Consider the following 65,840-nt stretch of genomic DNA (forward strand, 5'->3'; position numbering starts at 1 on the left):
GCCTTGCTGGCCAGGCCTCAGCACTCAGGACTCATGCCCCAGAAGGGCTTTCCTGGTCCAGGAGCCCAACCCCTTGCATGTCTGCAGCACGCTGTCCTCCGATGGAGCCCTGACTTGCATTCATGCATACACACATGCACACACCTGCATCTGCAATGCCCCGCTTCATCAACCTTGGCAGCCGCACACCTGCCGGCACGCTGCCACCTGCCCACTCTTGCCCTGACCGCAGCTGCAGGACACCACCTGGTTGCCCCCAGCTGCCAGGACCACGGGGTTGGGTTGCTAGTTAGTCCACCTGATGCATTCATTCTTGTCTCCGAGGCATCATAACATGCTTCGGACCAGCCTCCAAGATGCCTTTGTCAGACGGGGCTCACCTGGCTCCGCGGGTTCTCGTCCCACCCAGGCGGAGGAGACGCAGCATCTGAGCAGCACTGGAGGGGTGTGGAGGAGCCGCACTGACCCTCCTTGGCATCGCAGCATTCATCATTAGCCAGCCATAGGCAGCTCTCCACAACCACCGGGATCCTGCAAGCTGGGGACTAGCCGTCACCTGCACACCACATCTCCAGGCCCGGTCTTTCCCCTGAAGGAGCGAGCACCTCTCAGTGGGTAACCCATCCCGCATCCCTTGTGCCTTGCTGTCTCCAAGGAGGGTGGATGCAGTTAGGGCTACACAAGAAACAGAGACCTTGCCCTACCCGGGGTGCAAGGACAGCACCCAGGCCACTTCCAGCTAGTCACCATCTCCAGTGGCTATCTCTGCCAGAGGCCTCACGAGCAGGGACTTATCGAATGACTTGTCCCAGCCCACCAGTCCCCGGGTAACCCTCACAGGTCAAACCCCAGCTTCTGTGCAAAAGCAGGAGGGTTTGTTATAACCCCGGCCGACATTCAGGATGCCCTTACCTTGCACAGAAATGGTGCACGGCTGCCACATAACTTAGCCAGCACAGCTCGGATGCAATAAAAGCCCCTTGTGATTCCAGTCCATTTTCTTTCCTCCTCTCCGGGCAGCGACATCCCTGCACCTTTCCGGAGAGATGAAGGTCCTCTAAGGAAAAGCAAGGAATCGATTCAAATGGCGGCTTATGCGCTTACCCAGTGATGGAGCAGCCGAGGTTGGGCACTTGGGACTCCAATGCAGCCAGATATTTTTGTTCAGGTTTGTCTCAGGGAAAAGTCTGAGGCAAAATCCCAAAGGTTTTATTTCTCAAAGGTGAAAACAGCAGTAACTCCACTGGAAACAATAGCTACACCCGCTCCCTCCTCCTCCTCCCACCAGCTCTGGTGCCGAGCTGCTCCCTTGGGGTTTGCATGGGTCTGGCAGGAAGTCTTCATCGAAATGTCACAACATCTGCCTCTCCGAGGAGGAGGCTACAGCTGCCCTGGTCCAGATACCCTCCACTACATCAGCCCGGAGGTCATACATGGTACAGGCACAAATGCATCACATACAGACACGGGCCCAGCATGCCCTTGGAGGGGCATCCATGCGGACAAGCACTCAAAGAGCAGCTTTCACCTATCCCACACTCAGAGGATTTCTCCCTCCTCTCGAATGCTGCTCACGACTCTGAATATTCATTGCGCTGCACTGTTTGTTCCTGGTAAACATGGAGCAAATTCTACCAAGAACAGCGACTGGTCTTGAACATTTTGGCTGGGGATGTGAAAAACCAGGACATTGCATGGGAACGAAGAAGTTCCTGAGCTGCTGAAGGATCAGACATCGACCCCCAGACATGGGGCCACTTGAAGCGTTTGCCACCTATATTAAAAGAGACAACTGCTAGCCTTTTCTGCGACACACTGCAAGGCATTCGGGCTAGCAGAGCATTTCCCAGACAAGTTGTATGCCCAGAAAACCTTGCAAGACTTAGGGGGAAATCTCGAGAGAGCGTGATCACATGCTGACCTGCAGATTAACAGCTCTCGCATGGGAGGCACCGGGCGCTGTGGGTGGGGGCCTGCCTCCCGGGTTAAGCTAGTAGAGGCCTGAGCTAGGGGGGAAAGCCTTTTTGCATCTACCTCCCCAAATCCAGTCTATCCCAGAGAGCCCAAGCTGCCCTCAAAGGCTCGGACAGAGGTATAGAAAGCAGATTCATAGAAAATGAAGGCCAGGAAGGACCTTGGGAAGTTGCATCCAGTCCAACCCCTTGCTCCAAGCAGCACCAGCCCCAACTACATCACCCAGCCAAGGCTTTGTCTACCCGGGGCTTAAAAACCTCCAAGGATGGAGACTGCACCACCTCTCTAGGTATCCATTCCAGTGCCTCACCACCCTCCTCGTGAGAACGTTTTTCCTAATATCCAACCTAAACATCCTTTGCTGCAATTGGAGCCCATTGCTCCTTGTCCTGTATCTGCCCCCACTGAGACCAGCCCAGCTCCATCCTCTGTGCAGCCCCCGGCAGGGAGGTGAACCTGCTATTCAATCCCCCTCAGTCTTCTCTTCTGCAGACTCAATCAGCCCATTTCCCTCAGCCTCTCCTCACATGTCCTGTCCCACAACCATTTTCTTTGCCCTCCACTGGACTCTCTCCAATGTGTCCACATCCTTTCTGTAGTGGGGGCCCACAACTGGACACAGGACTCCAGATGTGGCCTCCCTAGTGCTGAATAAAGGGGAATAATTATTTCCCTCCATCTGCTGGCAGTGCTCCTACCAATGCAGCCCAGGATGCCGTTAGCCTTGGCAGCAAATGCACACTGCTGGCTCCTGTTCAGCTTACTATCCACTCTCGCCTCCCAGTCCTTTTCTGCAGAGCATGTTGCTGTCAGAGCAGTCTTGAGTAGAAAGCAACAAGGTCTGCTTGAAAACACCGGAGCCCTGGAAAACACCTGGCAGGAATAGTCCTGTTTGGTGAGGGTGGGGATGGATGAGGCAGACGGGTAATGACCTTTCGAGACCCCGGGCAGCAGCAGTGGCTGACAGTAGTGATGGCCACTGTCTCCAAGTTGGCTTCTGGGGCTGGTGCCCTGCTCACCCACCATGAGTGACGCTGAAAGGAGGCCTAATAGGCCGCTTCCATCACTAACTCCCATGGTCTTATATTTTTGGTTGGATCCTGAAACAGGCGGGCAGCTGGTTCTCATCTGGAGCTGCAGGCAAACCCCACTGCACATTTCCTACGTTGGCCAACGCCAGCGATACAGCTCCCAACATTCATGTCATGCATCCAGGGGATGCAGGCTGCATCCTGACAGCATACACAAGGAATAATCCTCAAACAACGAGGCAACGGCTTTGCTTTCAGGCCCTCTCCCCTCCAAGAGGCGATGTTTTCCTGAGCTGTAATTGTAAGATGACTCATGGCTGAGGTCATCTGTCATTAGCCCTAATGAGATAAAGGATCCCTGCACTCTGCCATGCTGTGGCAATAAAAGATCCCTCTGGAGTTTTGTTTACCCTGAGATCTATCAACTGTCTTTCCATAATCTGCAGTGTCATTTTGGGCTTTAGCTGATTTAAAAATACAGTCCTCTCTAATAAAGTTCATGTTGCTGATTGAATCCCAAGACAGGAATGTCTTTGGCTCTTGGAAAATCCCAGCTGGGGAGAAATGGATAATTACAGAAGAAGGTGTATCTACAGATGGGAATGTCCTGTTAGGCACTTACCTGTCCAGTTCACTTCAAAACATGATGCCCATCAATGGGATTTGTATTGCTTGCTTGGAGAAAATCCCATCACCTACCCAGTCGCATCTGCTGGCGCCACATGGTCCGGGAAGCTGGGAGTGCGATGTAGTCTGCAGTCAAGTAGGAGGCAGGGCAGATCTGCACCTTATAGACTAACCACAGTAGATATATATACACGTAGCACAAGCTTTCCTCAGCTGATGCTGTGAAAGGACTCACTCTGCTTCCTACGTGTCGTTTCACAGCATCCAAAAAGTGAGTCTCAGCTCATGAAAGCTTGTGATAAATACTTGTGTGTATAGTATGTGTATATATATGTAAGCGTGAATGAGTGAATATATATGTGTGTATATATATATATAATGTGTATATATAATGTGTGTATATATATATATATATATATATATATATATATATAATGTGTATGTATGTGCGTGTTTTCCTTCCTGCCATGGCAGGGGGTCGGACTTGATGATCTGTCAAGGTCCCTTCCAGCCCTACGAACTATGAAACTATATTTTATACACACACACACACACACACCCATGTGTACACACACACATATGTATACACACACACGCACACAAATATACGTACATACATACTTTGGTTAGTTTATAAGGTGCAAATCTCCCCTCCCTTCAAGTGGATACTGGCTCAAAGTTTTGTTTAAGTTTGACCCTTCAATAATCACGTTTAATTCAAACAAGAGGGGATTTGGGTTAACATTTGCCATTTTTCACCTGTTTTGATGCTTTTTCCACCTGCTTAGTCTGCTTACGTGACTAAGGACTGTCCTGCTTTGTGAGGCCGAGCCAGGCTCCACATCCCAGGGAGATGTGCTCAGTTTGACGAGCTGTCATCTGTCAACACCATGTCTCAGCATTGGGCACTTCCCATCCAAAACAGCTGCCTTCTGGGAAACAGCTTTGGTTGCAAGATTTCGGCATGATTTTCCCGATAACAGATATGGAGGCAAAAGGGTCCCCCAAGGACAAGGGGCTATCGCGGGTTTGACAGTGGGGTTCAGGGGGACGCACACTCCTTTGTGAAGAGGAGCACGGGAGGAATTTCTTCCTACGAAAGGAACCCGGGCAGGCCACGCTCTTCCCAAGTATCCGATTTCAGAGGGTGGGTGCTCAGACCTTTCTGAACCCTGCCTCCCATTAACGAGCCTTGAATTAAGCAACCAAAACTTATACATCACCTTTGAAAAATCTTGGCCTTTAAGATCAACCAGAAGCTACAGTTGGGCTAGTTTGAAGGGATGGAAACCCTAAAACACTCAAATGGACAAGGCAGGTTGTAGCCATATTTTGGTCTAGAGGAAAAAGCAATCAGGACTCATAGTAGAGATGACACCTTTTATTAGACCAACAAAATGTTTGCAAAAAAAATTAGACTTTTTTTTGCAAAAATCTTGTTGGTCTAATAAAAGATACCACCTCTGCCCATCATGCTGGCCAGCATGCACTCTGTTTCCTGGTACTCCTCCATCTATCTCTGTCCATCTCGCATCTCCTGGCTTGGACTGTAACCCCTGTGGAGTACAGGCCAGCTTTTTGTTCTGGGTCTGCACAGTGCCTAGCACAGGGATGCTCAACTGGGGTGCCATCAAATCGTTTTAAGGGCACCGTTGGGTGCTGCGCAATACGAGGTGTGCAAGCACCTACCTAGGACTCGCAACAAAGCCAGAGGTTTCAAATAGGCATCACACCAGGATGCTGGTCCTGACTCCCGCTATGCACGTGATCCATGAGGTCGCTTCACAGGTCGTCTCCCACACGCGGCTTTGTGAACTAGCACTCACTTAGAGCTGCTCCAGAGGCCCTGGCCCTCTTCCTCTAGGTCCGGCTTCGAGCAGGACCCACGTTACTGATGTGTCCCTTAGCAGTGTCCCGAGCTTCTGGCCAAGATCAGGGCCACATTGCACCAGGCACTGGGCAGTCCATGGGAAAAAAGAGCAGCTACACCTAAAAAACCCTGAAGTCCACAGACTGAGTGCTGGTAAAACCATGTCAGCTAGGGGTACAATTAATCAAGGCAAGAGGGGTACAATTCTCTTACTGGCACAATCTCCAAGGCAGACCCAGCTGCACCGGGATAGATGTGCCAATACTGCGCTAATAACCTATGTCCAGTCCCATGGAGAAAGGAGAATCCCCTATGGATTTCCACTGCTGTACGACCGCATCCCCACCAGCAAGGTCGGGCCTCTTTTATGCTTCTCGTCTAGTCGAAGCAGTTCAATCTGCAAACGCAGGCCAGCCCTACGAGAGAAGGAGACAGACGGGCAGAGGGAGGAAGAGGTAACGACGGGACTCTGCTGGCTCGCGTGACGGAGCAGTCACAAAACGCCAGCGGCCCAAGCGCTGACACTCGCGCCTTGGCAGAAATGCCCAATTCAGTGTTTCCATTAGTGCTGGCAGCGTCCACCTCTCCTCTGCGATGTCTATGGCACAGTGGCTGCTTTTGCAGGGAGTTATTGCTCACCTTAATAAAACTGCACCCAGTCCAACCAGACTCCAAGGGCCAAAAGCCTAAGACGGTGATTTCAATAAAGATATCCCTAGAAAAATGGTGCAGAGGTGGAAAATTAACTAGGGCTGCGAGAAGCGTTGGCAAAAGCTGGAGAAAACAGGGACTTGAGTTGTCTTGCAATGGCCGTTCACCCAGGGTGCAGTACAACCATCGTACTGCTTCCGCCTGCCTAGAATTCAACCCCACATTTTCAGGTTCATTTTAGGAAAAGCAGCTTATTTTTCCTTGAACACACATCGATAACCACAGATCAAGACCTGGTATTGCTCTCACCCGTACAAAAATCCCCCGGGGAGACTCGACTAACCAAGGAAAGGCCCCCAAGAGTTAAATGCAGTAAAAAGACTACATTAAAAACTGTACTGTAAAATATTCTGATGGGTGTTTCTACTGTGTGCACAAAAATACTAAGCCAGGAATGTGCAGGGACCAACTATCAATCAATCCCACATATGTGGAGGTGTGTTTTACCTGGAGGAGGAAAATAAAGGTAGTCACGAAATCAGAACAATACGCTATCTAAACCTGGCAAGCTTCCTCCCAAGACAACTCCTTTCCCAAGAAACAGCTTGAGTTCTTCAGATATTTTAGCATCTTCCTTATAACTGCAGAGTCACGGAGATCATTGCTTCCAAGGAGATCATCCCCATGCCCTGCGTGGTCGTTATCTCGTAACTCAATGATGCAAATGCAGCTGCTCCATGCAGACCAGGGGTTGACTCTATGCCCCCTGACAAAACAAAGGCCAAATAAAGACCAGCTTGTCCCCCCAACTGTATAAAATGAGACACTTTACCCAAATAAAAAGGACCGAAGATCCAAAAGCACTTCATATTGGTATAGGATCCTTTACCTTGTAAGGAATGAACCACACACACACACATGCTAGATGCAGTCAGCAGGGCGTTTCGGGGCATCGGTCTCCAAAAAAGCCTTCAGGAAGTTCAGAGTCACTTTACCAGGAGACGTGAAATTTAGGGACATGAACACCTCCAGCCTTTGTGTGCCCCAGGGTATGTGGGGGCTTGAGGAAGGCTTGCTCCTGGATCCATCACCTGGCAAACAGCCTCTTGTGAAGCCAGATCAGCTCAGGAGGCTTTGCAGATCTCACCGTGATGCAGACAATGAGGATGTGCTGACATATGAGAACTCAGCAAACACTGGCAGCGAACACGGACGTGGGAGATAAGGCATTTCCAAGCCCTGCAGGCACGGCGGTCTCTGGGACACCACCATCACACAAGGTGCTGATGCCTCGCAAGACATAGACAACATGAGTCTTATGAGCACAGCTGCCCGACAAACCCAAAGTCTAGAGTTTACTCCATGCTCGCTGATCCACGGGCTGGGGAACTGCAGCATACCCTCCTGGCAAAATGCTCCTAACATGGACACAGCTTATGCCAAAAAAACCCAAAACAAACCCTGCCTTTACCAGGACAAATTCTTCCAGCTCCACACCCCCAATAAGACACAATAGGCTCTATGAGCCCAGTTTTGCCGGTGTGACTGTCATCACTGGGGGCTTTGGCTGGCACAGACAAGTTGGTCACCAGCCATGCCTTAGGTCATAGTAATGCTGGAAAAGTCCAGTGTAAGCTGGTATCCGGCTGCCACTAAAAAGGCACTTACTGAGCACTCCCTAAGCATGTTGGTACTTGAGAAGACAAGTTACCAGTTAGCTCCAGGTAGTTCACACCTTGCCAAAGACTGGCTTGGACGTCCCCCAGGCGTTGGCTCCAAGCTGCACGTGTCCAAGGTCTACCCAAGGCAGAGCCCAGGAACACACAGCATCGCGCGCCAGGGCAAAAGGGAAGGATTTAAAACACCTATTCCCAGTTACCAAGAAGCCCTCAAAAAAGTAACGGGAACTCGGTGCTCAACAGAGGCAGGAATGAGACGGCAGCAAACCCTGGGGAGGGAAACTAAGGGCCCTGTCGCTTGTGGCTGTTAGGAAGGAAAACAGGCACAGCTTTTCACGTACTGGAGATCCCTGGAGGGATGACTGGGAGAAACGCGGCAAGAGCAAAACTACGATGGTGCCTCCCTCATATCCGCAGAGCAAAAAAATACCGATCACAGCAGGGCTGGGCCTGGGCACAGCATTGCCAGGCCTCCCCCTACTCGTGTACCGTGCTCTCAAACCTGGATGGGAAAGCGGAGCAAACTCCATGCAGGGAAGCCGTGTGCCTGCCTAAGCCAGCTCACGTGGGTCAGAATTGCAAATGCCTTGTCCACCCTAGCGCTCTATTAGGCTAGCAAGGGCAAGGCCGCTTGCAGTAAGGGGCCTGTCCTTGGCTAGCACTGCTCTCAAACCACGTCTAGGGTGAGACTTGCACTTGGTCGGTACAACAGAGCAGGGAGGGAGCTCAAAGGAACAGCAAGACTGCCGCGGCCGGCCGCTGCACCAGCACGCAAAGCCCAGTCTAACTGGCTGGGATCTTCTGGGAAAGCTGCCAGGACTCCCATGAACTCAAATGATACGGAGCTGCTCCACAATCTGCTCTGACACGCGCCTTGCCCACCAGCTACACGTGAGGGCTTAACTAGATTGCACTAAAAACCCCCAATACAAACGCCGGCTGGGAAGCAGGCAGCAGCGAATGATTTTACATGCAATGTAACCCAAGGGCCAGGAGAGGAAAAGGGCCTGAAACTCTGAGGATTACTACAATGCCTCAAAGATACCGTTTCAGGGGTGCAGGTTGTAGCCGTGTTGGTGTAAGGACATAGGCAGACCAGGTTCTTTGGGTAAATTGGATATTTTTTATAGACCAACTTAAGTCACACCTCCATCTTAAGTTGGTCTAATAAAAGATACCGGATTTACCCAAAGAACCTTGTCTGTCAAAGATACGGTCGCATTTTGCATCTGACACCCATGCCCCAAGGCGTGTTCATCTACAGAAGCAATGTCGGTGAAAGCAGAAACATGGGAACTGCTGGGCAGTGTGTGACCATCAGGTCCAGTGTCCTCTGTCAGAGGGTGGCCAGTCTCCAACGCATCTGAGTCCAGTGGAAAACCCCCACCATCAGCAGATATGGGATTTCTAGCCACTGAAGTTAAGCCTCCTCCTGACCCCAAACAGTGGGTGGTTAGCTTGAACCTAGAAGCGCCATCTTTGCATCTCTTCTAAAGCATTTATCTAGTTACAGCCGCTCTCGCTGACAATCTGGAGAGACAAACAGACATCCTACTGCTTTGTGAAACTTGCTGATCTTCTGGCCTCCAAGCCAAATGGGAACTCACTGCATAGGGTAATTACGTGCGGTGTGCACGGGGTGGGGGGCGATATGTATTGTACCTTTTTTGAATGATCCCTGGTCCTGTATCATGAGCACGGTCATGATCTTCTTGCACTGATTTTAGCAAATTTCCCAGGAGAAATGAAAGACGAAAAAAAGTCACAGAAATGCCTAAAATCTCTCCCCGCTATAAAGCTGGTCTGATAAAATAATCTCCAAAAACTCCTCACCTCAAGAAACAGCCAAGCATTCATCAGCTAGCTGCCTCGCCTTGGGGGCAGCCGAGTTCCCAAGGAGCTGAAGTGTGGACGGCAACTACCCCATCCTCTCCTGTAAGCCAGCTCTGCTGGCTGAGCTACCTATCCCAGGGTGCAATGCAATCCACCCTCTGACTCTTCCTCGAGAGGCACAGGGTTTCCCAAAATTCACAAGTTATGTGCCAGAAAAAGGGACCAAAAAAAAAGCACAGCGTAAGAGAAGAGGAAAGGAAAACAGGCGGCCTGGTCTATCTCGCTCCCTATATATGCTTAGCTCATTGCCTATCTTTTCAATACAGTAGCAACTATGGATAGACGCTCACCGTATCTAATGGCAGAGGACTCTCCACATTTTCTTGATACCAGTTACAATAAAAATCAAATCAGCTATTACAAATACTCCCAATTACTAAAGAAGTCTTCTCGTTTGACAGTCCAGCAAGCATCTGAGGCCCTGAGACAGTATGGAAACGGAGCGTCATTCCTCAAAGCGAACAGGAACTTTTTCATCTCACCTGGATTTTATTTGGAAAAGAATATGAGGGGGGTGGGGGATTTTCTCTAGAAAATATGGTCCCTTTTCAAGGGTAGAAATGTTTATCTGAATCAGACATGGATACAAGGCTGAGAGACGCTGCTCTGAAGTAATGAAATCCCTTCCCCACAACCGATGGGTGGCAGGAAAGATTATGGACGGGAGTACACCCCGTACCGCAGGAGAAGTCCGTCCAACCAGAGCTCCGCCTGGTTTCAGATGGTCCACCTCTCTGTCCGAGCCTCCACCGACCTGACCAAGCCTTCTCCCAAAACCTCGAAGTCTTCCAGAATAGCCTCCACGTTGGGGACAGTGACCGGCGCATTGCCGCGGGCAGCCATCATTCTTCCCTTCATGTTGGACACCTGTAACACACACAAAGGACCGCACACAGGGGTGAAACGGGGGCTGCGCTAACCCACAGCTGCCTTTTGCGCCCATCGACACTGCATTATTCTTCAAAAGCAAAAGCTGAGCGCTCCCACTCCGGGATCTCAGCACATCCCTGCCAAGCTGTCCCCTTGCAAGAGCACTCCCCTTTCCCTCTGGAGCCCTCCCTGTTAGAGCTGACACAGCCACATAATACACCGTGCTGTGAACTGCACGGCTGATAGAGTGCCCTCGGCAAAGCGTGTCCCACCAAGCAGCTGCACCCTTCCATGTCACCACGTGGGCTCACTGCGAGGAAAGGAGGCAAGGGAGGGAGACATGCCCTAGGGCAGCTATACGTGCATGATGGAAGATGCAAGAGAGCTCCCAGACATGGGTAGGGACCTGGACATGCAATGCAGTGAGTCACCAGGTTTCAGCACCCCAGCCATGCAGAGCTGTCAGTGATAGCATGGGCCTACTAGTCACAGAGCTCCTGCACCGCTGACGAGTTCCTCATATATAGCAGCATCAGTTATACCCAGGCATCTGGCTCCAGCTTAGCTGCACAGTTCCCCAGGGATTCTCCGACCCATACCCCTGCCCCCAAAGTCTTTCCTCATTAACGCGGTGCAAACTCTATGTGGTCTCTGGGACGCCTGGGCTGCCTCCGAGACACCTCAGTGGGAGATGCAAATCCCTTGAAGCTGATTAACTACAGCAACCAGAAGCTCTTTGAACATGGGGCTCTTAGATTCCCCAGCAGAAACTGAAGATCATTCTCCCCTCCCTGCCAAAAGGGCTAATGAGGACGTGCACACTGCTCTTAGTAGAGGGGAGGCGGTATGACATAGCAGACACAGCTCGGGGTGGGAGGGAGTGGACAGATAAACAGATTACGGGACAGATAAGCAGATTACACCAGGCTAGAAGAGGGGTGAAGAGGTGACCCTGCACACATCAGCTGATCTGCATGTCTTGTATCTGCTCTATCCCATGTTAAGTGGAAGCCAAACCAGGTCCATTTACCCCTAAGGGAAACAGCCTCCACGACACTGTGGCTCAGGTTCCACGCAGCACGGGACAGAGCGGACACACTAAAGAATTAGCAGGTCGCCTGTGCACAGTAAGTCTCCTTCCCTGGTCGAATCTGCTTGTCCATCCATATCCCGGGACTCGGGAGATCTAGAGCCCATTTCTGGCTCTGCCAGCAGCTGGGTGACCCTAGAGAAGCCGTGTCACCCCTGTGCCTCAGTTTCCCCATCTAAAAAAAGGAGGGTAAGGCTACTAACATCCTCTGTCATAGATGTCGAGCTTTCCAACAGCCATGTGTTGTTACCATCCCCTCCCCACCAACAAGGCACTCAAAGCAGAGCGGCAAACACTCACCTTAAATGGCTGCGGCTCGAAGCTGGAGGGTTTCCACAAGACACCAATCACCACCCCGCCGTACTTATCATAGAAGAACAGGGCAAAGTCATCAAAGGCTTCCTGGAAGAGGATTTACAAGGGTCACACGGGGAAAGGCGAGACTAACCACCGGCCAATTCTGCTGTGATCATTTTTGCTGTGAAGCAGCAGCAGGAAGGAAACCCCTGCAGCATGAGGGAAAGGAGAGGGAGAAATGCAGCCCGCAAGGAGCTGCGAGGGATCAGGGCCTTCTCCCTGGCTCCTGACAGCGTGCAGCCAACACGGGAAGTATTTGCAGCCAGGTCAGAAACAGCAAGCGAATCTGACAAACCCTGCTCCAGATCAAGGCTATGGACAGACATAAGGATATGCCATTTTAAAAGGAAGGAAGGGGGGAAAGGTTCCACCCTGACCCGATGTAACCGGTCCATCTGTCTGCTCTTCTACCAGTATAAATGGAGCTAGACTGCTGGAACTTTAAATCTGAATGAACAAGGTTTAAAGCTAGTGATTTATCGCTCCACCTGCACCAGGATAGGAACAGACAGGAAGGGCATGAGTCCAGCGTGACCCACCGTCAACTAGCACAGTTTGAAACTGGTTTAAATGTTTTCATCGGCCTGCACCCTGACCTGCCTTCTCTGCCCTGGCAGCTGCACTCCCATGGAGCAACATCTTGCGTTGAGAGCTGTGCTCTGCAGGGACCGCAAGCCCCAGCATGCAATGCTCCTGCTAAAAGTGGGGAGGGCAGAGGCTGGTGCACTGCATGCTGGGTGCCACAGTCCGTGTGGACCACACACCTGTGTTAACAATGTGGAGGTCCAATCGCCATGGGGGGGAGTGGGCAACCTTTTTTGGCAAGTGCCACAATTTAGCCCCATACCCTCCCACTCTGATCCTTTTCCCGTCCAATCAGCTGCTCTGCTTTCCACTCCCCGCCCTGTGCTCCCTGCCCAATCGGTTGCTCTGCTTTCTCCTCCCTGCCCAATCGGCTGCTCTGTTTCCTGCTCCTTGCCCTATTTAATGCTGTGCTGCCTGTCCCCTTCCCAATCCTATGTCGCTTGTGGCATGTATACCACACACATACATACGTGCGACCACCCCTGCAGAGCCTTGCGGCGGGCGCTCAGCCTGCGTGCCGTGCTTTGGGCCGGCAGCCTACAAATTTCCAACTCTTGTGAGCAACTGCTTGAAGGCGAGAAAGTTCCTTTTTCGCTCTGCGGGTTGCTCTCGAGCGAGGGACGGGGGAAGCCGGCTCAGAGCATCAGTCATCTGCTGTGCGCAATAAAGCTAATGGAGCTCCTGCCTGCACTTCCTCCTTCCCTGTCACCAGCCTCCCACACACACAGCCCAGGTGTGCTAGGATGCAATTGTAAAGCAACAATGAACGGCTCCTCCCCGGCAACGCGCCACCAAGGTCAGGAGCATTTAAGTACCATGGTTCCTTTGAGAAGTCTGCTATTAAAGCCGGGGAAGTGCCAAGTGGGGCTTGTACCAATGCTTCGATAACAACCTCCGTGCCCAGCCCTCTCAAGTGGCCGCCTGGAATGACAGCTCAAAGGCAGAGCTTGCAGAAAGATGCCTAAGCCTCACCACGTGATCCCCCGTCCCACGTAGGCCGGACTCCCGGCACGGCAGGTGAGCAGGGGCTGGCTGCTGAATGACAGGAGCCGTGTTGCGTGGGGGGAGAGCCAAACGGGGACCGTTCAGGAGCAGGGATGTCTCTGCTTTTAAAGCTATGCACGACTCCAAAGTCAGCCGGAGGGCCTGCAGGTTGTGAGTTCAGATCTCAGTGAAGCATGAGCCAGGGATTGGACAAGATGACCTTCAAGGTCTCTTCCCACCCTACGGGACCCAGACACGTCCCAGGGGACGCTGCACCAAGAAGGAAGAATCAGTGCATCAGCTCTTGGCTTTCAGACATTTTTTGACTGCAGAAAAACAACAGAGCTGTTCTTCTGTTGCAAAGAAAAGACCATAGCTATGGGTTTCTGTTTGAAAGCTCTGGGTTTAACATGTGAATCGCATTTGCACACCTAACATGGTGTGGTACCCTGTGGCACCCCTGAAAGGCTCTCATAGCACCCTGGTTGAGAAGCACTGAGCTACAGCATGGGCTGGGACAGCCCGTGCTAATCGTCTGACTGCTATGAAGCAAGGGCATAGCTCTACTGGATGCCTCCTCCCAACAAGAGCGCTGGTGCTCACAGGGGCTCAAGCCAGCAGACTTTCCTAGCGCGTAAGCTCTTACTAACGGGCTCGATTCCTGTTGGCAGCACAGCACAGCAGGGATGTAGCACTGCAACCCAGAACGGGTCATCTGAATACAGACACGAGCATGGGAGACGCAGGCAGAGGAGGCTGGCACCACCCCAGGAGCCAACTGGGTGCCTGGAGGGGCCTCGTAAGGGCAGTGGTGGTGAAGCAGGGACAGGCAGCAAGATGCAGAGCTATAAAACCAGGTCTGGACATCTGAACCTGACCGGGAGCAGCAGGGAGGGAATCAAACAGAAGGCAAGGTGACTGGACAGGTGGGGTAGAAGCAGATTGAGACCTGCCAACTCATGCCACCGATGGGCTTGGCACTCGTAATGGGCCTGTCGGGGCAAGTCTTGCTGAACTGGCTTTAGAATCGGTGCCTAAAAATACATCGGGAGGGAAAAAACAACTCAAGCCACTCGTTGCTGTACTGCCGGAGCTGGGAGAATCCGCAGAGAACAGGGCTCGGTCCGTGCAGATCTCCTCCCTGAAGAAAAACTCGTATCAGATGAACTGGCAGGGGGAAAAAACTGCGATACTGAAGAAAGCCCCAATTCCCTGATGAAGCAAAGGGAACCCATTTTGCAACCAGCTGCACATCTGGCAATTTAGTCCCCGTGCAACCTTGTTTTTCTAACCAGCAAACACCCATCCCCTCACTCCCCCCACCTACGGCTGCACCTCTCACTTGTTGTCTCAGGCCTGCTATTAGATGGAGCTGGTTGGGGCAGGGACCGTCTCATTGCTCTTGTGCTTGAAAAGCATCTTGCAAAAAGCATCTTGGAAAGCATGCTACGAGTGTTGCTACGCCGTCAATAAGAAACACGTTCATAGTGTCTGCTCCGTGCTTTGGGCGTGCAGAGCGCTGTCGTTAGGCAATCTGCAACCACATTAGAATTAACTGCTGCTGCTCACTTAAAACGCTGTCAAATTGACTCCATTTGCCATTAGCTGTTTACGGCGCTCAGCAGTAGGATAATCACGCTACTGCCCAGTGCACGGAGGTTAAAGGGCACAGGCGAGATCCCCTGCCCCAAGAAAGGGGGGCAGAGTAAACCAGCAGCTCTAGGAGGCCAAGCCGTGGTCTGCCTCAGCATCACGGGGCCTTTCAGAGAGGGAAAAGCTCCTAGGACTGGGCTTTGCTAGGAAAGAGAGCTAAAATATCCAAGAAATTAGAAAATGCAGGAGAACCAGTGTTAAAAAGACACCACCCACACTGAGCAAGTGACTGCACCCTGCTCCCAGAGCTCTGCGAGCCTGCTACAGAGCTGAGTGTGCCCAGGCTCGAAAACAAGGCAGGCAGCAAAGCTTGTCTGATTGCATTAAACCAAAAAAAACAGAGGCTGCTAAAGCAGGCACTGACTCACTCAGGCTGGAGCAAAGACGAGCCCCACTGGCACATCTCTCTGCCAGGCCAGGGACGGCCACCTGCCGTGGGTTTCCTGGTCCACTCTAGTCTAGCAAAGGATTCCTGCAAAGGGCTTTCTGGTTGCTTCCCTTGGAGCTCCTAGGCTGGCACTGCACGCGGTGGAGGACAAAGACTAAGTGGAGTGATTAACAAGCATCCTCGTCGCTGTGGTTAACCACAGGGAGCGTGTGGCAGGCTCTGTGTGTGTGTGTGCGACCATGTGTGGCAGGCTGTTTTGATATGCATGAATGTGTGCATGTGCGTGTGTGTACATCTGCACGTGTCCATATATCAAAAATCATGGATCCATATATTCTCACATGCTTCCAAATAAGATACCCCTTACTGTGGAAGACAGGATACAGGGTTGTGGCTACGTGACTCAGAGTAAGTCCTCCTGAAAACACAGTGTCCAGAAAATGTGGCATCTCAGGAGACAATCTGGGACAACAACAAGGGCCCCAGGCCCTTGAAAGGGCAGCAGTAAGACTGTTACTTCTTTACTGTAAATAGTTCTTCATACAGTGCCTGTATATAGCAAAGGGTTGTTTCCGTGCCACAAGCCTCAGCAAGGTACTACAGACTGCATGCAGCAGCTCACTCGCCCTCAGCCAGCTCAATGCCTCTTCAGCTTCAAGCTACTGGCCCACCAGCAGCTGTGAGAGGGTTAGCACTGGACTCTGCGCCTGCTGTTTCCAGCCCACAAGGAACCAACAGCCGTCTTGGTGGCCATGAGTTGCAGTGTCTGCTTGCTCTATTATACCCTTCTTCTAGTCCAGCAAAGGAAAAATCAGCTTCCCTGCTCAAAATACACACCCCAATTTTTGGGTACGTAAGGTATGACAGTAAATGGCATACGGTATGGCGTATGATATGGCAATAAATATGGTATGGCATAAGGTGTGGCAGTAAATATGGTAATTGTTTTGCAAACACAAGAGCAAGACAAGATTTCTTCGCACCAAGCAGGGGGTGTTCTATGCAGAAAAGAAACACTTCCTTCCAAGGACCTCCCCAAAATATGTCCTTGCCTCTCAGCAGCCCACAACCAGAAGAGGCCAGGCTGTCTGTTGAGGTAGGACAAGAGAGGCCAGCCCTGTCAAGATCCCATCAGCTGGAGATAGACACTGCTGCAAGAATTAGCATACGGGAACCACAAGGTTTCCTAGTGGAAGGAAACAGCCAGGATGGAAAATCTGCAGCCGTCTTCCAGCAGGGTGCCCATGTTACGGCATGTAGTCAGGGATGACAAGCAATAATTAGCTATACAGACAGACAGGTCCATCTGGCACTGTGACCCTTCCCTTCAGCCCAAAGCTGCCTGCCCAAGCCAAAGAGGCTCGCACATCTTGGCAATCCCCCATAAAGGTGGGGACTGATCTCCAGGGGTCCATCTGCGACCTTCCAGCCCAGCAGGCAGTTGCTGCTGCGAGAGACTAAGCCTGGATATTATGGGGAGCCCAGAGACTTCTGGCCTTGTCAAGTATGGCTAAGTTTCTTCCTCCCAACCTGCAAGTGATGCATTTTGACCCTTTGTTAATGGATAACAGCAATCTTCTGAACGGCACCATGTGTGATGGGAAAGGATGACTCTTTCTGCAGGAGACAGGGTCACCTTGCAAGTCCCCTTCTGCAAGATGGTCTTCACCTGGCAGAGTTGGGAGCCTGGTGGCTCCTTAAACCAAAGGATTCCTTGCACAACAGTGGTAGAGCCAAGGGCTTGCACACTTACAATGCTTTTCCCCTTCACTTATACACAGTACTGCAAGGGAGCGATCTGCAGCGACTCCGCTGCTCCACTCCCTAGGGAGCCAGAAGATCCAAACAACAGGGTGGAGAAGACACCCTCCAAGGAAACCTTTTGTCCTGGCACTGCAAGGTCTGCCCTGGAACTGCAGATGCTATGAGCAATTCATGCATCAGGTGATAGGAAATAATTCTGCACACACAAGTTAAAGAAGGATGATCTATTGAGGTCCCTTCCGACCCTAACATCTATGAATCTATAAGGATGCTACTCGCACAAGGCGTGAAGGCATCACCCTCAGTTCCTGCAGGAAAAATGGTCTGCACACAAAATACTCCCCCCAAGACAGCACGTGACACACTCCACCCATCCCTGTCCCCCCACAGCTCTTGGCCACGCTCACCCTGAGCTCCTGCAGGTAGCACTGCACAGGGTCATAATCCACCACTGGGAAAGAAAGGGTCTTGACTGGAGCATCGCTCTTCAGCATGCCCCGGATGAACGACTTCGCCGGCCGGTCCACACCCTCCAGGTGCCTTGGGATCTGCTTGGGATTGAGGTGGATGAGGACGTCGTAGAAATCCAGAGGAGGGCGGAAAGCCACCTGCAAGAGGGGAGAAGGAGGCACAGGGTAATGCTACCTGGGACAGGGGAGGGAGGTTTTGCAGGGAAACAGGATTTCATTGGAAAATACCCAACTATCAAAGGCACAACTTCGCACAGGCACCCACCAGCCCAACATTTTCATTGGAAAAGGTCCCTCCAAGAGGGAATTCCTGGTCAGGGTGAGCACACCCCATCCCTGCACAACCACCAGCCTAGTGGTTAGGGCAAAGGACTGGAGGGGACACAGGTTTGCTGGATTCAGACCAGCAACCGTATTATCTCTCACACCTCAAAAGAGTGCCATGACTCACAGGCCATCATCCCTCCTGGAACAGATGAAGCTCTTCCACTCCTCCAACCTCCATCTCTTCCTCGCTCTGACCCGCACTTAGGATGTCAAAGGCACGGGTTCAAATCCTGCTCTACCATTCCCCCACATCCCAGTGAATAGCTACGGTCAGTGGCACCATCTCTTTCCTGTGCTGGAGCGGTACACAAATAGACAGCGAACTGCTGCAACACTGACAACTGCCCGGTGGACAGGGCATCGAATCACCGCCTTCCTAGATGAGCATCCTACCCACTGCATCGCTGGCTCTTCTGGGGTGGGGACCGGGGGTCTCCATTTTCAAGGACGACTTCACTAGATCTTGGGTTTCATCCCAGTGCCACGGAGGACTCAAGCTGGGACAGTTTAAAAAGGACAGGAAATACGTTTCCTGCCCAGCTCTATTCAGGAGCCTGGGGTTTCACCGGAGGGATCCAGAGGGGATCCCGTTCACATTCATGCTATCATGCCTTCCTCTAGGCCAGCTTCAGCTGTGCTGCTTCGGTTCCTACCCTAACGGGGGTCAGCTAAAGCAGGCGGGGGGGAGCATGGGGTGCAAACCACACCAGGAGGGAGGTGGTAAAATGTTTGAGAGACTCTGGCAGACTCAACGGGACCACAACCAACCTCCTTCATCTCCCCCTTCCTTGGTCCCCGGGAACCAGGACTGGTCCCACCCGTGGTACCAAACGGCCGCCTCATTCACTAACAATTTACAACACGTTTCGAGAGCCTCAGAAACGAAAGGTCCACGAAAACGCAAATGTTTCACTGCGCGCGGGCAGGACTCCCGGCGAGACGGTGCTGGTACGTGTGTGACTGCCAGCGAGCCCGTCCTGTGACCAGACCAGGGGGCTGGCTGCTCCCAGGAAGACACGGGAGACGGTGCAGGAAAATGCTACGTAGCATCCAAGCATTTGTGAAAGTGTTTAAGAAATAAGCCCCCCGTGGAGAGGTCAAGGAGACTCGCTGAAGATACACAAGGAAAGGGAGTCTGGTGAAAGGCGGGGAATCGGGAGCGGGCAAGGGAGGACACAGTTACTATGCATGACAGGAGACTGGGCAAGATGGACCTATAGGTCTGCTATATACTGAGTCAGACCTACTGCTCTGACCCAGTATACAGCAGTTCCTATGAACCCTCAGCCTCCAAAATGCATTAGTTTCGAGCAAGGGAAACCAGGAAGTCTGGGTCAAGTTCACAGGAGCACTAAGGGACTAAGTCGGTCACTGGGTCCACAAAAACACCTGCTGCACCCCCAGTGAGCCCCCAAATGCAACCCAACACCATATAACTGAGACCTTCAGGACAAAAGGCAAGGGCCTCCAAAGCTGCACGGCACCCTAGGAAGAGGGCAGAAAAGACAATAGCAACGATACTAGTGCCTTGGCCCCTTGTCTTGGAAAGACACCGGGCAGCAAACTATGCCCAGGCAATCCTAGACAGTGACTCCTGAGAAGAAAAAAAAGATCTACCCATGGTGTCTGCCCACGTAACACAGCGCAAATCCCCCTGTGACCCCAAACCATCACCCTCTATGGGGACGAGGATGGCTGAACCAGTCCAAAGGGAATCGGTGAACCAGCCCCCACTGCTGCCCAGCTGCTCCCGGGGACACGAGGCTCCCATCCCAGAGCCCACCCCGAGGAGGGCAGCCAAGCCAAGCACGGAAGGGAAGAGCTTTGTTGTGTGCAGAGAGAAGCGATCGGGATGGGTAAATATTTGGACGAAGTCAGGATCTGAGGCTCTGGCTACTGCGGCGCTAAAATGGAAAGAATGACACCAGCCAGCCGCAGGCACGTCAGCTCAACAACGCACGTCAAGGGGGGCCGGGGAGAGGGGGATGCCACCCACAACAGGCCGTCCAGAAGCATCGGCGCTGCTAAAGGCCGGGCCGTGGAAAGCAGCAAGTGCACAGCAGCCAATTTGGCTTTCAGGGCCACGTGAGATCCAGCCCCAAGAGACTGGGAACAGCTGGGCCACGGACCCTCAAGAATGGGGGGTCCATGTGGGCTTTCGGCTTGCTCAGCCCACACCGGAGGAACAGAGAACGGAGAAGACTCAGCAACTGGTCCTGTCTGGGAGACCAGGCCCTAGGACAGTCCGGGGAACGGCACAGCCAGAGCAAAGGAGTCTGGGCTGTGGATGGCGAGGGAGGTGTTTAGTCACAACGGCGGGTATAAACCGTGTCCCTGTAGCTGCAGCGACACAGGAGCAGCAGCGAGTGCCCCAGGATGGGAGCAGGGCCAGGAGGCAAAGTGCCCAGGACGCAGCCGCCTTTCCCCCATCCGTGCCTTCTGGTTCAGCAACTCAGAGCGACATTTCACATGCTGATTTGGCTCTGCTCGTCACCAAAGCACCCTGCGCTTTCCCACCGAGCGTGCGGCAGCCCCGGGAGTGGCTGTGAAGGTGTCTCCCATGCAGTTGGCCCCTGGAGGCCCCACCTCAAGGCATGAGTTCAGTTGTCAGCCTCTGGCTAATAACAAGTACCAAACGGCTTCGCTGGGCAGACGTGATGGTGGCACATACCCAGCGAGACCCACCGGCCCACAGCGTTTCCTGCAGCTGCCCCATCTCCTGACCACTGCTTTGGCCTGAGAATCACGTGAACTAATTTCCAGGCAGTGCCAGGTCTTTCGCTAGACGAATGCACCCAGTCAGTGCCCGACGTAAGGGCATCTCTCTGCTGGTCGCAACTGGCATGAATTTAAGTCAGTCGACAGACGAAGCTTGCCTGGTGTAGATATGTCATGCCTTTAGCCAAGCACCCTCTGGGCTCAGACAAGCTCTCGTTCCAAGGGACTTCAATGCACCAGCCTCTGCTTACCAGGTGCTTCTCATGAGGTTCAACAAGGACAAGTGCAAAGTCCTGCACTTAGGAGGGAGCAATGCCATGCACCGGTGCAGGGTGGGGGGGACTGGCTGGGCAGCAGCTCTGCAGAAAGGGACCTGGGGGGACAGTGGACAAGATAATGTATGAGTCGGCAGTGTGCCCTCATTGCCAAGGCTAATGGCATCCTGGGCTGCATCAGCAGGAGTGTTGCCAGCAGATCGAGGGCAGTGATCCTTCCCCTCTATTCAGCACTGAGGACGACGCATCAGGAGTCCTGTGTCCAGCTGTGGCCCCCACTACAGAAAGGCTACACACTGGAGAGAGTCCAGTGGAGGGCAAAGAAAATGGCTGTGGGGCTGGGGGACAGGACTTGTGAGGAGAGGCTGAGGGAACTGGGCTGAGTCTGCAAAAGAGAAGACCAAGGGGGATTGAACAGCAGCCTTCACCTCCCTGCCGGGGGGTTGCAAAGAGCTGGGCTGTTCTCAGTGGGGGCAGATGCCAAGACAAGAAGCAACGGGCTCAAGCTGCAGCCAGGGAAGTTGAGGTTAGATAGTAGAAACAACTTTCTCAGGAGGAGGGTAGTAAAAACACAGGAACAGGTTACCCAGAGCAGTGGTGCAGTCTCCATCCTTGGAGGTTTTGAAGACCGGGGTAGACAAAGCCTTGTCTGGGATGATGTAGGTGGGGCTGGTCCTGCTTGGAGCAGGGGTTGGGACTAGATGTGATCTCCTGAGCTCCCTTCCCACCCGCATTTTCTACAATTCTGCTGCTAGGCTTTCTTGAACCAAAACCACTCTGCAGCTACTCCTCAGCAGGGATCATTTTGCCCAAGTTATTGAATCCGGAGGCCACATCTTCCACATTCATCCTCATGCTTATTGCCAATAGCAGAATTTCCCATTCCCTTCCACAGCAAAAGGAAGGCTGCACTGACTTGTTTCCTAACGCCCTAGACAAAGATTTTCTTAGCAAAACTACCAGAAGAAAGCTGCCCAAAGCAGTCCTCGTTCAAAGGCGCTTTCATGCAGCCTGAGACCATTGGAATTTGAAAAAACGGAAACATTTCTAAGAGAAACAGGCATTTTTTTTATAAAGTAAATGCCTCCCCTGCAGTGTTTCCAACCCAAACACAGCAGCGCTGCGTGAGGACCCAAAGGCAACGTCAGCTAGAAACTCATTAAACCCAATCGTGATACTTATGTTTTCAATGCCCAGACAGAGAGAAATGCAAGAAGTGAACAAGTAGAGCCAAACATACTTTTCTTTTAAAAGTTTCTCAGCCTTAATATCCTAAGATATTACCTGCAATGCTGGTAAACGGGCTTGTAAATTCCTTTAAATTAACATTTAAAGCAGTCTAGGTGATTTAGAGACATCTCCGTCATCGGCTTATGGACAACATGTGTCTAAATCCCCCGGACTATTTCTGACAATGGCAGCTATACATTTTTAGCCTGGCTGTAACTCATTAAGCAAACAAGAGGTTTCAATATGTACGTCCTTCTTCCTACTCTCTCTCACCTGGAGTGATGGTTGCCTTTAGTGGGAGGCAATACTGGATTGATCCAGCCTTTCCATTGCACCTACTGGGAAATAAATGGATGCACCCGAATTGCAGACTGGGAAAGATGCAGGTCCTCAGAGCTGTTATCTGAGCTCTGTTCTTAGCTGCTAACCACTCCTGAAGGTTTAGATCACCAGGGAAAGTCTACGCCTTACCCTGCGTTTCTGAGGATGAAGTGCATATTCTGTATCCTAAGCCCTAACAGAAAGTCCACGTACTGGAATTCCCTCGCCAAATATCTTCCCTGGAGAATAAAAACAATCGGCAGCTGTCCAGCGTCTGCAAATGATGGAGTTAGAAGAAATGTTTACCTCTCTGTTGACAATGGCATCTCTGACTCACAGGGAGTTGGGTTGAGTTTACTCCTCGGCTCTAATTGTCTTGCTGGCAGGGACAATATGTCCCAGTTTAACTCGTTAGGCACTGCCAACCCGACCACTCTTGGGTCAGCGCAGATGCAGCCTGACAGATGTGTGGGTACAGGAATTTGTGTTTCCCAGCTGTGCCTCTGATCTTGTGTTTCCTGCCTGCTCACCACCTGGGACTATTGGCTAGAGCAGGAAACTCATGGGTTTCCATTATTCCACTTACCATGGACTCCGTGGACTGCCTATGCCTCGGTGTAACGACCTGTAAAATGGGCATAAGACCCTTCTCTTTGTATGTGAGGTGTAAATGCAGCAATTTGCACACATGCATTATTATTAGTTATGGTCCCGTTACAGCAGACATAGGCCAAAGAAAGGGGAAGTGCCCTGCCAGTCGGGGAAGAGGACACAGGACTCCTGAATATATGTCCTGCCCCTTTTCTGCTGGACCATACCCCAGCCACATAAATGAAGTGCCGATGTATTAGCTACACTAAACAGCACTGCGCCATCCTGTGACCCCCAAGATGGTGCTGCTGGCGGCTCCAACAGGATTGCCCCATGCAAACTCCACGTCTCACCCATGCTCTTAGCACTAGCCTGCCCTGCCTCCACGTTCACATGCACACGGGGCTTGCCCTGCCTCCTGTCCCTACAGGGCCCCATCTCTGCTTTCCCCACATAAGTTACTCTACAGCTGCATCGCTTCTGAGGAGAGGCTGAGGGAAATGGGCTGATTTAGTCCGCAGAAGAGAAGACCGAGGGGGATTGAATAGCAGCCTTCACCTCCCTGCAGGGGGGCTGCAAAGAGGATGGAGCTGGACTCATGTAGGTTCCTAGCTGTGTTACAGGACCTCCACCTAACCCAGTCCCACCAGAGGAAATGTCTTGCTGGACCTGGTCCTGGCCACAGGCGACGACCTGGTGAGGGGTCTGCGGGTGCTCAACCACCTGGGTGACAGCAATCATCGCCTGCCGGCATTCACCTCCACTGCAGGGTGTTAAGGGCCTGCAGCAAGGCAGCAGCCCTGGACTTCAGGAGGGTGGATTTCATTAAGCTAAGAAGACTAGTCGAGGAGGCTCTGAGGTCCCGGAGGGGCGTGGAGTTGGGAGTCCAAGAAGAGTGGTCATTCCTGAAGGAGACGATCCTCCAAGCCCAAAGGGTGGCAATCCCAACACGGATCAAAGGGGACAAGAGTGCTCAAAAGCCCCCATGGCTCACCAAAAGCATCCAGGAACGTCTCAAAGCTAAGAAGGAGGCGTACACCCAATGGCAGGGGGGGGCCATCACCAGGAAGGACTACACCTCGGGTGCTCGGGGCTGCAGGGGGGCGGTCAGGAAGGCCAAGGCGGAGATGGCAGTAGGACTAGCCACCCAGATCAAGGACAACAAGAAGTCCCTTTTTAAATACATAGAGGGTAAAAAGGTTCCAGGTAACGTGGGGCCTCTGCAAGGCACGCTTGGAAATCTGGTGGTCTCACCAGATGACAAAGCTAACCTATTTAACAATTTCTTTGCCTCCATTTTTCTGAGCAGGGACCAGGTCATCCCCGCCACCGGGACCCCCGATGGACCCAGGGGAGGCACAGCCAGGCCCAGGGTCAGTGAGGACGTAGTCAGGGAACGCCTGGAGGGGCTGGACGTGTTCAAATCAGCAGGTCCAGATGTTTTCCACCCCAAGGTGCTGAGGGAATTGGCAGGGGTCATTGCGGGACCCCTGGCACGGCTTTACGAGCGCTCGTGGTGCTCTGGTGAGGTGCCGGAGGACTGGAAAAGGGCCAGTGTGGTCCCCATTTTCAAAAAACGGAGGAAGGAAGACCCAGGAAATTCTAGGCCAGCTAGTCTTACCTCGGTCCTGGGGGAGTTCTTTGAGAAAATTATCGAGGAGCACATCTGCAAGGGGCCGGCAGGGGAGGTGATGCTCAGGGGCAACCAACGTGGGTTCATTAGAGGCAGGTCCTGTCAGACCAACCTGGTGGCCTTCTACAACCAGGTCACAAAAGCCTTGGATGCAGGTGTCACAGCGGACATAGTTTTTATGGACTGTAGGAAGGCCTTCGACACTATCTCTCACCCCGTTCTCATTAAAAAATTAAGAGATTGTGGTGTCAATGCCTACACAGTCAGATGGGTCACCAAATGGCTGGAGGGCTGCACCCAGAGAGTGGTGGTGGACGCATCATATTCGACCTGGAGGGAGGTGGGCAGTGGGGTCCCCCAGGGCTCGGTCCTTGGGCCCGCGCTGTTCAACGTAGATTCATAGATTGCAGAGTCGGAAGGGACCACAATGGATCATCGTGTCCGAGCCCCTGCCACTGGCAGGAGAGAGGACTGAGGTCAGATGACCCCAGCCAGGTGACTATCTAGCCTCCTCTTGAAGACCTCCAAGCTAGGTGACAGCACCACCTCTCTTGGAAGCCCATTCCAGATCCTGGCCACCCTTACTGTGAAAAATTTCTTCCTAATATCTAACCTAAATCCACTCTCAACTAGTTTACACCTGTTATTCCTAGTCACTCCCTGGGGCGTCCTAGTAAACAGCACGCATCTCGAGCAAGTCCAAGGAGGTGATCCTCCCCCTCTATGCGGCGCTGGTCAGGCCGCAGGTGGAGTACCGCGTCCAGTTCTGGGCGCCGCACTTCAAGAGGGATGTGGCCAGCATGGAGAGGGTCCAGAGGAGGCCACTCGCATGGTCAGGGGGCAGCAGGGCAGGCCCTACGAGGAGAGGCTACGGTACCTGAACCTGTTCAGCCTTCGCAAGAGAAGGCTATGGGGGGATCTGGTGGCCACCTACAAACTAGCCAAGGGAGACCAGCGTGGAATGGGAGAAACCCTGTTCCCCCCCCAAACACTACTGGGAGTAACAAGGAATAACGACCATAAGTTGACAGACAGTATATTCAGGCTAGACATCAGGAGGCGCTACTTCACTGTCAGGGCGGCTAGGAGCCGAAACCAACTTCCAAGAGAAGTGGTGCTAGCTCCTACCCTGGGGGGCTTTAAAAGGAGGCTGGATGAACACCTTGCTGGGGTCATTGGACTCCAGTACTCTTTCCTGCCAGGGCAGGGGGTCAGACTTGATGATCTGCTGAAGTCCCTTCTGACCCTACAGCTATGAAACTATGACTGTTCTCGGTGTGGGCAGATGACAGGACAAGGAGCAATGGGCTCAAGCTGCAGCAAGACGACCTCCATGGAGCCCTGCCAATGCACCCGTCTGGCATGGCAGATCACAGCCAGGCCGATCCACTGGTCAGAGCCCTCCTGGAAACCACGTGACCTTCAGGCACTGATTTGTGAGCTAGGAGGGACTCTATGCTCGAAGCTGCACCAGCCGTAGGGAATTCAAGAGTCCCGAAGAGCTGTGAGAAATGCTTTCCGGGCAGTCCATAACCGGCTCCTTTTCCACGTCCAGTTTCCAGCCCATTTTTCCTTTCAGCTGAGCGGTTCAAGGGAGAAGCAAGCCAGGAGCCAGCAAAAGTGGATCTAAAGTTATTCTGGGCGGCTTTCCACTGAGCTCAATGAGATGGGTCAAGGTACACCAAGACCCAAGTCCCGCTGTGAGAATACAGGCTCACAAAGGCGGTGGGTTGTGCAAAACACCCAGCGGCAGCTGTCAGTCACTGACCCAACCGCGTGAAGACCTCACCCAGCTGCTGGGAGCCCTGCCAAGGGCTGGCTCCAGGGAACCCTCCACCTGGCTGAGCAGCAGCATGGCTGGTGCATTAACCCCAGGCAGTGGGGGCAGCGGAAGGGGGGGGCAAGGGTCTGGCAAGGAGGGGCAGAGCTGCAGAGGACCACACCTTCCCCCATGGACCCAGCACCCAGACACAACTGTAGCATGAAGCTTTCCAGGTGTGGCTTCTGCTCCGCAGCAAACTGCTTGTGGAAGCACGTGCACACACGTGTGTGTGCATCTATGCGAGTGTGCACACACGTGTGTGTCTGTGTGCACACACACACACGCACGCACAATATTCCAACAAGAACCGTCAAGCTGTTTTCAAGGACAAGGAAGAGTTGGGATGGGAACGACGTAAACCCACTCTACTAAAAACCATTGCCAGCGCAGGCCACCCATGGTTTCCCCACTCCTAAACTGCTCTACCGACAAAGCAGCACGAGCACACAACAGGGCAGGGAGCACGACAACCCCACAGATGGGAAGGGCGAGCAGGCCAGAGATCCAGGGAAGGGGGGTTTGCCCCGTGCCCAATTCCAAGAAAGGCCCCGGCACCTCTAGTCACGACTGATTTCCTGAATGAGAATCCCCTGGGAAACTGCCAAAAGGCAAAAGCCATCATCAGAAAGTGGCGTCTGCTGTTTGGGCAGCTTCAGATTTGGGGGAGGAGGGGGTGAGGGAAGGAGAACAACTTCAGACCCCCCCGAGGCCTCATTTGCAGAGCTGCTAAGCATGTCAACAGGAAACCACGGCACGGCTCAAAGCCTCTGAAATAGCAGCCTCTCCCTGACTGCAGGTGGGCACTCGAAGTGGAGGAAGCCAGAATTACAGGCCTGAGGAAAAGGTTGAGCCAGGAATCCTTGGAGCATCCTGGAGAGAGGAAGGAAGTTGCCAGGAGTCCCGGCTGCAGCGACAGAGAGCACACGCTCCCCAAACCCACAATCCTCACTCAGGCAGAACTGCCAGCAAAGTCAAAAGTCACTGCAATATCCTTGCACTGTGTGTTACCCCTGAACAGGCAAGAGAGAAGGAAATCAGGGCTGTACACCTGCTAATGGAAACACAGATCTGACCAGCACATTCCCCAAGCCCACATGCCCATGACAACCCTGCTATGTACATGCGTTATCCATGTGGATAGACATATTCCCATGCAAAGTGGGAATGGGCCTGGAGCCCTTAATCCTGGAACTAGACCCATGTGGGTGGATGCCAGGTCAACATGGGCCATGGAGGATCTGGGGCGCTCTCCTGGATGGATCAGACTGCAGAATCAGGACCTGCACCACTGCACTGCACAGACATCCTTCCTACAAGAGGTCCCCGGCTACGAGTCCACAACCACATCAGGCTGCTTTGGTTCTGCTTCCTGCTCCAGAAGCCAGTGCATAAGGATGATCCATACAAAGCATGGGTCACTTTGGCCAAAATACACCACAAAGCCCAGCCCTCCAATGACGGAAAGGACCGCTACAGACTTGCTCCTGGTACCTGTGTGGAGGGACGGCACATCAGACATGACCAATGCTCCCTGCTCCAAAGAACATGCCATTCAAACACCAGGACAAGCCAGGAACTGGGGAAACCACATCTTACCATCCCTGACAGGTTGCACAGATGCTACAGACTAAGTGACTTTCCCAAGAGCACACGGGCAGTCTGTGGCAGGGCTGAGCACCGAGTCCCATCTTCCCGGGTCCTGCCCAGCACACCAACTGCAAAGCCATCGGAAGCCCTAAAGCTGTGAGGGGGAACGGAGGGTGCCCAGCCTCTCCTTGGATCAGGGCATCACATAAGCTTGAGTGCCAACATCCACATACCCTACAGCTACAAGAAGGTAGGGACATAAACTGGCGCAGACCGAGTCCTACTGCTTGTAATGCTTTCCAGCCCAAACGGCATCACACAGCTCATTAGGGAAACTCACAATCACACCGCTCATTAAGGAGACTCACCGTGGGAAGCCCAGTGCCAGACATGGGTCATTTGTGGGATCGGCCAAGATATCCTCCCCACCAGCTCTGCCAGCTACGTTCCTCCTCCCTCACACCCACTTTCCCAAAATACAAGTAATGCCACAGGGGAAAACTACAAATAGACCCTCCTAGAAAAAACCTCAGCCATCAACAAACAAATTTCCGCTGGCCACAAAGAATTCAAGGAAGAAACAGCTGCTAAGGGGTTTAAGCAAGGGCCGGCCTGAACACAAGTACCCGGAGTCAGTAAAGATAAGGGGAGCCGAGACGGCACGCCGGGTTCGGGCTGGTGCCTGACGTGGGACAGGGAGGCTCCAACATCTCCGGGTGGAAGGAAGCGGCGGGGAGAAAATAAGTCTATTAATAAACCAGCCGCCCCGCCCGGTACCTTCTCTTTTGGACAGGGTGGAAGCACCACGTCACACCACTCACGAGGGGCTGTAACCCTGAACTGTGATGGTCGGCTCAGATCTCCACGTAGGTCTCACCGGGCTCCTCGTGCCGGCGCTGGCCAAAATTGGACATCCTGTCTGCACGGCACTGCTGAGATCCAGCCTGTCTTCTCCAGCCATACCGCAGGCGCTGGCCAGCTCCTGCAACGGTCCCTGCCAAAGTCCCTTCCCTGGCCCTGACAAGAGTGACCCCGGACCCATGAAGGACACTGCGGCACAGACCGCTTTCCTTGCCTGGCACGCAGACTACGTTGCCCCTCTCCAGGCATCTCGACCTTGGCCTGTCCCGCTCGAGTCAGCCTCGGTCACCATCTCGTTCGATTTACAAACAAACGCCCTCCTGCCATCAGGCTCTTGAGGAACTTCCCCACCAAATCTGCCACGACCCTCCTCCACATCTTTCCTTTCCTGTGGTGCCCACAAAAAGACTAGCATCAATTAGGACACTGGTGGCTGAGCTGCCTGCTTCTACTAAACCATTCACCTGTCATCTTTTACCACCTGCTTACATTACAAGGTTTTTCGGGCAAAGCCACACCGCGCTCAGCGCAGTGGGTCCTGGCTCAGGACTACGGCCTGCAGGCACTATGGTTATCAGGAAGTTTACAAAGAAACCAGTACTAAATCTTTGAGATGTTCCAGGTGGATCAGGGCCACACACCTGCATGGGGCTCCCTGAGCTCTTACAGGGCTCTCACCATGTGGGCACACTAACAGACAGCAGATAAGGAAACACCTTATCTTCAGTATCTTCATTAATGACCTGGAAGATAGGATGAAGTGCACCCTCAGCAAGTTTGCAGATGACACCGAGTTGGGGGAGTAGTAGATACGCTGGAGGATAGGGCTAGGATTCAGAGAGACCTTGAAAAATTGGACGATTGGGCAAAAGAAATCTCATGAGGTTCAATAAGGACAAGTGCAAAGTACTGCACTTGTGACAGGATAAACCCATTCTTGAGATTATGTTGCCCCTCTCCGGGCATCTCGACCTTGACCCATCCCTCTCGAGTCAGCCTCGGTCACCAGCCTGTTTGATTTACAAACAAGTGCCCTCCTGCCATCAGGCTCGGGAGCACCTGGCTAAAGCAGCAGCTCTGCAGACAAGGACCTGGGGAGACAGGGGACAAGAAGATGGAGATGAGCCAGCAGTGTGCCTTTGATGCCATGAAGGCTACCGGCATCCTGGGCTGCATCGGTAGGAGCATTGCCAGCTGTTCAAGGGCAGTGATTCTTCCCCTCTATTCAGCACTGGAGATGCCACATCTGGAGTCCTGTGTCCAGCTCTGAGCTGCCCACTACAGAAAGGATGTGGACACATTGGAGAGAGTCCAGCGGAGGGCAACGGAAATGGTTGGGGGACAGGACATGTGAGGAGAGGCCAAGGGAACTGGGATGATTTAGTCTGGAAAAGAAAAGATTGAAGGGAGATGATAGCAGCTTTCAACTCCCTGCAGGGGGGTGCAAAGAGGAGGGAGCTGAGCTGTTCCCAATGGGGGCAGATGACAGAACAAGGAGCAATGGGCTCCAATTGCAGAAAGGGAGGTTTAGGTTGGATATTAGGAAAAACTCTCTCACCAGGAGGGTGGTGAAGCACTGGAACAGGTTACCCAGAGAGGTGGTGCAGTCTCCATCCTTGGAGGTTTTGAAGACCCGGATAGACCAAGCCTTGTCTGGGATGATGCAGTTGGGGCTGGTCCTGCTTGGAGCAGGGGTTGGACTAGATGTGACCTCCTTAGATCCCTTCCACCCTCATTTTCTGTGATTCTATGAAACACCAAGAGAAGGCAAACAGCTCCAAGCTGCCCTTTCCAAGGCACATGCATCCTAAGAGAAGTAGAAAACCAGACCCGTTGCACCACAAAAAACTACATGCGAGGAGACAGCCAAGCAGGAAGGATGGAACATGGGTCCACCGATACTGATCTTCAGAAGAGGAGGAGAGGGATCCTGACTCCGCTGTCTTCCACGTCTAACAGGTTTTGGCCACATTTCCATTCCTTAGAAAGACCAAAATGTCAACGTCGCTAATTCTTTCGCTGTTGGACCACCGTAGCAAAAACAGCCAGTTCCCTGGATTTGCAGAACTCCAGGCAGAATATCGCCACTTCATACACAGACACACACAAAAATCTTAGATTTTTCTTACTACATCCTGACCTCAGAGCATGGGGAAAAATGCATGGTGTGCTCCCCTCTCACCTCCCAGAAGCACCTGGTTCTGCAGGAGACGTTGCAGCTCACCGCGTCTGCTCTTTCTCGAGACAGAGCCAAATGCCTGAGCACAGGGCGAGAGGTGCTGAGCTCTGGAGATGCTCCTTGCCAGCTGAGAGGTTCAACCTGCTATGCCTGGGCACGGATGGGAGTGTTAGTGTCCCGGTGAGGTTCTTACTCCCACATTACCCCTAATTGCACCCGCAGCAGGTGCACCATCCCTCCCCTTTCCTTTCTGCACCGGAGCGTGGCTGCGCTCCCACGTTAAGCAGCTGATGTGCCCCAGAGCTGATGCTCTCCCAAGCACTCCTCACCTACCACCCAGCAGCACTCAGGGAGGGGTAAGTTTTCACTCGGGGAACTTGAAACTCCTCGGACAACCTGAAATTGCCTGCAGCCCATCAGAGAGCAGCTCCCTCTGGGACAATGCCAGCCCTTCCACTGACAGAACAACTAATTTTAATCCCTACTTTCCCCAAAACCAAAGAGTCCTCAGGGAAGAGGACCTGGCTGCAGAGGCCCCCTCCGAAACCAGCCACTCCCAGGACTGTTGTTTTGCAAGCCCGGCCCAGACACCCATCTTGGCTCGAGGCAACACCATGTGCAGCGGTGGAGAAGGGAGGAGGTGGAGCAGGACAGCAAGCAAAGAGGCTGTGATGTGGCACTGACTGCAGAGGCAAGGCAGCAGAAAGGCTCCCCCCCAAAAGGCAACTATTTCTGCAGCTGCGTCTTTGGGTCCAGACTCTCATACGGGCGATGGGAATGCAAAGGCCACATTTTTCAACTGATGGGAGAAAAGAAAGCTCTGCTCATTTGGAGACCTCTCTCCCCCACCCGCTGGCAGTCACCATTGCTTCCCCACAGTATCTCCCAAGACGGATCTGGAAGCTGCCTCTGGTCCAGCCCCCTCCCTCGTACCCTGATCTAATTACTATATAATTGCGGCCTTCCCTTGCCTCTTCTTGCAGGAGGCTATCCTGCCCTCTCCTCTTTCTAATCACACCTTACACAATATCCAGAATCAGTTACAGCCTCAGTCTTGCTCTGGCCATGACTCAGAAAGGAAAAATACTTACCGGCTATTCTGCCTGTTATCATCTTCCTCTTCCTCCACCCCAGCACCATTTCCTGAGCTCAGGAGCTGACGAGGCACACTGTTCAGCCAAGGGGCACAGCTCCTTACCCAGAGGCTGGGAACACAGCTCGCCTACCCCAGGCTCTGCTGGACCCGATCGGTTCGGGACACCCCAAGACAAGGAGGGCAATTCCCATGTGACCAAACCTGGGTAGACTCGAAATCAGTGGTTATCCACCTTCTCAGACTCCAGCCACCCCTTGGAAAATGCCAGCTCCTGATTTTCACTTATTTCTTTCATTACAGAAAAATAACAGAGTAATGCCATTGCAGAAAGACCACAGCGGGGCAGAATGATTTTTACACTGAGGATTCCTATGTGAAACCCCAGGGTTTACCTTGTGAATCATGTTTGCACACCTCTGTGCAAAAATGAAGTTTATTTCCTACCTACAGGGACGTTTTATCATCTTTAATTTTCCCTGAGTCTGATGAAGGGCATGCAAGACTGAATGTTTGCAGAAAAAGGTATTTTTTTGGCGATTTCTTAGTTGCTCCAAAAAAAAAAAAAGTATCGTCTCTGAACCAAGAGCTCTAGAGTTTTGCATTTCTTTGTCTCAGACCAACACAGCTACCAAATACATCCCTGAAACATTACAAGGCTCCCTTTGAAAGGATCTCAAAGCACCCCAGGGTGCTGCATCGCCCCAGCTGAGAATCACTGCTCTAGATGGATGTAGAGAGGAAGTGCGTCCCCTGAGTACACCTGCATTAGAGGTAGGTGCTTTCCCCGTGGGATGGGATGAATTAATGGGATCACAGGAAGAAAAACTACCAGTTATGCAAAGATCCTCCTAGCTCCTGGTGACCCCACTCATGGCTGGAAGGCCATAGCCGCACCACCTGGGGGAAGCGCTCAGTCTCAGACAACCTGAGGATGAGTGGGGGGCTTCCCACCCCCAAAGTCCAGCCATTTTTCCCCTATCAGATATTACTGTGAACTCTACCAAAATGCTTGTTGAATGGTCCAAGGTTTCCTGCTGGCTGAAAAATGAGCATGAGGGGTAATAATTAAACCCTGCCCCAAGATATGGACTTGGGTGTCTCAGGTCCCAGGCTAAGCACTAAGGGCCTCAGGATCATCCTGCCTTCTCTGCATCTCCCTTCACACTGGCGTCTCCAATACCCAGCTCACTTGCACCTAGGAGACTGCTCCATCCACCCCACCACATGCACAGAAGACCCCCGGCTCTTACAGTCCTGCTCACAATACCCTTCTTTCAAATCCAGCTCACAGCTATTTTCTTTGGATGTGACCAACCTGCCTCCCAGACCACCACCCCTTCCTTGGCTCAGCTAGAAAAGGCCTTTTTCTCCCAGGACCTCCTCGGTGGTGGCCTGAGAGCTTTGTCTTTGGGACCAGCCGCTCTTCAGAAACACACCTTTGCTCCTTCCCTGAAGCCCCTGTGCCTCTGGGGCTCCCCTGTGTCTCTGGGGTCAAACCCATCCTCCCTGCACCCTTCAGAGCTGCAGCACACAAGGAAAGGCCTTTTCAGGATGTATTTGGATAGTTCCCCAAATGTTTTTGGTCTCAGTGGACACACAAAGGCTTCTGTGCCTCCAGCCAAGGACCCAGGGAGTTCACCGGAAAATGCCATAACTGAATCAGCCCACAGAGGCTGAGCCCTGCCGCAAGGGCTCTGTGGCCCTGGACGTTCATAACTTCTTCTTTCCGTGTCTCTCAGGCCTTTCCAGTCCCCCACCACAGGGAAACGCCATTTCCCTATAGCAGCAATGCCCAGGAAAGGTCTTAGCATGGCCTGCACTGTTCATCACTCTCAAAAAAGGCCCAGGTCTATTGATGGCAGGCTGCGATCGCTGGAGTCAGGAGAGTTTGGCAAAACATCCATTAGAGTCTCAGAGCAGCCAGCTCCAGCTGGACGAAGGGAATGGCACTTGAAAGCAGGATGTGAGTGTCTCAAGCTACGTCTCCATCTACAACCGCTTGTCAAGAGTATCGCAGACACGTCTAGAAGCCCAAACTGAGACCAATGCCCTCTTGTGCCAGGCAGTGTTCAAACACATTGCGAGAGAAAGCTCCTGCCCCAGAGAGCTCGCAATGCAATGGGGTAAGACGCACAAAGGAAATGTATTGCCTTTGCTTTACTGACTGCAGCAGTATGCAACACCCCAGGTCACAAAGAGCTGGGAATCAAGCCTCAACACTCTCCATTCTTCCCCCACTGAGTCCCAGCCCAGGGATTTCAGCAGGGCCCCCTCCTTTCCCAGAGGAAGCTGGGCTAGCAGGTCTCAGCTTAAGAGAACAAAACTGCTTCCTCCAGACACGACTCAGGCCACAGGAGCTTTCCCACCCGGCCTTTGTGACCGGGGCTGATGGCTCCAGCAGCTGCCAGATGGAAATGAGTTCAAGAAAACAAGACAATCAGATCCCAAACTGCTCTGGCGCCTGTCACTCACGGGCCTCGAGGCACCTGGCAGACACCGTGAGCTGAATCTCAGCGTCCACGCACGAGAGGCAAACGCACTGGCCCTGTTTGATCAATGGGAACCCAGTCACCCAAGGGTTTGCCCACAGCCACGCAGTTCCCAATCACGGTTTCTGCGGTAAAAGTGAGGCTGGGTAGAAAGCAGCCAGGGGTTGAAGTCCAGCTCCTAACCAAGCCCAAACCCAACACATCTTGCCTTCCCTATTTCCCCCTTAGTTAGCCAGCTGGGGTTTTCTGTGTGGCTTGGCTAACCCCATTCTTTCCACAAGCCCTGCAGGGTCTGAAATATTGCTGGGAGGTTTAATTTCCCCCAGCACTAGCCCAGACCCATCTAGGTCCCTTGTGATACCACCTCAGGCAACCCAACCTTCGAAATGCACCGACTACCAGCTCATCCTCCAGCCCTGCTACCTCCCAACAGCAGCGTGACCCGAAGGTCAAAGTGGGACCCAGGAGCCTCTTCCCCAGACTGGGGAGTCAGCGGGCACAGACCTGGCACTGTCCAGGCTGTAGCCCAAGGTGAAGGCCCAGAAAAACCAAGGAGAGCACATTCCCCTGCAATCAATGCTGCCAAATTAGACATGGAGATGATGGGAACATTTAGTGACTCCAAAGCAAGAGCTACCGAATGGAAATACCGACGTGGCCTGGGGGTTAAGTCACTGGACCTGCAGGGCATCGGGGGATGAGGGGCCCTGTATATGAAAGGGATGCCAGCAACACCTTGGCTTCTCCTCCACCCAAAAGCCCCTCTAAACAGGACCTGGGGGCACTGAGGCTGTCCATATGCCACCCACTCTGCAGCAGACATCCCCCATCCAACTCCAGCCCCCCCCACTAATTCACCCCCCCACAGCCCAGTGCACTACAAACCCTGCTTGGGGATTACCTTCACATCCTGGCTGCCGAGGGGGTTCAGGAGCTGCTCCTCCAGGGCCCGCAGGGATGCCTGCGCCAGCACAAGAAGGCGCTGCAGGATCTGAGGAGGGCAGAGTTGGTGGGTAATGCAACGGCCATGCAATGGGGCTGCGCTGCTGGCACTGGATCAGCTCACCACCACCGCTGGCCTGACTGAGCCCACAGGATCACGTGGACTAACCTGAGCGCTAGGGACATGGTTGGGAGCCTGATGCCTTACTGCAGGGAGCAGCAGCTTACCTGGCTGCCCATGTCCATGCATGTCAGGGCACCAGGGTGGGGGTGGGGAGGTGCAGCCTAGCTCACCTGGGCAGACGGCCGCTCCTTGGTCCACACTGAGCTCCGCTGGTCTCTGGGCGTGGAGATGAACATGACAGGGAGGTCGGCCCGGGAAGCCACAAACTCGTTCTTGATCTCTGTGTAATCTGCGTCTGGAAAGCAAACCACACTGAGGTCAGACCCCATGCAGCCCCTGCTCATGCCAGGGACCCCCCAGCACCCTCAGGAAACCCCAGGGTGAGGCTTCATCCTGTCAACTGCTCTATCCATGCAAGGGATCTTCCCCAAAATGCAGTCCCGACCCTCCCTCCACCTGCTGTCACCCAACACTATGGGATCTCACAGGCCAGGGAAAAGCCTGTTTGAGCTGTGGGCTGCAGCCCTCATGCTGCATCTCCCTGGCCAAGCCCAAATTGGGTAGACAGAGCAAGGTGGTAGTGCTGCTGCAGAGAAGACACCTGAAATGAAACCCATCCCGTCACCAGGATGCCTCCTGCTCTGTGCCTGCAGTGGGTGAGGTCAGGGGATATCACAAACAAGCACTGAAACGCCACTACCCATCAACCAGGGTCTGATGCCCAGTGGAAAACTGCAATACCAGCCAAAATTGCTTGAGACATCCCAAACCAGGGTGGAGCAGCTCAGCTGAGGCCAGAGATAAATGCCAGGGGAAGGTAAACCTTGCTAGAGACGTAACAGAGAGCCTCTCCTACAGGTCCTTCCAGGATGCTTCAAGGCTGGGTTACAACGGGGCATGCCAAGACAGGCATGAAGGTGTCACAAAGAGAGTCTGATCCAAACACAGTGGAGTCACAGGGAGGTTGGTTTTATTATCCCCATTTCACAGACAGGGAGCTGCCCCAGGAGGAAGGGAAGCGATTTGGCCAAGGTCACATAACAAATCAGTGGCAGAGCTGAGATGCACACCCCATTCAGAGACCTGTGCCCCCATGCCTCTGGGCACAAAGACGGCAAACGTGCTGCGAGATGCACAAACAAGAGCCAACAGCTTGGCAAACTCTGCTTGATGCGAGGAAACCAGAGCTGTAACCAGGATCAGAGAGGAGGAAACGTGCCAAGAAATAAACAAGGCCAAGCTCCTCCGGCCCCTGGAACACCTGGGAGATTAGGACGTTAAAGCCTGCGAGGGGAAAACAAAGCAAGAAACCAGAGGCTAATCCCCCTGCTTTGAGCCCACAGGTCCCCCGCTGAGCGCCCTGGTGAGGAGGACGCCCCCAACCCGAGGGGGCTCCGATGCCTGAGAGCAGTGACTGAGCAGAGCCAGCCTTTGTTTTGCCTCCCGCTGTTTCCCCTCCAACACACACACTCCAGCATCGTCCAGAGACTTGCAGAGCAGTGGTTTTCACTGGCCCCAAGCTGACCAAGGGAGCTGAGTGTCCTGGGTCAGAGTGAAACCCATCACCAAACCCCCCATTAGCATCACCCGATGAGCACCCTGGGTTAATCCCACCGCAGCCCCCTCAGGGGGGTCCCGCCACCTCCCTCTCGGGCTCAGGGCAGCGGGAGATCACTCCCCAGCGCTGCAAGGGACCTCCCACGGCCCCCAGCTCACCTTTAAGCTCTGAGTTCAAGTTCACGATGAGCGGGGCGTTCTTCCAGTCGAAGGTGGTCAGCAGGTGGAGGAAGCGAAGGAAGCCCACCTGGGGGGAGCTGTGGGGGAGAGAGACTGCAGCTGTGAGGACCGAGAGAAAACGTACATCCCCACACCCCGCTGAGACAGGGCGGCCGGGGCAGCATGGTCCATGAGCCAGGCCACAAACAGGCACAGTGAGCAGATGTGCTAAAGCCGATGGGGGGCTAGGAAAGAGTCTCCCCCCTGGCAGAGACTGGGGGCATTTTGATCTCCTCAAGGACCCACTTTTGGGTCAAGTAAAATTGCCCCCTCTCATCGCTCCTGTAGCTGAACACAGGGTCAGGGCACAACGTCTTCCCTCAGCTCCTTCCCATCTCCTGTGTCTGCACCTCTCCCCCAGAGGCAGCTTATCTAGAACAAGGGGAGGGACTGGAGACAGGACTCCTGGGCTCTTTACCTGCCTCTGCTACTGGCTAGCAAGCAAGTCACCAGAGAGATCAAGTCACTTAACCACTCAGGGCCTCAGTCTCCCAAGCTGTGCAATGGGGGCCAGCGCATGCCTGCATCACAAAGCAGCTAAACTGCTTAATGAATGCTGGGAAACGTTGCAGGGGTCGTCAAGAGATAGTGGAGCAGCCTGGCGCCTCACACGGTGGGCGAATTTGTGTCTAAAAGCTCAGAGGGGCCCCATACAGGAAGACAGCGCCTAGTGCTCACAAGGCTCGGGAGCAAGCAGCATGCAGTTAAACCTCAGAGAGATGGTCAGTACTGTGGATGGAGGATGCTTACTCCCATAGCCCCTCAGCATGACACCTCTCCCCACCCCTGGCCTGGGACAGGTCCCCTATCTCCCATGGAGCAGGGCTTGCTCCCACGGCCTGTGGCCCTTCTGCTTTCCCCACAGCGGTCCCCATTTGAAGCCAGAGCGACACAAGCAGCTTATTATCCTTCGCCAGAAGTGGTGTTGATAGCTGGGGACAGCAACATCTCTCCAGCCTCATCCAGAGGCCTCCTGTCAGCACCAGCCCCCTCTGGACATGCTCTGGTCACAGCCCCAGGGACATGGCCAGGACTCCTAAAGAGATCACTGCCACCTCCTCCAGCACAAGCTGCCTGGTCCATGAAGATGAGCACCCCAGCCCTGGGCACTGCAAGAACGGAGCCAGAAACAGAAGCAGGAGCTGGGTGCTTAGCAAGCCTGGAGCCCTCCGGATGGCAGTCCAAGCTTCTCCGCCACTGGCCTTCACACCGGCTTGCCCTGCCCACACAGCTAAGAGGGAGAAAAAAACCTGAGACCTATGGACCCCTATTCTCCCCCAGCCTGTGTTGGGAGGACGCTCCCTCACTAGCTGACTGGCCCAACCTGGCCTTTCCCCAACAGCTATCAATCAGCATTCACTTTGGATTCCCAAACCTCGGTCCACAAGCTGGGCCATGGGGTGTGGGGCACAGCAAGTCACCGATTAAGCATCTGTAGCAGGGTGGTCTGTCAGCCAACAGACTTTGGGAAGTGCCAGACGAGGCCGGGGCTGGATTCCAGGCCCCCGACCCTCTCCCACACACAGTATTTTATACTCACTCAGCTTTGAGCTAGTTTCTAAGGTTAGGCTGTGAGGAGCTTATGTCTGATACCCAACCATTGCCGCAACAGCCCTCGGAGCTGCTGCCAAGGCTGCCAGGGCCTGTTGCCAGCCGTGGCCATTTACAAGGGGTGCAGGCCAAGCTGCAGAAGTGTGGCTAAGCAGAAGACCCCAAATCCTGTTTCTGGGTGACCATAGCATGAACCTTTGCAGATGTGACAACTAGCTTGGACAGCAAAGTAAAGGAAACCATCTACATACCTAAGGAAACCAGTAACGAGAGACAATTAAACAAAGCACAAGGCCTGAAAGGAGACATTATAAGGGAAGACCATATATTAAATCATCCAAATATGCCATATTATAGTTCTATGTTAAAATATTAGTAGTAGCAATTGATGTAACAAAATGTATTAGACACTATTTTGCTGTAATAGCTGTAGTTTTGTAAAGATACTTAGATAACTTGAAAAAACAACACAGCCTTGTCAGAGAAGACCATAAACTAAGGTAAAGAAGAAACAGAACAGTACTGAACAGCATTCCAGGATGGGGGGGAAGGAGATAAGAAACCCTCCCTTTTACTTTCCCAAGGATATAAATCCCAACTAATTGACACCTTCCAAGTTTAGTCCACTTCCAAAAGTTCCAGTGAAACAAAAGACATTTAAATAAAACCAAGCAGAGGTCATTTATTAGAATATCAGAACCAGCCACCTATATATATGGGGTATCAGCTGGAGGGAAATTTGGAGAACTCAGCAAGTTCAAGACTTGCTGCCAATCTGCATGTCGCCTGCCTCTCCAATCTGCCCAGCCAGTAAAGGTGAGATTCTATGTTGTGTGGTCACAGGCAGCCAGACTTTGGGATAAATATCTGATTTTGTCTTCTGAAGTGCAAGCAAATAAAAAGTCAGGCTATTGACCTGTTTCTGCCTCTTTTTATCAGTAGCCAACCCACAAGGTTACCTGCAATCTAGGTAACAGACCATCAGTTGAGGGAAAATCCCTGGGAACCAGCCTGGCCTGAATTCATTGCACGTTGGTCAGGGTCAAACCAGTGGCCTGATAACAAGAAGTCCCCAAACGCTGAGCCAGGCAGTCACCTGTCCACCCTCTGCTCCTCCTGAGGAAGCGTACCCAAGACGGAGGCCACACGACTGCCATTCCTGGGGCTCACCTGGGTGGCGTGAAAGGTGCGGCGTGGAGGAAGAGGGAGGCCACAAGCAGGTCCACGCACTCCTCCGAGAGGCCATCGCTCAGCATCTGGGCGCTGATCCAGCGCTTGGCAAGCCGGCAGGTGCCGCTGAAGGCGGGATGCTGCTGCTGCAGCCTGTGGGGAAGAAAAAAGGGAAGCAGCAGCTGTTACAAGTCAAGCCCACGGCAGGGACTGCCTCGATATCCCTGGGCACTGGGCCACACACTGCAAATGGACGGGCTGTCTGCAGAACGCATGCAGCTGGCGCTGTATGGGCTCGGGGTTTTTGGGAGAGGGAAGGGGAAGATGCTGCAGCATGCTTGCCCTTTCACCTCATCGCTGCACCAGCCATTACTTGGGACGCCATGACTCTGCTCTCGTCTGCGCTGGAGGGGAAGGGCTGCTAGATGGGTCCCTACTCACAACGTACCTGTCCCCCACCCTCATTTGAGGGCTCTGCCAGGTCTGTACCGGTGCCAAGGGCAAAAGGAGGGTTTCCCAACCCACAACGCCCTCTTCTCTCCCCAGTGCTGCTCCCCCTTTCCTACCCAGATGACTCATAATGCACCTACTTCTTCCTCCATCCCTCTCACAACTCTTCCCTCCTTCCTTACCTGTGAGGAGTACAGGACCCACAGTGCATTGCCTTCCCCCATAACACCACTCATAGCTCTCTCCTTCCGTGACCCATAAGAGAAAGCTGGAAGAGCAATTCCCTAACCACAGTGCAACCCTCTCTCCAGAGCCCCACCAAGAGCTCGCCCTGGCCTTTACTGCTGGAGGACTGGTCCCTGGCCACAAGACACTTCTCCCTTTCCTTACCCGTGCAGACAGCTGGTCAGATAGGGCAGGTGGAAGGTTTCCAGCTCCAACTGCTGAGATTCCTCTGTATCCCGGTACTTCAGCATCCCCTCTGGGGTCACCACCTCCTTCAGGATCTGGGGCTCCCGGTGATAGGCCACTTGGAGACGGAAAACATAACCATCCTGAGAGACGGGGACAGAAAATTCAGGGGAGGAGTGAGCCAGGGATGAAGGGCAGGAGCTCAGAGAACCAGGGCAACAAAGACAAGGTTTGGCCTTGTCTCGTGCCAGGCCTGAGCCCAGAGACACCCTCCGAGGCAGACACCATGCTGCACCCCAAAGGCACCAAACCAGCCTCACCAAGAAGAGGAGCTGGGAGCTCTCCTCTGCCAGCCAGAGACCCAAATCGGCTGCCTGGCACTGCCCGCTGCTGTTGCCACCCTACAGCCATCCCTTCCCTCTCCTGGGCTCCCAAGAACAGGCTGCTGACACAGGACCCCTGCTGCCCTCCCGCCAGGGCCCTTCTCTGTACCTTGTACACGTCGGTGTGGGAGGCTGTGGGCCTGCAGAGGAAATGATGCTGCTGGCTCAGGAGTTCGGCCAGCTGGAGGTGGAAGGCAGCTTTGATACGCTTGATGGCTTCCTTGTCCTGAGGCCACTGGCCGCTCCCCTCCATGTGGCAGATAACTGAGGGGAAAAACACAGGGCAGCAAGAAGATAGCAAAAGGGGGCATCAGAACAGGAAGAACTTTATGGACCGAGCACAGGACTGGGAGCCAGGACTTCTGACATGATCCCTGTATCAAGATGCACAAGTCATTGCCTTGCCCATGCCTGTTTCCCCAGCTCATGCACCTTCCTTGCTGCCTCCCCAACCTCCCCTTTACCTTTCATGGGTGGGATGTACGCTGGGCAGGGTTTATCTGCCAGGGGAAGTAGTGAATCCTTCTCCTTGTTCCTCTCGTGGTATGCATAATCCGGTTTCATGGGGGCTGGAGGGAAGACCTAGGACACCAGTGGGCAAGGGTTACTGGGGGGATGGCAGGCAGCAGGGTGGGATGCGGTGCCCATGAGCCAGCCTAGAGCACAGCCTGCCAGCTGCAGCCCAAGCCTCCAGCAACAAAGCTGGGGACACAGCAACCCTGCCATGGGCCCAAGGCCTTCCTGGTACCCTTCAGACTCACGTCAGTGTACCGCAGCGCCGGATGCGTGCCCTGCACGGCTGTCACCGTCAGCAGCAGCCCCTCCAGCTTCCACAGCTTGCGACTCAGGTCATCGTAGGAGCGGATGACACCAACCATGGCCTCCTCGCCAGTCCCTGCAGGCTGCAAACACCCCTGAACAATCACACAGTGACACACGGGCAACTGCGCTCTGCATATTCCCCCCCCGCCACCCAGGTGCCCTCAGGCCTCACAACCACAGCTGCAAGGTGCTGCAGGCTCACCCCCTTCCCAAGCAACCACACCCCCAGAATCACCCCCACCCCTTCCAGCGGCAACTCTTCAGCTTCCCTGCCATGTGCCAACAGCACCAGGGGCTGCGGGAGCACCAGCTGCTGCTCTTCACAGCCAGACCCTCACAGATTTGCCACGTGGGGAAAGGGAGGAGCAGCTGCACTGCTCCAGGCTGTTAAACACTTGCTGCCTCCCACCCCAGAAGTGACTGCTTTCTGCTGCCAGCAGATGCGAACCCTAGAGAAAGGCCCCAGGGAAGCGCAAAGAACCAGACTTAGGAAACTGAGGGAGAGTCGGAGAAAAAGGGCAAATCAGATGGTGGTCAAGGGACAACGCAACATAGCTGAGACCCAGAGAAGTGCAGCCAGAGGAGGGAGAGGGCAGGCCCTGTCCTGAACAGCTCAGTCACTTTTCTGGAGACCACATTAATAGAGGGACGGTGGCAAGCAAGAGGCTGCCCAGCTAAGATCAGAGGGCAGGAGGGACATGGAGACAAGGGTTCGCTCCGGTCTGCAGAAGAGCCCGGGTTACAGTGGACACAATCTGAATCCAAGACAGCCACACGCTCTTGTGGCAAAACAAGCCCATAGCATCTGGGAATGTGGTGGCAGAAGCATCACCTGCAAGTCAAAGGAAGTGACTCTCCTGCTTCGTTTGACGCTGGGGAGGCCTCCCTGGTACACTGTGCCCAGTCCAAGGGGTCGCACTTCAAGACAGGCATGGGCACGTTGGAAAGAGTCCAGCAGAGAGAGACAAAAATGATCAGAGGTCTGGGAAGCAAGACTGGTGAGGAAAGGCTGGAAGAACTGGGATGATTTAGTCTGGAGAAGAGAAGACTGATGAGGGGGAAGGGGTTGATAACAGACTGCATATTATTCAGAGGATGGAGACCAGTTGTTCTCTGCATCCCCAAACAACACGACAAGGGTCATAAACTGCACGGGGGATTTTCTCCCCGAGGGAGATTTGACAGTGGAACAGGCTGCCCCGGGCAGATAGCGCATTCCCATCCTCTCAGGTGTTTAAGATGGCTTCAACCGCGAGCCTCCTGCCAGCCTGAATTTTCTCTAACTTTTTCCTTTAATTCTGACATGGGCAGAGCACAGATAGCAAAGAGGGGTAGGGGGAAGTGCTGATACCCCAGCACCGGGTGCATTGCAAATGTGGAAGAGGGATTTCCACTTCCCCTGGTGCTCACTGCCGCCTCTCCCCACAGCCCCTGACATCTAGGAAGGAGAAGGCAGGGGACACGTTGCAGAAGAGCAGCTCAGAGGGGGCCGGGCCGAGTTCGAGAGCAGCCAGTTCTGTCCCGGGCTCTGCGTACGGTGGATCAGCAGCACCCTCTGCAGGCCCAGCTGGGGACTGCCAGCACCAGAAGGCTGCCCACACCTCTGCCCATCTCATATGCTGGTGCAGCTACTCCTTTTCTCCCCTCCACCTGGGCATCCCCGGGAAATGCCCTGAGGTCCTTGGCGCTATTCTCACAGGCAAATCAGCAGCCATGTCTGAGTGCAAATGGCTCAGGGGCCATGCTGAAAGTCCCTTCTGTCCTTACTGCCCACAAAACCTGCCCAATCTCAGGCCCTCTACCCCATCCACTGCCTGGTTGCAGAAGTCCTAATGCACCCGTGCCCACTACGGGCTGCATCCAGGCCCCACGGCCTGGAGTTTGATGGTGGCACTCACCTGCCACCCAGCCTGCTCCCTGCTATGGACTGGAGACGAAGCTGAGAGGTCCAAAATCCCGGCCCGTAGGTGTCTGGATTGGGTCCCAGCCCCATAACCTGCTGGTAAGGGCAAAGAGGAGCATGGGGTGGAGGAATCTCCTCTCCAGGCTGCTCAGCTACAAAACTAATGGCTTTCAAACTAGTTTCTTTCCCCACCCTCACTCCTAAGGCCCTGGGACAGCCCCTCCAACATGTCTCTCTCCAGAAAGCAGGAAGAGTTTGGCATAGGGGTGATGCAGATGAAGAAACCAAGCTACAGCTTCTCCATTGGGATCACCTTAAAAAAACTCATCCTTGGAGGTTTTTAAGACCCGACTAGACACAGCCTCTGCTGGGATGATGTAGTTGGGGCTGGTCCTACTTTGACCAAGGGGTTGGACTAGATATGACCTCCTGAGGCCCCTTCCAGCCCTCATTTTCTATGATCCTATCACCCAGTCCTCAGTCAATCAGAGGAGATTCAGCAAGGACAAATGCAAAGTCCTGCACTTGGGACAGAATAACCACGTGCACAAATACAGGCTGGGGAATGACTTGCTAGGCTTCAGTACTGCAGAGAAGGTCCAGGGGAGGGGGGTTGCAGGTGACCATAAGCTGAATATGGGCCAACCATGTGCTCTTGTTGCAAAAAAAGCCAACAGCAGACTGGCTTGTATTAACATGAGTGTCACTTGCAAATCAAGAGAAGTGATTCTTCTGCTCTATTCAGCACTGGTGAGGAATCACCTGGAGTCTGGGGTCCAGGGTTGGGTCTCACACATGGACAGACTGGAAGGGGTCCAGTGCAGAGCAACAAAAATGATTAGTGGCCTGGTGGGAGGCAAAACTGATGACAGAAGTCTCAAAGAACCAAGGTTTTTTAGCCTAGAGAAGACTGAGGGGGGATTCGATAAAAGTCTCCAGATACCTGACGGGTGATTAAAGAACAGATGGAGATCGGAGATGGCCTTTTTTTTCTGCAGCCATAGGGGACGGGACTAGGAGCAATGGCCTCAAGCTGCAACAAGGGAAATTTAGGTTGGAGATGAGGAGGAACTTTCTGACTCCAAGGGTGGTCAAGCACTGGAACAGACTGCCTAGAGAAGCTGTGGACTCTCCATCCCTGGAAATCTTCAAGTGCAGGTGGAAGAGACACTTGGCTGGGGTGGTTTAGTCAGGGCTGATCCCGCTTTGAGCAAGGGGCTAGACTAGATGACTTCATGAGGAGCCTACCAACCCTACTTCCCTATGATCCAGACAGCACACAAGCTGCACCACAAGGGCAAGAGACAGGGCTGCTGGTGCCAACATGAACAGCAGCAATAACCTTGGCAAGGCAATGAGGATCAACAAAGCCAAAAGCAGATCTGCAGCAGGAATTAGCCCGAGCAGGAACAAAATGAGCGACGTGGAGCTAACAATGTGCACAGCCCTTCACAGCACCTCTCCCACCATGAGGAGCTCAGATCTGAGAGAAGCAAGAACGGGCCCCAGATGGCTCCAAGAAGCAAAGGCATGAGGCGAGTCTGAGAGACAGGTGAGAAGTACAAGGGTGAACATGGAAGTGTCTGGCCAACAGGAAGCAGGAGACTGCTCCTGTGCCGAGGCAGAGCCTGGCTGAGGCAGGGAGGGGATGGGGGAGATAGAGAGATGGAGAGAACGAGGCAGGGGGCAAGAGGAGCAGCAGAGGGTGCGCAGGGTGAGGGCAGCATCCCCACGAAAGGGAAGAGGATGAGTTAAGACTGGCTGTGAGCAGAGATGGAGCCAGTGGGCAGCTTGGAGGACACAGCTGAAAAGAAAGAGGCCTCTAGCTCCTGGATCTGGGAGCAGGGACAAATGGCTGCAAGTGGAAAGGCTGCCCAAGGAGTCACTGTTTCACTCAACACTAAGCAGCCCCTGCTTCAGCTTCCGCTTAGCCAGGGGTAGCAGCGGGCACGTGGACAGTTACTGCACATCAGCTGCTTCAGGGTCAGTTACTCAGAGGGGAAGAGGAGGTTGCAGTAAGCACAGCAAGGTGACCTTGTCACAGAAGTCCCCAGGCATTCGCTGTGCTGGCTCAGGTGTCCTTTCCTAGACCTTTCCAGCCCTGTTGTCCTCCCCCCCAGCACAGCTTTCACAGACCCCAGCCCCCGCACCGGAGAGACCGTACCTCCCGCCTGGTTTTGATCACCGACTCCAGCATGGCTCCCGTGTAGCAGATGGAGGATTCGGGAATACCTGCGTGCCTGAGAGTGGGACAAAGCAGGAAGGGAGTCAGACAGTAAATGTCCCCCCCACCCTTCCCGGATCTAGCCCCCAGCTCCAGGCCAGGCCCAGCTGGAGCCCGACAGACTCAGCAGGGATCTGGAAGCACCAGACATGACTTTTACAGGGCCCAAAGCCAAAACACACACCCCTGCGGGTCCTGCCACAACCCACTTCCCACAGACCGGGCAAGACCTACGGTCTGACCCAGTACATGGCAGCTATTATGTTATGTTCTCGGGACAAGACAGCTTCACCCAGCTCCTCCCGCCCTGAGCCCAAAGCCATGCAAGCAAGTGCCTTCCAGAGCAGAGGTGGCCTAGACCTGAGAAAGCTTCACACCCACCAGCACCGCGCAGCTGACGCAGGCTACAGGAAACCAAGGAGCCAGCTGGGTGCAACCCTCAGTTTAACAGCCCCATAAGGTATTACAGCTCCTGGCACGGGCACCAGGTAGCTCAGAGATGGCGCTGGGCACTACTCACAGCTGCAGCAGATGCCTGACGATGTGCTCGGGAATGAGGCGCTTCTGGGCCAGGGTGCTGGCCTGCCACACCACCGCCTCGCAGATCGCCCCGTCCTGGAACCGCCTCAGCTCTGACTTCTCCCCCCAAAACTGCCGGAAGTCAGCCGCCTGCAGGGAGGCGACATGGGAAGCATCAGAGTCAGCACGCGGGAAATCAAGGGGCATCCACGCTCGCGGGACACCCAGCCGGCATTGCCCTCCCCTGCTGGGTGCAATGAGTTGGCTGGGTCTCCACAAGCCCACCGCAGAGAAGACTCTCCCAGCCCAAAAGCTGCCCCTTCAGCACCTTTGCCAACGAGGCTGGTGATGCCCTCAAGGCTGAACTCCCCTCACAAGAAGGAGGAAACCCAGCTGGGACAAGCTGCAGGGCCCCTGGCAGGACTGAGAGCACGTGGCACCAGTCCCGGGGAACTGCTGATAGCTACAGCTTCAGAGAAGAGTCCGGCAACCCCTGGGGTTGGGAGCTCCCATGGGCAATACAGAGAAAGCCCCTTTGGGAGAGGCCACAGGATGTAGTCCAAAGTTGCTGCAGCCCACTGGGCTATATGGAGTGGTGCAGAAGACTTGCTCTGAGCCCCCAGACCCACCACAACCCTCCCTGTCACTCTGAGTGCTAATCAGGTCGAACCCTGATCAGCACCAAGACCGGGGGGAAAAACCAGGCTCCCTGCCCCAGCTTTGCACCCTCTCACTTTTCTGTGGCAGGCCATTCAGTCACATCATGCCATCTTCATCTCCGTTCACCACCAGTCATGCCAAACCCTGCTCCTCCTACCTTCATCCTACTCATGTAGCACAACAGTGTCCACCCTCCCCTCTGCCTTATTGCCGATGCCAGCTACCTTCCCCTGAAGCCCCCTCAGAGCAGCCCCAAAGCCCCCCTCCCACTGGTCTCCTTCAAAGCCATTTTCCCCTCCCTTGGCCAAGAGGCCTATAAGACAGCTCTCAATAGGACCCTCACGGGGGTCCACAGGTGCTGCCGCAATAGAAGGGCAGGATAGGGAGCTGCCCCACGCTCACCTCCGGCTGGTCTGCCTCGGGGCCTCTCTCAAGGACGCTCGCAGCAAACTCTGGGGCGAACAGGAGGCCGAACGACAGGTGCCCAATGTCCTTGTGTTTTGGGGGGTCGGCATCGATTGGCCACTGGAGAGACACAGGGATAAAGCATCACTGGAAGTGTCCCTACTGTCCATACACCTGCTTGTGGAGCATGAGATGCAGCAGCAGCCCTGCTGCCCGCTCCTGAGGTCCTCTGGGCTCTGGAGCCCCGGCTGCCATGCCCTCACAAGCTCTCCCTAATGCAAGAGCCCATCACCCCAGCCCCCTCCCACCTGTGAAGGGGGCCCATTTACCTCAAGTTAAATCCATGACCTCCCCCAACCCTAGCAAACCTCAGACCCCATCTGACGCAAGGGAAGAGTAGCCCTCACGGCCGAAACCAGGTGTCTTGGCTAAGACCCCACATAACTCAGCACCAAACAGCTGCCAGAGGGAAACAACTTTCACCCTGTGCTGGGTTTGAACCTGGGGCGTAGGGAGCAGAAGGCTTCATTAGGCCCAGCCCCCACAGGCAGGGTCCCACTGCAAGAATCTCCCCTTCACCCACAGCAGCATCTGTCTCAGGGAAGCCCAGGACAGGGATGCTGCCATCGCTGTCCGCAGGGCAGGGTTACCTCCTGTGTCTGGGGCAAGGAGTGTGTGAGCAGCAGCACCCGCTCGCCCAAGCCTCGCGCCAGCAGGGAGGTCATGAAGGGCAGGGCTGTGGCCACGTAGTTTCCGCCCCGATCCATCAGCTCGTTCAGCAGCTGCATCTTCTTGCAGGCTCCCTGCAGCTTGGAGACCGGCTTCAGGCTGCAGAGGTGGGGAGCAGAGACAGCAGCTTGATTAGCAACGCCCCTGGCCCCATTCCCTCCCAAGCCGGGCTGCTAAGTGAAGCAGCTCCCCCAAGGCAGGAAGCACCCAGAGGGGCAGAAGTTGTCGCAGGACCGGGTGCAGAGGCAGCAGCATCATTCACGAGGTCTGGAAACAGCAGCTGGAGGGCAGGACCCATGACGGAAAGGGGCCGCATGGGTCACTGACTCCAAACTCACACAGACGTCCAGCCCGAAACAAGGTCCCCAGGAAGATCTGCACCCATCCCTCTGCGCACCTACCCCTCCATAATAACCCTAGGGCAGGGGTACTCAAATCACAGCCCGCAGGCCAGATCTAGCCCCTGGCACTGTGTCATTTGGCCTGAGGGGCTCCTCGAAGATCTGTGGGGAGTGCCACAGGCTGGGGTCCTGCAGACCAGATGGACACGCAGGGCAGCACAAGGCCTGATCTGGTGGGGCTGGGTGGGATGGAGCCCCAGGGCCTGAGTCTGGCATGTAGGGGGTGATTAAGGGCCCAATCCTCCTCACGGACCAGCCCCACACCATTCATCTGGACTGCAGGTCTTCAGTACAGAGTAAACAGAGAGTTTCCAAAGTTGCCTGGCTTGCTCATGACCACTGCAGGCATCCCCAGCCCTGGGGGTCAGAAAAGACCAGGCTGAGGCCAAGCACGCAAACAGCAGCCCTGAGTCCAGGGGGCAAGAGCCTGGCCTGCAGCCTGAGAGGGGAGCGAATCTGCTGGGCTGGACCTGGCCATACTTTGGGCTGGATCCTGGCCCGGGCTCCACATCCAGCTCAGCCAGCTCCTCTCAGAACAAGCCTCCCCCGCCCACCGGCCAGCGTGGGGGACACTCACTAGAAGACATGGTCAAAGGTCCTGAGCAGGGGCTTGGTGGTCATCAGCAGCAGCTGGAACCCATCCACCGTTTTGTCATCTAGGACGTCCATTGAGTGCTTGGCTTCAAACTGCACCTGGGGGAGGAGGAAGGGGGAGAGGGCAGAGATGGGGAGGCATAAATTCACTAGTGGTGGCAGCCCCAGCACACCTCCTTGTGCCCCGCAAAAGCCCCCAGTCAGTTGCAACGGGCATGCTGCCCTGCTCTGACATGGAGGGAGCTCCCAGGCAGCCCTCTCCAGCCATGGGGGCCAGGCAGAGTCCATCAATATGGGACCAGGGCACCTCTCATGACATCTCTCCAAGCCACCAGCTCAGCCAGCAACAGCTGCCCACCCCTGAGTGCTGGTCACCACTGACCTCCCACCCACCCCAGGCCCCACCCCGCCGCAGCTATGGCATATCACCGGGGAGGTGGAGCATTCAGTCCCCAGAGGCACTAATACCCTGATTGAACCAGTGCTAAAACCCCACAGAAACACTGAAAAGACCACTCTGCACACACAGGGAGCCCAAAGCACCCTGCAAAATACTAGCATGCTGCACAGCCCTGCCATCCAAAACCAGGACCCGCTGCTTACTCCCCACCAAAGGAATGCGGCTAGCTCTGGGATGGGGCGCAGTAGCTGCCTGATGGAGGACAACAGTACAGAAGAACGAGTGCCACATTCATGGAGAGCATTCAGAGGCACAAAGCTCCTACTTGGACTCTGGTCCTTGGGAGAATGACCCATGGGGTCTGCTGACCGCAGGCATCAGAAACTCTGCCCAGTTCTCTTGGCACCGAGTTCGTGGGAAAAGAACCAGGAACGAAGCTCCCTGCTGCACCTGGGTGTTCCTGTCAGGTCTCCCCTCTACCGGCTGCCTGCTTCGCTTACTGGACTGGGATGGACGGCAGCACAAGCAGCCAACATGCTGCACCTTTCTTATGGGCCCTTGTCGGTGAGACATTGCAGCTGATACAGGGACTTCTACAGCAATGAACGGAGGAGAGCATCCGAGGGCAGGGAGGAGCCAGCTCCCTGCTGTGTGGCGCCAGGCAGATCAGTCACTGCACAGGCACAGGGACAGACCGACCAGGACAGAGCTGGAGACAAGAGCCTGCTCCCCGGGTGGGGAGTTGAGACAGGGACGCCGAAGTGGCCAGACCCTTCAGGGACCCCGCACCTGCTTGTATGTGCTGGCGGTCATGTCTGCGCAGAGGTTCACCAGCCCCGAGGGGTCTACGAAGACCACTTCAAAGGCCTGCTGGAAGTCAGCAAGGGTGGGCTGCGAGAGAAAGGAAGAGAGAGAATACAGGGTAGCACCAAGGAGCAGCATGAACAGGCTCTGCACTGCCCAGATCTGCTGAGTAACAGCAAAGGGCGAGTGCAGAGTATGGGCCAAATGGGCCTCTGGGTAGACAGGCATTGGTGCTGCTTGGCAGAGGCTAAGGGACGTGCCCATGGGCACAGAGGGAGTCCCTAGCAGAGTGGACAATGAAAGCCAGGAGCCCATGCTCCATTCAGCCCCCAGGCCACTGGGCCACGTTTGTTCCTTACCAGAGAGCCATCCGCGCCCTTCGAGAGGCTGACTCCCACAACGCTCAGGTCCGTGGTGGCTGGGGACAGAGGAGAGGATCGGTGCTGTGTGCTGGGCTAGGCACAGGGCAAAGAGCCTCCTGCGTGAAGGCTTTTAACCTGGTAGCAAGACACCGGCCCGCAGCTGGGCCCCACAAGGGCCACCACATAAACAAGACTGTGGTGATTCCCCATTCACGCCCAGGGCAGGCTGCAGGGATCTAGGTCCCCTTGCCTCTTACCCTCCTCCCAGAGGACACCCCGCACGGGATCCTACAGACCCAAACTCAGGCCCAGCCTGGGCAGTGCCCAGAGCAAAGACAGCGATGCATCCTCCTACCCCTCAGGACTCTCAGCCCCGACCAAGGGTCCTGCTGCGCTCTCCTCTCACAGAGCGCCCGGGCACTCACCCAGGAATTGCAAGACGTTCCTCAGCACCTGGTAGCCGCTCATCATCCTGCTGATCTTGTGCTTCGTCAGTAGGTAGGCGACCAACATGGAGGCCACAAAGCCATTGAAACCCCCCAGGCCCTGTGGAGAGAAGAGATGCAGAGCTGGGGACTGATCCTCATGGCCAGGGGCAAGGCCCACAAGATGCTTGTGAGCACATCAGGAGGCCAAGGACAGACCCAGGAGCCCCAGGCTGAGCTGGGTGCAGGGGGTGAGGGGAGGCTGCCCTCCTCATACCCCCGGGGACCCCCACAGTGTTGCCTGCAGTGATGCTCGACCCTAGGACAGCATGTGGCACTCTGGGATCCAAGGGTCTGTGTTACCTCCAATCCCCCTTCCCTGTGGGACCCAGCCCCGCTACAAAGGGTCTGGGATGAAGCCACAGAGCTCCAACTCCCTCACAGAAATGGGACACCAGCCCGACTCAAGGCAGTTGCCTGGGGCAGGGGAGGCCTAATGGCTATCTGGAGAGCAAGACCCTTGAGGCAACTCAGCAGGGCCCTGCACACCTAGACCCAAGCCATCCCCCAGCCAGGGGAAGGCACTAAGCAGAGAGGGCCAGCCCTGGCCACCAGCCTACCTTGTCCAGCTCCCGCTGGTGCAGCCAGACCTTGAGGAGGGCCACACCGTCCCTCATGCCCGGGAAGTCGGCAGCCACACCAGAGAGGAAGAGGAGGTGAGACTCCAGCACCGTGTCGCAGAGGAAGGAGTTGTTGTAGTGTGGGGTGGGAAGCTCGGTGGCTCCTGGGGGGGAACAGACCAGCACAACCAGTTAGGAGAGGCTCGGACAGGTGGAAACCAGATGAACCCTCTGCTTCCTCATCCAGCATCAGTGCAGGAGCCAGCTCCTGCACACAGCTGGTGTCACTGAGGAGTCCCGTCAGCATCCAGGAGGGCAGCACAAGGAAGCCTCCCACCCTCTCAGCCCTGCCACATCCCCACCAGGCTGCAGCGTGCACCATGGGGCAGACACTCTCTGGCCACGCAGAGACGCTTTATACAGCAGCAAGGCACAAAGGCAGGGCAGGAAAGGCATCTCACTAGGGCTGCAGGGGCATGGGCTCAAGTCACATGTCAGGCTTGTGCTCAAGGTGCTCCTACTATAAGTGGGTGCCAGGTCATTCAGGCTGGAGGAGTCAGAGGTGGCTGGGTGTAACACCACCCACATCGCTGCATGCTGCTGGCTGCAGAACCCACCTACCCTTACCACACCGGCCCAAGTCCCAAAGCCCTGACCTGTATCAACCCACAAATGCCCACCCCTCAGAGAGACCAGCATGCCCCGTTCTCCTCCCTCAAGCCAAACCCCAGCCTGGAGCCCCCTGCTCCATGCCCTCTGACCCTACCTTCCCCGGGGGCAGCCTGCTCCAGGAACCAGGCCAAGCGGACATTGTTCTTGCTGGGATGGAAGCGGCTGGGCTTGAAGAAGCCTGAGGCAGGGCAGGCATAGAGCCGGACAGTCACCAGCTTCTCGTCTTTGCCTGCAAGCACAAGAAGGTGGAGTAGAGGTGAACACAGGCATCAGCTCAGAGAGAGGCAGCGTCCCCTTGGCCTTGGATGGGCTTTTTCCACTTCTGGATCTTCCAGGCACCCCTGAGCCACATCCCCTGGGGGCTCCCAGAGCTCTCCATGCCCCCAGCTCAGATCCCCCAACACCCCATGCCCAAGGCCAACAAAGTAGCTCCTCTCTCAGGTGCCTCTCACAGCTTCATGGCCTCCCCTTGCTCTCCCCGCTGCCAACCCTCATGGCCCTCTGCCTGGCCAAGGGCCTTGTCCTGCCAACGCAGCACTCAGGAGCCCCATGGGGAGGAGGCCCTTGGATTAATACAGCCTCAAGCCAAGAAGGGGTCATTTGCAGCTCATGGAAATCGCGGGCACTGGAGAGGCAGAGAAGGGAGTGCGGCCAGACCAGGCACAGCATGGCTGGGCTCACTGCTCTCCAGCCCTCTGCCAGTGCAGCCAAACATCCCCCTAAGGAGCTACAGGGAGTTTGGGAAGTCCGTGACTCCCTTTCCCAGCCCCATCTATGCTCTGCACTGGGCATGAGCCACTTCCAAAGCCCCTTGGTCTACCCTACCTGTGCCTTTGCTTTGCTAGTCACACAAACTGCACCAGTCAGGCCATGAGGGTGAGACTCAAGGGCTGACCCCTACACCGGTGGGTGGCTCCAGGACTGTTCTCTGCTAGGGCCAGTATCAGTTTCAGACCAGCCCTGCCAGTCCAGGCACTGCTTGGTGCAACAGTTCAACCCACTCTCCAAGCTCTGTAATGCCACAGCCCCAGTGAGGAAGCGCAGGGAGGCCCCAGGTTTGGTACCTTGCGGCCGAAGGAGCAGGACGGGCTTGAGGTGGTTGCTGTTTGCGTAGGCAAATTTGATGCTGCCAAAGAGCTGCTTCTTGGAGAGGTGCTGCGCGATGTGGGCCAGGTACAGGGCCCTCTTCCGGTGGTACCGCTGGTTCAGGTGGTCTTTGTCCTGGAAGATCTCCTGAACGAGAAAGAGCAGCAGAAATAGCTTCCGCCCACTGCATGCCTCAAGCCAGAGATGCTGACATGCTGCCAACTTGCAGCCACCTCTGGGGTGAGAAGACCGCAGCCGGCTGAGCAACAGTGAGGTGCACGGCGCCACCCCCGATACCACCCAGTTAGGACCCTGTGGAGCAGTACAGAGCCGCTCTACTGACTGCCAACTCTAGCAGGTGATTTCAGCTCAAAGCCAGGGGTATCAGGGACAGAGAGCGCGCCTGGGGGGCAGACCTGGCCTGTCAGGAGCTGTTTGCAGTGGATAACCTCAGCCTGTGATGGCACCTGACCTCAGGGCAAGACACTGGGCAAGAGGTCACAGACTGCGGTATGGTGGCATGCTCAGGCTCACCCTTGGCATCATCACAGCCACGTCAACGTTGATGTCCGGCTTGATGCACGTGCCCAGCAGGTAGCTCCCCACCACCTTCACTGCAGCCGGGGGCAGGAAGCGGAACTTCCCCTTCACGCCGAAAGGCACCTGCAGCAACGGGACCCTCACATGCTTGGGGAGCCAGGTCTGGTCAGTGATCTGGAGAAGGGAGAAAGGAGTGAGGGATAGCCCAATGCTCCCAGGGCTGCCAGGCTCACCTGGGCACCAGGGAGGGCAGCTTCAACCCATCACCCACAAATACAGCCATGGAAGGGAGAGAGCAGGGCTCTGACCCATGGGGCTTGAGATGGGCCCCGCTTCCTGTATTCCCCACCTGCACACCCCAGTGCCACTTCAGGGCCCCTTGGGGACAGGTTTACGCACCCCAGGAAGCAGGTTTTCTGTAGGGTGAGCCTGAGCAGGGTACCCAAAGGGCCAAGCTGCTGACATGGCCCCTTTACAAGCAGCCACAGTGCTGCCCCCACCCGGCCCCAGCTGTCCCGGGAACCTACGTCTGCCTCGGGGGTCTCGGGGACGGTGCTGAGCAGGGTGTTGATTTCATGGAGGAAGGCATCAATCCGCTGCTTCTTCTTCTCCTTCAGCCTCACCTCCTTCAGGAGCTCCTCGATCTGCAGGAGAAGAAAGGGCAGGTTGGGCTCACAACTGCCTTTTATCCACCCTCAGGTAGGAATAGGGGGTAAAGCTCTCTCAAGGATGAAGGGGGAGTGAATCCTGACCCTCTGTCCTCCAACCATCAGCAACTCCCTCCTGACAGGATGCCCCGCTGATATGGCTGTGCGAGACCAACCCGCCCCCCAGACCACCAAAGACTCATGGCATCTCGCACCTTCTCTTGCTGCTGCTGCTACGTCCTGAGCAACACGGACGCCTCCAGACACGCCACTGATCCCAAAAGAGAGCCACAGGCTGGCCTGCCTGGCCATGCCAGGGCCCGGACACACCAAAAGGTTATTTTGGTGTAATCAGCCTTTATGCCAGACTAAGAGGAGCAGACACACAGTGTAGAGCCCTCCACCAGGGTAACCTGAGTCCGGGGCAGCGTTACCTCGTGGTGAAACAGTAAACAAGGCCGGTGCAAGCCTCACCAGCATACACATCGTGCGTCTCCAGCTTATCCCAGAATAATCGCTGCTCCCAGGCAATTTACGTCAGGGCACAAACAATGCAAGATACCCCAGTGTAAATGTGTTGCCAGCCCAGACCTGAAGCTCACAGAGAAACAGCCTACAAGTCAGAGCTGTTCCTCCAAGACCAAGCCTCTAGTTGTCTCGCATGACGCCCTGCCAATCTTTTTCACCAAGCTAGCCCTGGCATTAGGCCTCTTACATTCGCTCTGTAGTTGCTGGTTTTCCATCCAAGCATCCACTGGGATGTGCACTGGAGCCCTCCGACACTATCAACCTGAGCCACTCTCCAGAGGGCCCCCAATTCTACACAAGATGCCCTATTTCACTGCTTCTCAAAAGGATAAGAAACTCCTCCCCGCACTGACACGGTCTCTTGCCCACAGGTAACACCTCCACACCCCACAGCACCTGCTATGTCCCCAACAAGTCCAGGGACTCCTGTCCAATTCTTTCCCACCACCCACAAAACTTGGAAACCAGCCCTGATCCTACAAGCAGATCCCTGAAGTGGACCTCAGGACCCTGCACAGTCCAAATGGCAGGACCAGGAAGACCCCACACTCAATCAGAGGCTAAACCAGTGATTCTTAACCAGGAGGCCCTGACACCCTGGTGCCTTGAGATCCTTTTAAGGCTGCTACATAGTATGAGCTATGTGAGATGTGCAACCACCTACACGACTCACAAATAAAACCTAGAGATTTCCAAAAGGAATCCAGCTTGTCAAAACCATTCTGCTTTGTTGGAGGCTTGCTACGCTTTTTTGCAACAGAAGTGGTATAGTATTTAGTCAAGAAACAAGCAAAAGCTCAAACCTAGCAGTTTCCAAGGGGTGTCTCGAGTCTAAACAGGTTAAGAACCACTGAGCCATCCTAGCAGCAGCACTTTCAAGAAAAACATCACCTCTTGGTGCATCCACACCGAGAACACGGTGCTCAGTTCTGGACCCCAGACCTCAAAAAGGGAAGAGAGAAAGGCAACAAGGATGAGGAGTAGTAGAGAGGGGCTTGCATAGGAAGAGAGACTCAAGAGGCCAGGCCTGTTCAGTTTAGAAAAGAGACGCTTGGCGGGGGTGACATGAAAAGGGTTTACAAAGTGCCAAGTGGTGAGGAGAAAGTCAATATTCTCTCTTGCGATGTGAGAACTAGGGGTCACACAAAATGGAGCTAGTCGGTAGTAAGTTTAAAACTAATGCAAGGAAGTTGTTTTCCAACCGGCGTGTCGTTAGTGTGGAACTCGTGGCCGCTAGATGTGCAGGGAGCTGACAGTTTAGCCACGTTTAAAAAGAGACTGGACACATTCTTGGAGGAAAGGGGTACCAGTCGCTATGGAGCGTGGCAGTGACGGGCATGGCCGCTGAATCAGAGCATCCTAGATGTTAAATGCTAGAGGAACCGGGGGAAAAAACCCTAGTTAGATGCCATTCGCTCTCCCTTTCAGCATCTACCGCTGTGTGACACGGGAGACTGGGCAAGATTATGGTCTGACCCAGTAAATGGCAATTCTTAAGTTTCTATGCCTCACAAAACTGGACCAAGGGTGATTCAGTCGGGCAAAGAATCATCACAGAAATGCTGGCTCCAGACAAGAGAGGAGAGACAGCAGAGTCCCACCTTCCCCCCATGTTTTTCAACCAGCTCTGCTTTCCTAACAACACAGGGAGGGTTTGTTGGCCCTGGAGCTATGGACTCAGCAACCTGCCTCCTCACCCCCTGCGAGGGAGGTCAAGGTTACTGTGCCCATTGCACAGGAGGGCAGAGACACATCAAAGCTGGGGGTGTCAGGGCAGAGCTGTGAATGGGGCCTCGCAGCTCCCAGGGCTGTGACCCCTTCACTGCATCCTGCTGCCTCCCAAACCTCCCAACACTCAGCACAGGCTCCTGCCCGGACACACAGGGCTGACAGAGTAAACAGAGCACCAAGAGGGTCCCCCGGCCCCTGACCTGCAGGCGAAGGAGGCTGGAATGGAAGAGGTTCTCCGTCTCCTTCAGCTGGCTCAGCTCCTCGTTGGTGGGTGGCTTGTACAGGTCGGCTCGGCTGAGCTTCACCGGCTGCAGGACGCCGTCCGGGGCAGGTGCCCTCTTCCTCCCCTGGCGCCTGCCTTTCTCGCTGACGTCCCGATTCTCCTCTTCCTCCACAGCCTCCACATCTCCCCCGGCATTGCTGACCACCTGAGATAACAGAGAAACAGCCTGTGCTGACTACAAGCCTGTGAACGAACCCTACAGGGCGGAAGAGCAAGCCCTGGTAACCACCATGGTTCCCATGCTCACCGGCAGTCAGCAAGCAAGTTCAAGGTCTGGAAGGTGAGCTGATGGCTTCAGCCCTCTGCATGATTTTACTGGGGATTGTGTTTAGTGGGGATTGGGTTTTGCCAAAGGTCCTGCTGGGACTTAAAGCCAGAGGCTTGTGGCTAGAGAGTCTTGCCCCTCCACTCAGGGTCAGACTTACACTGCATTTGGGGTCAGGAAAGAATTTTACTCCATGGTCAGATTGGTATGGACTGAGTGGGGGGTCTGCCTTCTCTCTAGTGGGGGGCATGGCCTTTACTGGGCATCTTGCAAGCATGTATGAACACCCTATGCAGCAACAGGATGGTGGCCACCACGGTCCCCCTGCTTTCCCTGCCGCAGGGTCGGGTGTGATGTCTGGGGTTGTGTCAGGGTTGACTGTGTAGCTTTGCTAAAAGGTTGGACAGCAGATGTGTCTGGGGTGGTTTGGCCAGGAATAATCCTGCCTCAGGCAGGAGGTTGCACTAGATGTGACTTCTGGAGGTCCCTTCCAGCCCAACTTCACTAGGACTTAACCACCACCAGAGCTGGCCCGCACTGGACCCCTTCATAGCCATCTCAACAGAGCAGGCAAGGACCCAGGAGCCCCCAAGGAGCGGACTGACACCCAGTACATGCAGGGTCAGGAGCTGGCACTGCCACGCGAATACAATCATGAATGGCTTAGAGAAAACACCAGAGATCTGCGATTCATCAGCTCCCGCAGACCGAGAACCTGGGGCCTGGCAAGGGAATGACAGGGAGCAGGTTTGGAGCACAGGGGAGGAAGGCTTTTGATACAGACTCCCACAGCTGTTTTGCAAGCAAACTAAGGACATACGGGTTGGATGAATGGACTGCAAAGTGGAGAGAAAGCTGGCTGGATCGCTGGGCTCGGAGGGTACTGTGAGCGCTGAATCGAGGGGAAGGATCACTGCCCTCGATCTGCTGGCAACGCTCCTACCCATGCAGCCCAGGATGCCGGTTGCCCTCTTGGCACCGAGGGCACACTGCTGGCTCCTGTTCAGCTTCTTGTCCCCTGTCCCCCCAGGTCCTTTTCTGCAGAGCTGCTGCTCAGCCCGTCACTCCCAGCCTGCCCCGGTGCAGGGGATTGCTCCCTCCCCAGTGCAGGACTTTGCACTTGTCCTCGTTCATGCAATCATAGCAGTAGGGTGGGAAGGGACCTTGTCGATCTTCAAGTCCGACCCCCTGCCTAGGCAGGAGGAAAACTGGGCTCAAATGACCCCAGCCAAGTAGGCATCGAGCCGCTTCTTAAAGCCCCCCAGGGTAGGAGCCAGCACCACTTCCCTTGGAAGTCGGTTCCAGATCCTAGCCGCCCTGACTGTGAAGTAGTTCTTACGGATGTCTAATCTAAACCTGCTCTCCAGCAACTTGTGGCCGTTATTCCTTGTTATCACGGGGGGCGCTAGGGGGAACAAGGTCTCCCCCAAACCCTTCTGGTCCCCCCTAGTGAGTTTACAGACGGTCACCAGGTCCCCCCTCAGCCTTCTCTTGAGAGGTCCCGTAGCCTCTCAAAAAAGGGCAGGTGGCCTTCAGCTCCCAGGATTTCCAAGAGGTCTCCCACCCAGATACAAACCAGGCCCAGGCCTGCTTAGCTTCCCAGATCGCTTGCAATCAGTCCCATCCGGCCATAGTCATGGGAGGTCTCCCATCCAAGTATGAACCGGGCCTGGGCCTGCTTAGTAAAAACTCCTGCAGGCACACGCACAGCTTGGGCTGAGACTTTCCCCCGCCAGCGTCATTCACGTGTCGCTTCACTGCGTGTTTTGGGGGAGCCCAACGCGAACTCCCTGCATCGAAAGCCGCTGCTCCCTCCGGAAGGATGTGCCTAGACCCGGATCCTGCAAGTGTCCGGTGTGTGCACGGGGTGACTACGTATCCACGTGGTTACGTGTATACATGTTGCATGTGCACGTCCAAGTGTCTGTGTGCGTGGGGGAGCACACGCCCGTGTGCTTGTGCACATACCTGTGTCCTTGCACATGTGAGGCTGCACGACGCCGGGCACACGCACGTGCAGTACAGACCGCGCACGGCGACCTGTGCACACCTGCGTGCCCGGGGCTGAGCACGTGCACCGGCCCGCCTTTGTGTAGCGCGGGTGCACACGCAAGTGCAAGAGGAGCGCGTGCCCGTGAGAACACCCGGGGCCCGCCCGTCCCTGCGCGTGTGCACGGGGCCGTTACCCCGCGCTAGACCCGGCCCCGCCAGCACCCCCGGTACCTGCTCGCCGCGCCCCGCGCGCCGCGCCGCCTCCATCCCGGACCCACGTGCGGCTCAGCCGCCCCTGCTGCCGCCAGCGCCCGCCCCGCCCCGCCGCTCCCGATTGGCCGAGGCAGCCAACCCGCCGCTCCCATTGGTCCGTCGCAGCCTGTGGGCCCTCCCACGGCCCCGCCCACTCAGCAAGTTTGCCTGAGAGGTCGCAGGAAACATTTCGATTTCCGGCGGGTTCTTGCGACGTTTTTGCGGCGTCGGCGCGTTACGGCACCTGGTTTCCCCCCCCTCCCCACCTTGTATTGCGGCTGCTGCTCCTTCCCCTGTCTGGGGCGGGCGAGGGGGGCGCTCTGGGGCCAGCCCATCGCAGGCCCTTGCCTCAGTTTCCCTGGAGCCCCTCCTCCCAGGGCAACGTGGCCCCAGCATCACTCAGGGGTGCTTGTAACCATGGCAACAGGCCCAGGAGGCAGGGGGCTCAGCCCGGAAGTGCTTGCAACCATGGCAATAGGCCCCAGGAGGCAGGGCCCCAGCACAGAGATGCTTGTATCCATGGCAACAGGCAGGGCCCCAGCCCAGAAGTGCTTGTAACCATGGCAACTGGCCCAGGAGGCAGGGCCCCAGCATAGAGATGCTTGTATCCATGGCAACAGGCAGGGCCCAAGCCCAGAAGTGCTTGTAACCATGGCAACTGGCCCAGGAGGCAGGGCCCCAGCACAGAGATGCTTGTATCCATGGCAACAGGCAGGGCCCAAGCCCAGAAGTGCTTGTAACCATGGCAACTGGCCCATCCAGAGGGATGGGAGCTGCCCCTCGGGAGGGCTCAGGTTTCCTACCCGGCCGGGCCGTCTGTCCCGCCCGGTCCCACGGGGGCGGGAGGGGAGAGGGACCGGGTCTGACCGGGGTTTTGTCCCCGTTGTTCCCCTCTCGCTCGCCGCCTCCAGCAGTTAGGGTGTAGGACGCCCCTCGCTGCCCTGCTCCTTTCCTCCAGGGACGTGTCCAGCCCCGCGGGGCAGCTGGCCGACCTCTCCGCCCCCGCCGCGCCGGGCGGGCCCGAGTCCCACCCTCGACCCACGCGCCGGATTCAAAAGGACGTCCTTTTTCGGTTTAAACTCGCAGCCCGCTTGCTTCACGTCCCCCCTCTTTTCTACGTGGGGCAGGCCCGGCCTCTCGAGTCTCCCGTGGAAGTCCCTTCGTCGTCCTCGCCGCCCTTCCCGCGGCTGGGCAGCGTCGGTTTCGCTCGCTTTAAACCAAGCCTCGGATGATGACCCAAATGGCTCTTTTTTTTATATATATATAGACCATGCCTGGATCCCCTGATTCCTTTCTAACCCTCGTGAGACCTGGGCGTCCCCGTGGAGTTGCTGGGCGTTTCGGGTTGACGATGCACTCGCCCTGCAAACCCGTGTGCTTGCTGCCAGCATTTGCCACATAAGGCCATTAGGATCCAATTACCTAGAATTTGACTCTGACGTCTCTTAGTCATGAAATCAGGCTGGCCAGGCTTTTAATAGGCCTCCACATCACTTCCAGGGGATTTTTGAGGGAGAAGAGTATTTATTACATGGGTTAACAAATGTATTGGACTCAGATGTTCAATCCGGCATACGCTGTGGTCGTTAATAGCGTGTGTGCGCCCAGGGGCTTAGCTGGAGTTCAGGTTTGGTGTTAACGGGCATCGAGTAGCTCTCACGTGCCAGGCTGGACCGATGATGTTGCAAGAAGAGCTGCAGTTGGCAAGGCAGCTGCTGTTCTGGGCAACATCTGGACTGGGTCAGGAACATATGCCCTTGCCATTTTGGGATAGCAACAGGAGCAGAAGCCATTATAGCATGTGTGATGCTGGCACCTGAAATCCAGGTATTCCCTCCCCACCGCCTGAAAGTATGGAAAGGAAGGGCGACCTAGTGGTTAGAGGTTTCACCTGTGATCTGAGTTTAACCTCTACGCTACCACAGACTTCCCATGTAAAATGCATTCATCGCTTAGCCATCATGGACCTCAGTGCCCTGCCTGTGACACGGAGGACGGTATATTGAATTACTTCCCAAAGACATCGTGAGGATCGGTACACGAGGAGCCCCCACCAGGTATCGCAGTTACAGCGATTGTATAAGATTGCTGATGTGAGGGGCCATCTCGAGTTGTTATGGAAACACAGGCACAGGGTTGAAAATTGAAGGGTGGGCAGAATTCTTGCCAATAAATAAAAGAGGGCTCAGTTTCCAAAGCTGCTGTCAGGCTAGCCTGTATCCCTGCAGCAAGAGCCCAGCAGCTGACTGTGCTCTGCAGAACCTGAGCCTGGCGTTTCATGATTAATTTGTGTGGACGTCCTGTGTATAGCCTGCAGAGAGCACAAAGGACGGGCTGCAGCAGCCTGACTCGGCTTGGCGAATGCCCAGCGGAGCTTGCAACGCAGTGCAATCTGGTCCACTTGGCTGTAGCACACGTGCATATTTTCAGGGGGGTAAATAGCGACTTAAAATTGCTTCCCCCTGGGTTTGACATGGGACTGGGTGAATCCCTGCATCAACCCGCCCCTTGGCTTTCAGAGGGCTTAAAAGCCCAGGCTGGCACCGTCCTGTAGACAATAGGGCACGAATCAGCTCTTCAGCTGGATTCTCCTGTGACCTTGGGAAGGTCGTTTCAACTCTCCATGATTTAGATGGTCTTTCTGTAAAATGGGGATATTGGTCATGATATTGGGACCATCAGAGACAGGAGGTCCTGCTGTCCAATGAAAAAGAAGTAGGACTCGGGTCCTAGGAGTTTATCATTCAGATTGTCAAGCCACATCCAAACCTGGCAGCTTGAGCCTTCCTTAGGTTTCTACAGAAACCAGACTAACGACGTGAGACAGGAAGCATCTCTTCCTCAGAAAACTATGCTGGCGTATTCACGACACACGACGAGGCTGCAAAAATAAAACCTGCTTTGCTACTGACACCCTTACTCCTACAGTAGCACTTGGAAGTCCCAGATGAGTTTGGAGCCCTGCTGCGCTAAGTCAGGCACATCCAACATATGGCTCGTGGGCTGGACTCAGCCTGAATGTCTTCAAGTGGCCTATGTGGCATATTCAGAGTTTTTAGACGGTTAAGTCCCAAGTCCCTCGGCTGGCAGGATATATAACTTCCTATATGGTAATGAAGTGTAACCAACTCACTGATGTCTGCCTGAGTCTGAAGGCAGCCTGAAGCAGTTACAGGGGCACTTTCCCTGCCCCTTGGTGCTCTGATTGGAGTATCATTGCCCACAGCACTTCTGCGTTTACATTAACTCCGTCATCCCTGGCTGGGGAGCAGGGAAGGAGGGAAGCCTGCTGCGTTGGGATTCAGAAGTTGCTGCAGAGAAAAGAGGAAGAGGAGTCACACAAGGACCGGTTAGAGAAGCAGGGAACCAGGGAGGGGGAAGGCAGACAAAAACCAGGTGCAGGAGAGCAGTTCTCACCGAGAGCAAACGCAACAAGGGAACAAACCAATGGCTAATACTCCAGAAGGGCTGTATTGCCCCCTCATCTCTGGGCATAGCTCCTGTTGATGTCACTAGGCCTTCCCCTGTGCTCTGCAGGTGGTGTGTCCTAGTGCTGGCCCATTGCCTGCGAGCGTACATAGGACCCAGTCCTCCCTTCCAGAGTCGGACACCACCGTGCCAGGCGCGCTACGAGCACCGAGTCCGGCCGTCCCAGCCCACTGAGCAATCATCCTGAGCAGACAAGGTGGAGAGGGGAGCGCAGCCGTGGGGGGGACTTGCCCAGGGACATGCAGCGAGAGAGATGGGCGGAGAACTCAGGTATCCTGCATCTCGGTCCAGCCCAGCCCTCTCCACTCTCTGCCTCTCCAGCTCTCTGTTTCTGCTTATTTCTACTAGGCATCTTCTAATATTGCCCTCCCACTGCTTAACTCTGAATCACTCTAACCCTGCCAGGCAGCTGCAGCGCAGTCTCTGCGGAAGACGCCGGACACATTGCAATTAAACTGCATTAGCAGCAGGATTGTTTGGGAGGGGGGGGGTGCTAGCAGCTCAGGCTCCTTCCTGGGCTGAGAGCCAGCCGTGGGGCCCCCACCTGCAACTCGAGTCCTACCTGATCTGAGGATCCTGCCAAGTTGTGAAGAGTTCCAGTCTCTAATCCCTGCCTTTCTTAGGCGATTTGGTCTCAGCACCAGTGCTCCCCAGCGATCACGGCAGTGTTTGCATTCACAGCTGCGGGAGGCTCCTGCCAGGGTTAGAAATGTCATCTTCTCTGCATCCCAGTGCAGGGACCCCGGCCCCCTGCCAAGGGGTCTGGAGAGGCAGGACCAGGTCCTCACAGCCACACATGGGAAAACACGCATCCAGGCTGGGGAGGAACATGCCTGTGCAGTGCATGCCAGCAATGGCGCTGCGAGCTCGTCCCGACCTTCTTTGCCAGGCAGCTGGTGAGGACCTTGCTGCTGTCTGAGTCGGCACGTTTTGACCCGTGGTTGTCTTTAACTGTTTGGGGTCTAGTGTCACACGAGTCGGTGTCTGACTCACCTAGGTCATTTCAAACCTCCTGGTGCTTTTTGCTTCCTCACCCGATGTCTTGGTGCAGTGTCTCTGGTTGCTCTATTTAAAACCTGCTGTATTCCACCCGAGCTGGCCTAGGACAGTGTCAGTGCTTTTTGCCTCAGTTTCCCCATCTGTATAATGGAAACAATGGCAGCTGCCTTGTAAGTACTGTAAGGATGAGTCCTGACCAGCTGGTTGTTGAATGTGACTCAAATGACTCTACACTGGCTGCACAGCTGTGGTCAGCATCATGCTAATTAACATGACTCTTCAGGCGTCTTTTCTAAATGGATGTCATATTCAGGTCCAGACAAGCCATGGTGCCATCACTGTTTTACTCTTTTAGTCTCATCAGAAGGAGGAGGTGATAATTTCATAGTTTCAGAGTTGTTAGGGGCTGGAAGGGACCTCACAGATCATCGGGTCCAGACCCCTGCACTCGGCAGGAAAGGCTGCGGGGGTCAGATGACAGATGAATCATGGCTTTCAATTGATATTATGCTGCTACTACCTATGTGCATTATAGCAGCTCCTACAGCCCCCAAGCAAGAGCAGAGCCGCCTCGTGCTGGCTGCCAGACAAACGTAACCCATGAGACTGTCTCTGCCCCAAAGGGCTTCCAACCTGTATAAAGGAGAGGGCTGGGGAAACAGAGGG

At 54.8% G+C, this 65,840-nt stretch overlaps 1 protein-coding gene across 1 annotated transcript; it reads right to left on the reverse strand.

The window, feature by feature from the left end:
* Positions 1–10,194: 10,194 nt before the first annotated feature.
* Positions 10,195–60,738, reverse strand: NOL6 (nucleolar protein 6). The gene is made up of 26 exons (XM_014597909.3): positions 60,666–60,738; positions 58,095–58,322; positions 55,516–55,632; positions 54,983–55,162; positions 54,427–54,595; positions 53,457–53,591; positions 52,691–52,854; positions 52,071–52,191; positions 51,643–51,701; positions 51,269–51,370; positions 50,063–50,178; positions 49,006–49,183; positions 48,353–48,475; positions 47,292–47,440; positions 46,712–46,787; positions 42,584–42,724; positions 42,287–42,404; positions 41,932–42,086; positions 41,419–41,582; positions 40,579–40,731; positions 37,798–37,895; positions 36,252–36,376; positions 35,917–36,006; positions 17,824–18,024; positions 11,986–12,087; positions 10,195–10,592 (listed from the first exon to the last, which is right to left on the reverse strand). Exons 1-26 carry the CDS (start codon positions 60,699–60,701, stop codon positions 10,443–10,445), a joined length of 3,450 nt encoding a protein of 1,149 aa, XP_014453395.2. The 5' UTR covers positions 60,702–60,738; the 3' UTR covers positions 10,195–10,442.
* Between the last annotated feature and the right edge of the window lie 5,102 nt (positions 60,739–65,840).

The sequence above is a fragment of the Alligator mississippiensis genome, chromosome 3 (genome assembly GCF_030867095.1).
Source record: "Alligator mississippiensis isolate rAllMis1 chromosome 3, rAllMis1, whole genome shotgun sequence".
Taxonomy (NCBI): domain Eukaryota; kingdom Metazoa; phylum Chordata; order Crocodylia; family Alligatoridae; genus Alligator; species Alligator mississippiensis.

Excerpts from the sequence above, each read along its gene's own strand:
- NOL6 (XM_014597909.3), bottom strand. The coding sequence starts at position 60,701 with ATGGAGGCGGCGCGGCGCGCGGGGCGCGGCGAGCAG. Across the intron at positions 51,371-51,642 it reads AGGGCGCGGATGGCTCTCTG|CCCACCCTTGCTGACTTCCA; the intron begins GTAAGGAACAAA and ends TTTCTCTCGCAG. Across the intron at positions 10,593-11,985 it reads TCGAGCCGCAGCCATTTAAG|GTGTCCAACATGAAGGGAAG; the intron begins GTGAGTGTTTGC and ends TGTGTGTTACAG.